Raw genomic sequence first — 72089 nt, 5'->3', positions numbered from 1 at the left:
ATAATTATTAGAGAATCAATACCAAACCTTGAGCTAAACTTTGGATATACATCCAAGTATTCAAATCATCATCTTTAAGAGGAACCTTAGAGTATTATTCAAGACATTCCTTAGAGAGAGAAACCATTTGTGTTAAACATAGACATTGATGATTACATCAACATCTATGGAGCCTAACCCTAGGTTAGTATTAAAGACCTTCCCAAATGAGAGAGGCCAATCATACTAATTCTAGCTTTACCTATTTAAGAATCAAGGATAAACTTTGAACTAAAGTATTAGGTAAACCATTTCATCTTGGAGTGGTGAGACAACCTAACATCACATGGAATAATACCATATCCATGAACTGATAAAGTAAGGAGGAGACTAATTCAACCTAGATAGCCAAGTAGAGTTTTAGACTAAATAGCTATTGAGATCTTGTGAGTACACCATAAACCCTAGAATAATCCATTCCTATATAAGAGAGCTCAAGATCTGGTGCTACACTTCAGTTAGTTGAGGAAACACTTGGAATTAAGGGAGAGACCTATTATATATTCAAGTGGTTAAACCATCAATCCTTGAGAGAACTCTAAGTGAATATATATCTCAGGCATTTCCTGGGATATCAATCCAATGAGACAACCATGACCATGTCCACCTAAGGAATTATAAGAGAAGTAATATACCTTAGTTGATCAAGACAATACATGATCTTAGAAGTGAGAAACCTAACTCAGGAGAGATATACTTTAGAAAGCCAAACCTTGATCATTATAAAATGAGTAATGATCATAAACCCTAAGAACTTGAGGTAAAGATATTAAGAACAAGATGATCATGTCTAAACCATGGTCATGCCCTTCAGATATGTGAGGATAAGTTAAACCCTAATAGGATAAACAGATATCATTCACCACATGAAATCATAGGGAGGTAACTAGTAAGAAACCCTAAGCTTATATTCCAACCTTAACTTGTGAATCACATGGTGATCATCAGTAGAACCCTCTCACATTTATATTCCAATTATTCCTCAATTAAAGGACCTAAGAAAACCTTAGAGTAACACTCCATACTTTATATGGAGAAGAAACCATTAATCCATATGACCAAAGTTAACTATAAAAAGAACTATAACCAATGTAGTTATATTAATGATAAATTAAGGATATTAATAGATGTTAATTGGTAGAAGATAAAACCAATTCTCAAATCCTTAGTAATTAGAGAAGCACATAAGATATGAAGCAAGTAACCATATTAGCCAATGCAATATGATTTCATCCCAATTCTATAAATTAGAATTATATCTCAACCCTAGTTTTTACATCACTATGGTAATCATATTATAAAACCAGGCCATAATTGAGATTCAATCCAAGTGTCATTAGGTAATTAGCAATTGAACCCTAATGATTCATTCATCAAATCCTATGCTTCAATTATAAAACAAAAGAGCCACCTAATGCTAAAGTCCTATGATTAAACCCATGTGTGGTTAATAACCATTTAACTTTGTAACCAAGATAAACCATGATGGAAACAAATATCTACTTTGATACTTTCAAATATAATGATAGTACTAACCTTAATAAGAGGGGTTATGATAAAAACTATAAAACCCTAATACATTGGAGCTCATATAAAATATTATGCAAGTAATCAAAGTATCAAATAAAAGGACAAGTCCGAATGATTCTTTCTAATACACTTGGAGTAGAAAATATCAACTCTCATAAATCCTAACAGAATTAATTCACAAGAAAAAGGAAATTAAAAATGAGAATTTAAACCCATGCCTATTTGCTATTATGAACAAGCCACAACTATGCATTATAATCCAATATAAAATACTTGTTCTAAATAGAAAGAATGGTGTAACAATCATTGTTCTGCAACTTAAGGAAATTAACACAATGAGAAACCTGCAAATAAAATTTGAATTTAGATCAGATTCAAATTGAAAACAGAAAATAAAAACAGAAAAGAAAAAGAGAGAAGAGAAGGGCTTACCTGGCAGATCCGAGCAGCCCAGCAGCAGCCTGCCTAGCAGCCCAACACCATCACCAACCAGCAGCCCAGCCCAACTTACCTCTTCGTTCTAAATATCCTGGAGAGGTCGTCTTCATCCTCTCCAACATGCATGGACGACAGCACGACGGCGTGCTCGTTCGTTCCTCTCGCTGGCGACCTCCCCTACCTCTACGTCGTGACGAGGCATGTCTTGGCGCCCTATAAAAGCTTTTGGACGAGCACCAGCATCGAGTTCTTCCTCCCTCTCTCTAATTTTTCCCCAATTTGAAACCCCAACCCGTACTGCCTCCGACCATCGCCGTCGATGGGGACCTCCCCGAGCCTCGGCGTGGTCACCATCGTCACCACCACCCTTGACATGCCCAGCATATGGGAGGAATCGAGCCGATAAGCCCCGGAGCGTCTCCGACGAGCTTATCTTCTCCGAAGACGGGAGACGTCGATTGCGCCGATTCCGACCTCCCCTTGCGCCACCGGCAAGCCCTTCGTGATCACGGTGAGCTGCTGATGCTCAAGCAACCCGTAGCTTCCTCTACTTCCCTTTGCATCGCCACCACGACGCGCGTCTGCGTGAGCCGCCGCTCGGCATCACCGGCGGTGAAGCTCCGGTGACCAATAGATGGGGGCGCCGCCACCCTTAGGTTTGCTTTGGCGCCGCGCATCCAACCAGTGCCTCAACGCAGGCGCGGGAGCGCCGAATCGCCGGCGTTAACCTCGCCTGGCCGCCGGCCGGCCACCCCCGGGCCTCGTCGTCGATTTTGACTCTGGTCAAAAGACGCGTGGCAACTGACGTGGCCACTGGCCCACCAGTCAGTGGCTACGGGTAGAACTAAATGGGTAGCTTTAGCATTTCTTTTTGTTCAAATTTCAAATCAATAATTACTGCAACTTTGCAAATTCATATAAAATTCATATTAACTCAGAAAAATATAAATAAGATATCAAAATTCTTAGAAAAATAAAATCTACTTAATAAAAATATAATATGCAATTTTTATTTTTAATAAAAATTCAATTATTTATTAGTTGTTATTTAAGCCTTTAATTTTAATTCTAAATTCAATTAAAATTCAATAATTAGTAAAAATTTACAAATTAAATAAAAACTAGTAAATAAATAAAGAAAACTTAAAAACTAATTTTCTTTATTTTTTATTTTATTAAATCCTTACTAAAAGGATTTAAACCCTAATTGTCTGAATTATTAATTGTTCTAAAATAAAAAAATGCCAAATCCAATATTATTGTTATTTCAAAATTATTAATAACTCTAACTTTGCAAACAAGTTATTAATCATAGAACCATATGGTAAATAGCAAACCCTAATTCCATATGAAATGATATTACAATCTTATCATTTCATGTGATTCCTAAAACCCTAATTCCATTAGGAATCCTAGCTCCACTATTTTATGTGTGAAGCCTAAATTGTTTCCAAACCTAAACCCAAATAACATGTGATCATGTTACCTCATTAGTAATCATAGACTCATATTTAACAACTCAATGCTTGTTCCCATCTACATAAAATATGGGAACCCTATCACTACTAATTAGCATCCCATGTGTTCATTTAAATCAAACCTAATCCCTATCCTACCTAGATGATCAAATAGGATCAACCCTAGTCCTTATTACCAAGAATCTTATCCTTACTCATCCTTAATTAGCATCACACCATTTGTGATGAACTCCAATAGCAACTATGCCAACTATTGTGCATTACCTAACCGTAATCCATTAAACCCTACAAGTACTTCATAAATATGAACCATCCTATTTAGGAGCCAATTATTCCTTACTTAGTGGATCCAATAGCAAACCCTGGACTACCTCAACCTTAAATTGAAATACTTCTTATTTCTTAAGAAGTATGTTCTTCAAAAGTTATTCTTTTGAAGTAAATAAAGAATCATCACCAACCCTGCTTATAGGACCTATCAACCTTAGCTAGCTATCACCAACAAGATGAACCAACCCTGATAGCAACCTTGTATAAATAATTGCTTAGAATGCCTAGGCTTAACTCAACCTTACCAGCCCTAGATGTTGATGAATCCAACCTTATTGGGATCCATCTAATACTTACTCCAGAAACAAAGATGAAACCATAGTCAACCCTAGAAACCTCACCAACCCAATTGTCATACTTGTTCTTTATTAAGAACATGTTCTTCAAAAGTTATTCTTTTGAATTATATAATAAGTAATCATCAATCACGCACTATAGGACTTAAAATTGACAATTGCTCTTTACTTATTATACAACTACTACTCCTTGGTGTGTATGACTGTTACCATGCATTTTACCACTTGCTTATGATTCGAAAACAACACAACCCTGAAGAAGAACCTTGTTTGTGAATCACTCTAAAAGTGTAACACACCCTAAACCAATCATTACAACTCACTGATCCTAAATCATCGGGGTTAGGTCACGCTTAGAGTGATTGCATCTCATACTTATGCATTATTGCATCCTTGCCAATCTTTTAAACGTCGTCCTTACCGGTCGATGATGCTATTTCAGAATTTGGAGTTATTGCGTATCGAAGACCTTGCCTGCATAATCTTGCAGTCAAGAAAGGCAAGTTCATCGCTTGCTCATGTCATTTGAGTATTTTTACCAAATTACTTGCAAAGTACTATGTTTATCACTATTGCATAAAAAGCAAAACCACTATTTTCATAACTATGAATATGACTATGTGGTGGGCAATGGAACCATGGATTGTGTTGATATGGTGGAGGTTCCATTGCAAAGGTTTATATCCATCTAGGATTAAACAACAAATGTCGCCAGTGATTCTTGTGCCGTAATACCCGTGTTAACCATAAGATCCGGAGTGGGACGGAGTAGTCAAAAGTGTTTCCACCTCTTGTTCATCAATGGACGCGCTTTACCGTAGACACTTGTATCTGTCGGGGGCGAGCGGTAGGCTGGGGAAGCCTTAAGTCCCCACGGCATTGTCCGTAGACACTTGTCGCCCGAGGAACAAGCGGTAGGTTGGGGAAGCCTTAAGTTCCCCACGGTATTGCGGTCTATGATGGGTTGCAGCTACCGGCGTAGGAATGTATGGTAGAGCCCTGCATTGTCGTCGTGGTCGGGGTCCACCCTGAAATATATGGGAATAATGGGACCGGCGTGGACCCAGGGTCGGGGTATGCAACAAAGGGTGGGTGTTCGAGGTAGCGGAGGAACATGATTGGCTAGACCTTATACCGGGCCTCACACCATAGGAAGTGTGGACGGGTCATTCCCGGTTGGCACCAAGGTTAAGATCTCTTATGGGTAAAGCAACACACCTCTGCAGAGTGTAAAGAACCGTGACCTGTCACTCCCTGTTCCGGGATATGGAACTGCGAACGCGGCCGGAAAGGAGCTCCATGAAGTTCTAGTAAACCGGTGAAGGATGACGGACATAGTTCTTCTGAATAAAAGCAACCTTTTGAAGAAATGGTTATGAAAACTTGCATTGGTATTAGACTTTCTGGTCTAATGTCGTAGCTAGTGCATTAAACACCTCTTTCCTATAATGAACTTGTTGAGTACGCTCGTACTCATCCCACTCTTAAATCCCCTGCTTAGATATGGAGGCATCGAAGGAGGATCTACAGTGCAACTTGAAGGCCGAGGAGTCAACAACTACTTCAAGGAACAGGACCCTGTCAGAGGAGTCAGATACCACATCCAACAAGGAGAAAACCTAGTTTAGCCATAGAAGGGAACTAGCTTCCTAAACCTAGCTCCTATTTAGCTAGAATCTATTCATAGCCCCTATAGCTAGTCAAATACTCTACAAATAGAGTTCGTGATAGAATTAGACTACGAGTCGTTCTTCTGGAGCTATTTGCAGTTTTACCTCACTGTAAAGTAGGAGGCTGTGATGATCTTATGTAACAGAGTCAATGTTGTAATTCTATAGACATGCCTTGGACCCGCATATGTTTCTGTTGTACCACTCTGAGCGATATAATACTAGTGGAACTGTGTTTCATTGGTGTTATATCAGACTTGCATACTACACCATGCAGTGGTATGCTGGGTCACCTCAGTTGGTATCAGAGCAAATGCTTTGACCTAGGATTAAAACCCTTTAACGGAGACCTATAGGATTGGTAGTGTCTATAGGGAGTTATCTTAGCTATACCAAATCTTCTTATGACTTGAGATGGATATTCACTTGAGAATAATCCTGACACACTTAAGTCCACCTTTCTTATCTACCTTTCTAAAGTGAAGTTAATTAGCTAATCCCAGACATGTAGCACACTATTACATTCTTAAAACAATAGATGAGTAGATCACAGTTGGTATACAATACATGGTAGTCCAAAGAGAGGATACAACCATAAGGAAGATATCCTATTGGAAGATGTGTACCAACACATGTTAGGGTTAAGTAAGAATTATCCAGACCTGTAATAGGAGTAATATTAAGTGACAAAGATAAGCATGATATCCTATTAGAAAGTGTAAACCAATACAAGTAATGGGTAAGTAAAATCTACCCAAACTTGTGAAACAGTTGATAGTAAGTGATAACTATGAGTTATATGAGGTAATATAGACCATGATGAGTCAATCATGGGAGGTAAGGAAGAGTGATAGGAATAAAATATGCTTACTTACATGATAGATTTACTAATCATATATGATTCACTTGAGAATCGTTGTGTGATGGACTAGAACATCATAAATACTTAGGAGGAGAACAATAAGAAGCCAGTTGTTCAATAATAGTGCAAAAGTTGTGTTCCAAAACCATGGGAAGTGTGCCAAGCACATCATGACCATAGTCTTATGATAGAAACACTTGGAAGTATCTGAGCTATATTCCAATAGTTGTGTATTTAGAGTAACCATATTAGAACTAGTGGTATCATACAAAATAGTCCTCAATAGCACTTATATATGGTATAATACTTTGTTAGTAATTACAAACAAAACTAGGTTAACTTTAACTATCCTAGACCACTATGTTTCAAGTTTATCTCATTGCAAATGTGCAATTAAGGTAAAGGGTGAGACAAATAGTAGAAATCCACATATTTGTGCTAAGTATCACGATATAAACCTATCTTATGTGGTGTTATATACTACACATCTCAGCCTGATGTTTAGATATGTCTTACTCAACTAGTATATTCAGGCTAATGATGGTGGGTATTATATGCACAAAGCTGAATCTTCTTGGATTTTATTGGATTTTCATTGTTTGAATAGATCCATACATGAAGTTTGACTTTGATATGCAAATGCATGTTGCAATATCAAGTCCTTACTTGGTGCTATAGATCTAGAGGGTAATGGTATTCGTGTGAGGAAGTGACGAATTCTGAAGATTCTAAAGACAAGATGAAGGTTCATCAGAAGAAGTAAGCAAAATTGTGGGAAGCAACCACAATAGCCTGAAGGAAGTACCAACCCAAAACTCATGCTTTACCTCAACAGAGGAGTACTTTAGTACATAAGAAGCATGAAGGTGAGAAATCTGGTGATTATGGTGAAGCTGAAGCAGATCCATAGTCAACATAGAAGTGGGAATGCATGGGAAATCACTTAGGATACTATATTCATAGTGTCAGCTAGTGGTTTTCTTGCAACAATAAACCCTCGAAAAAGGAAGATGACTTATGAAACCATAGCAGATATAAGAAGACTGTAGTAGTTTTAGGATCAATACTGCGAGATAAAGTAGAGGATGTCTCGTCCAGTTGATCAGAACCTATAATAGAATCCATTTCTATATAACAAATAGCCACAATTGGTATCAAGTAGTCCACCATTGGATTATTTGTACCAAGAAGTTGTGAACAAATAAAATTTTGTTAGCCAAATAAATATTATTTATAATCATTTAGTCGAAGGATTCACATTGGATGTCCACAATTGAGTGGATGCACCACATATATTCTTCACAAAACCTAGAAGAGTACAAACCATAAGCTATACTTAGACCAATATTCCAACCATCAATCCAATGGTTGGAAGAAAAGGAGTTGAAGACCATAAGAAAACTCTAAGGGGTAGAGTAAAGATTGAGTTGGATATACAATAACTCAATACTTTAAGCTTGATAGAAGAAGATCCGAACTAAGAGGAAGTTCGATCTTATTTTCATAAGATTAACGAACATTACTTTCAGAAAGATGTCAGACCACAAGCCGAGGTTCATACCTCGAGGAAGTAAGAAGTGGACTATAACTTGAGAAGGTGATTAAAATTTACTCAGAAGTACGGAAGCTCAAGTAAGCTAAGTATAATGAAGTTGGACGAACGAAATACCGTAGACCAATAAAGCCCAAGAGGGTCAAAGAATGAAGAAGATTGAACATAACAATATCAAAGACTAATAGAATGATTCCTTTCATGGAACCTAAATAACACAAAATAGTTATAGGTATCAACTATAAACCATGATTGGATGGACTAAATGAGTCTAATCCATTCTTAGAGGAATAAACCATCATGATCATTTCCATTATAAGTACCTTACTTACTACCATTATTGCAGTTTTGGTAGTAAGGGAAAACAAAGACCTATTTATCAATTAGGAGTTTATTATCAAATTAGTCCTCAGTTAAGACTAACGGCACCAGAAGAAGTCTCAATCATTGAATATTCAATGAGAAAGAAAGCAAGTTTATAATATTGGAGGAAATCATGGAAGTAAAGGAAAATAGTTGTTTAATGATAGACACTAATGGATTCCAGGAAGAATCTGGACAAGAGAGATATACAATCATATCAAATGAGATCATCACGGAGTTCGAGAAAAATCGTAGTCTGCACAAGTCAGATCCACACTTTGGAAACGTGAGAGAGATCAAACTTCGTGGACGAAGTTTAGTTTAAGGGGTAGAGACTGTAATATCCCAGGTATTGGGGTTACAAAAATAGAGGAAACAGATGTGTGCATTGCATTCATGCATAGAAAATCTGGGGAATTTTCGCACTTTAAAGTAAATCAGTCACAGTATCTGAAGTTTCACTTGACCTTGGTGGAATTGAAGTAGCTCATCAAGTCAAGCGCTATAAATCTCAATGTGACTTTGCAAAAACTTTGTTTTGGGTAGAGATGATTTGATCTAAGGGGTTAGATCAAATGGAACTAATAATCAACACAACAACACTTTACTCAATGATCAATTACTTGATCTTATAAAAGATTATACTATGGTAATCCTTGTCATAACATATGAACACCAATTCAATTGCAAATCAAGTAACAATAAAATGGAGAAACCATTCTTGACTATCTTCATGTCTTAAAACTAATCCATGATCCTACCATGAAACCTCATGGTATTCATTCCACTTCAACATTGGAATTATAACAAGGAGATCCACTCAAGAAGTATATATTCTTCTCCATTCCATATTATTATACATCAAACCTAGAGAGGTGAGAGTTCTATAATAATTATTAGAGAATCAATACCAAACCTTGAGCTAAACTTTGGATATACATCCAAGTATTCAAATCATCATCTTTAAGAGGAACCTTAGAGTATTATTCAAGACATTCCTTAGAGAGAGAAACCATTTGTGTTAAACATAGACATTGATGATTACATCAACCTCTATGGAGCCTAACCCTAGGTTAGTATTAAAGACCTTCCCAAATGAGAGAGACCAATCATACTAATTCTAGCTTTACCTATTTAAGAATCAAGGATAAACTTTGAACTAAAGTATTAGGTAAACCATTTCATCTTGGAGTGGTGAGACAACCTAACATCACATGGAATAATACCATATCCATGAACTGATAAAGTAAGGAGGAGACTAATTCAACCCAGATAGCCAAGTAGAGTTTTAGACTAAATACCTATTGAGATCTTGTGAGTACACCATAAACCCTAGAATAATCCATTCCTATATAAGAGAGCTCAAGATCTGGTGCTACACTTCAGTTAGTTGAGGAAACACTTGGAATTAAGGGAGAGACCTATTATATATTCAAGTGGTTAAACCATCAATCCTTGAGAGAACTCTAAGTGAATATATATCTCAGGCATTTCCTGGGATATCAATCCAATGAGACAACCATGACCATGTCCACCTAAGGAATTATAAGAGAAGTAATATACCTTAGTTGATCAAGACAATACATGATCTTAGAAGTGAGAAACCTAACTCAGGAGAGATATACTTTAGAAAGCCAAACCTTGATCATTATAAAATGAGTAATGATCATAAACCCTAAGAACTTGAGGTAAAGATATTAAGAACAAGATGATCATGTCTAAACCATGGTCATGCCCTTCAGATATGTGAGGATAAGTTAAACCCTAATAGGATAAACAGATATCATTCACCACATGAAATCATAGGGAGGTAACTAGTAAGAAACCCTAAGCTTATATTCCAACCTTAACTTTTGAATCACATGGTGATCATCAGTAGAACCCTCTCACATTTATATTCCAATTATTCCTCAATTAAAGGACCTAAGAAAACCTTAGAGTAACACTCCATACTTTATATGGAGAAGAAACCATTAATCCATATGACCAAAGTTAACTATAAAATGAACTATAACCAATGTCGTTATATTAATGATAAATTAAGGATATTAATAGATGTTAATTGGTAGAAGATAAAACCAATTCTCAAATCCTTAGTAATTAGAGAAGCACATAAGATATGAAGCAAGTAACCATATTACCATGGTTAGGGGAGATTAAAACCTAGCCAATGCAATATGATTTCATCCCAATTCTATAAATTAGAATTATATCTCAACCCTAGTTTTTACATCACTATGGTAATCATATTATAAAACCAGGCCATAATTGAGATTCAATCCAAGTGTCATTAGGTAATTAGCAATTGAACCCTAATGATTCATTCATCAAATCCTATGCTTCAATTATAAAACAAAAGAGCCACCTAATGCTAAAGTCCTATGATTAAACCCATGTGTGGTTAATAACCATTTAACTTTGTAACCAAGATAAACCATGATGGAAACAAATATCTACTTTGATACTTTCAAATATAATGATAGTACTAACCTTAATAAGAGGGGTTATGATAAAAACTATAAAACCCTAATACATTGGAGCTCATATAAAATATTATGCAAGTAATCAAAGTATCAAATAAAAGGACAAGTCCGAATGATTCTTTCTAATACACTTGGAGTAGAAAATATCAACTCTCATAAATCCTAACAGAATTAATTCACAAGAAAAAGGAAATTAAAAATGAGAATTTAAACCCATGCCTATTTGCTATTATGAACAAGCCACAACTATGCATTATAATCCAATATAAAATACTTGTTCTAAATAGAAAGAATGGTGTAACAATCATTGTTCTGCAACTTAAGGAAATTAACACAATAAGAAACCTGCAAATAAAATTTGAATTCAAATCAGATTCAAATTGAAAACAGAAAATAAAAACAGAAAAGAAAAAGAGAGAAGAGAAGGGCTTACCTGGCAGATCCGAGCAGCCCAGCAGCAGCCTGCCTAGCAGCCCAACACCATCACCAACCAGCAGCCCAACCCAGCCCAACTTACCTCTTCGTTCTAAATATCCTGGAGAGGTCGTCCTCATCCTCTCCAACGTGCATGGACGACAGCACGACGGCGTGCTCGTTCGTTCCTCTCACTGGCGACCTCCCCTAGCTCTACGTCGTGACGAGGCATGTCCTGGCGCCCTATAAAAGCTTCTGGACGAACACCAGCATCAAGTTCTTCCTCCCTCTCTCTAATTTTTCCCCAATTTGAAACCCCAACCCGTACTGCCTCCGACCATCGCCGTCGATGGGGACCTCCCCGAGCCTCGGCGTGGTCACCATCGTCACCACCACCCTCCACATGCCCAACATACGGGAGGAATCAAGCCGATAAGCCCCGGAGCATCTCCGACGAGCTTGTCTTCTCCGACGACGGGAGACGTCGATTGCGCCGATTCCGACCTCCCCTTGCGCCACCGTCAAGCCCTTCGTGATCACGGTGAGCTGCTGATGCTCAAGCAACCCGTAGCTTCCTCTACTTCCCTTTGCATCGCCACCACGACGCGCGCCTGCGTGAGCTGCCGCTCGGCATCACCGGCGGTGAAGCTCCGGTGACCAATAGATGGGGGCGCCGCCACCCTTAGGTTTGCTTTGGCGCCGCGCATCCAACCAGTGCCTCAACGCAGGCGCGGGAGCGCCGAATCGCCGACGTTAACCTCGCCTGGCCGCCGGCCGGCCACCCCCGAGCCTCGTCGTCGATTTTGACTCTGGTCAAAAGACGCGTGGCAACAGACGTGGCCACTGGCCCACCAGTCATTGGCTACGAGTAGAACTAAACGGGTAGCTTTAGCATTTCTTTTTGTTCAAATTTCAAATCAATAATTACTGCAACTTTGCAAATTCATATTAACTCAGAAAAATATAAATAAGATATCAACATTCTTAGAAAAATAAAATATATTTCATAAAAATATAATATGCAATTTTTATTTTTAATAAAAATTCAATTATTTATTAGTTGTTATTTAAGCCTTTAATTTTAATTCTAAATTCAATTAAAATTCAATAATTAGTAAAAATTTACAAATTAAATAAAAACCAGTAAATGAATAAAGAAAACTTAAAAACTAATTTTCTTTATTTTTTATTTTATTAAATCCTTACTAAAAGGATTTAAACCCTAATTGTCTGAATTATTAATTGTTCTAAAATAAAAAAAATGCCAAATCCAATATTATTGTTATTTCAAAATTATTAATAACTCTAACTTTGCAAACAAGTTATTAATCATAGAACCATATGGTAAATAGCAAACCCTAATTCCATATGAAATGATATTACAATCTTATCATTTCATGTGATTCCTAAAACCCTAATTCCATTAGGAATCCTAGCTCCACTATTTTATGTGTGAAGCCTAAATTGTTTCCAAACCTAAACCCAAATAACATGTGATCATGTTACCTCATTAGTAATCATAGACTCATATTTAACAACTCAATGCTTGTTCCCATCTACATAAAATATGGGAACCCTATCACTACTAATTAGCATCCCATGTGTTCATTTAAATCAAACCTAGTCCCTATCCTACCTAGATGATCAAATAGGATCAACCCTAGTCCTTATTACCAAGAATCTTATCCTTACTCATCCTTAATTAGCATCACACCATTTGTGATGAACTCCAATAGCAACTATGCCAACTATTGTGCATTACCTAACCGTAATCCATTAAACCCTACAAGTACTTCATAAATATGAACCATCCTATTTAGGAGCCAATTATTCCTTACTTAGTGGATCCAATAGCAAACCCTGGACTACCTCAACCTTAAATTGAAATACTTATTATTACTTAAGAAGTATGTTCTTCAAAAGTTATTCTTTTGAAGTAAATAAAGAATCATCACCAACCCTGCTTATAGGACCTATCAACCTTAGCTAGCTATCACCAACAAGATGAACCAACCCTGATAGCAACCTTGTATAAATAATTGCTTAGAATGCCTAGGCTTAACTCAACCTTACCAGCCCTAGATGTTGATGAATCCAACCTTATTGGGATCCATCTAATACTTACTCCAGAAACTAAGATGAAACCATAGTCAACCCTAGAAACCTCACCAACCCAATTGTCATACTTGTTCTTTATTAAGAACATGTTCTTCAAAAGTTATTCTTTTGAATTATATAATAAGTAATCATCAATCATGCACTATAGGAATTAAAATTGACAACTGCTCTTTACTTATTATACAACTACTACTCCTTGGCGTGTATGACTGTTACCATGCATTTTACCACTTCCTTATGATTCGAAAACAACACAACCCTGAATAAGAACCTTGTTTGTGAATCACTCTAAAAGTGTAACACACCCTAAACCAATCATTACAACTCACTGATCCTAAATCATCGGGGTTAGGTCACGCTTAGAGCGATTGCATCTCATACTTATGCATTATTGCATCCTTGCCAATCTTTTAAACATCGTCCTTACCGGACGATGATGCTATTTCAGAATTTGGAGTTATTGCGTATCGAAGACCTTGCCTGCATAATCTTGCAGTCAAGAAAGGCAAGTTCAACGCTTGCTCATGTCATTTGAGTATTTTTACCAAATTACTTGCAAAGTACTATGTTTATCACTATTGCATAAAAAGCAAAACCACTATTTTCATAACTATGAATATGACTAAGTGGTGGGCAATGGAACCATGGAATGTGTTGATATGGTGGAGGTTCCATTGCAAGGGCTTATATCCATCTAGGATTAAACAACAAATGTCGTCCTGTGATTCTTATGCCGTAACAACCGTGTTAACCATAAGATCCGGAGTGGGACGGAGTAGTCAAAAGTGTTTCCACCTCTCGTTCATCAACGGACGCGCTTTACCGTAGTACACTTGTAATCCAAGGGGGCAAGCGGTGAGGCTGGGGAGTCCTAAGTCCCCACGGCATTGTCCGTAGTACACTTGTCGCCCGAAGGAGCAAGCGGTGAGGCTGGGGAGTCCTAAGTCCCCACGGTATTACGGTCTATGATGGGTTGCAGCTACCGGCGAAGGAGTTTGGTTCGATCCCAGATTGTCGTCGTGGTCGGGGTCCATCCTTAATTGGTATAAGAGGACCGGCGAGGACCCAGGGTCAGGCATGCAACAAAGGGTGGGTGTTCGAGGTAGCGGAGGAACATGATTGGCTACTTATACGGGGCCTCACACCGAAGGAAGTGTGGACGGGAAAGCTGCCCGGTTGGCACCAAGGTTAAGATCTCTTATGGGTAAAGCAACACACCTCTGCAGAGCGTAATGAATCGTTACCTGTCACTCCGTGTTCCGGGATTTGGAACTGTGAACGCTGCCGAAAAGGAGCTCCATGAAGTTCTAGTAAACCGGTGAAGGCTGACGGACATAGTTCTTTGGAATAAAAGCAACCTCTTGAAGAAATGTTTATCAAAACTTGCATTGGTATTAGACTTTCTGGTCTAATGTTGTAGCTAGTGCATTAAACACCTCTTTTCTATAATGAACTTGTTGAGTACGCTCGTACTCATACCACTCTTAAATCCCCTGCTTAGATTGCCTGAATCGACTAGAGGAGGACAACGACGACCCTGAAGGAGCCGAAATCATCGGCTATGAAGAACCAGACCTGTCGTCGTGGTGAACAGACAGATGCCATGGGATGGCTTAAGTTGGGGCCGAATGGACGCTAGAGGATTCGGGGGAGGGTTTGTGTTATGGATGGAGAGGTTTCCGGATGGATTCCTCTAGAACTTGGCCTTGGCCGAAGGAAGAAGATGATGAACTCAAGAACAAGAACAGCACTAGATCTCTCTATTTCTTCATCACAAGTGCTTACAAGTTTTTTAGTACAAGCTTCGTAACCTAGAGTCTCGTGCCCGCGAAGGGCTGTGCCCCTTCTCCTTATATAGGGGAGAGGGTGGCTTACAAGGGAAGAAACCCTAGAAACCCTAATGGGATCTTTGACTGGACAAACTACTTTACAAAGCTACTTTAGCTACCGGTGATGCCGGTATGTCTTTAATCAGGAGCTGTGACATCCTCTGACACCTTTTACGTCATCCTTTGCCTTTGGCGTCATGGCTTCGATTAAAGCTGAAGTGCTTCGCTCATCTTTGTCCTCTAGCTCTGGAGAGCATCTTTGACTGGTCTCTGCCGACGTGCTACAGTGTAGCCTCTTCTGGTTATTCCGGTACGCTCTCAGCAAGTTCCGGTATCCCCTCCTTGGGATACCGGTACGATTCTCTGAATCAACTTCTGCTATCCGGAATAAACTTTAAACCGGTACTTTGATGGCCTAAACCATCCGGTTTTGGCATGCCTTTGGCATACCGGGGGTCATCCCCCCAACATTAGTCCCCAAAGCTGGTATAGTCCGGTGGATCCTATCCAATGAACCATGCCAGGTTTTCCTTTCTCAAGGTACCGGTTTAACCCTTCCGGAATCCGGATCGAACTCTTCGGCGTCCATGCCGAACTTGTGTACCTATACCGGTTTTCTCCGGCATCTCTTGTCATTAATCCTCTCCTCGACGAAGTCGAGAATATCTCTAGTACTGTGCTTGTCAGTGACATGCGCACTGTGCCTGGCGCGCGACAGTGTTAGTGGTCACTTCGGTTCGTCTTCTGTGCCAGCATTTATGGCGCCGCACCGGATCCGCATGGCCGTTCCGGATCCGTGCGACCCTTCCTGTGTTTTCCATTTTCTGTGCGTGTATCCTCGCGCCACGTGGCGGCCCAAGAACCGAACCGCCGCGGCCCAGCGGTTTTCGGCCCACTACGTGTTCTCCCTATTTAAGGGGGGGGCGGTTCCACTTTCTTCTTCTTCTCGCACTTGCCCCCATTCTCCTTGCGCTCTGAGCTTCTTGCCCCACGTGCTTCCGCCGTCGCCGTTCTCCGCCAAAGCACCACTTCCGACGAAGTCCAGCCGCTGCTCGTGCTGCACAGGGGACCCTCCGCCGTAGCGAGGTTCCTCGAAGATCTTCGCCTGCCGTAACCTCGGGTTCCCGCGGGCTCCCTCTGCACGCCTACGCCGCCGGCCTTCTCCGACGACCTCTAGCCCGTCGCTCCTCTGGCAATCATCTTCACCAACGTCTCCGCCGCCTCTGGTTAGTCTCTGGATCCCAATATCTTCTTACTTGTCTTGGCATTTCAGTTCTTGGGGCACTAGGATATTTATCTCCGCTTTTTCTTGCTTTTTCCCCTTTTCGTAGATCTTCGCACGAGGCTAGGATTTGGGAAAGTTGTTTGCGAGTAGCATCCGGCATCTTTATTCAGATGTCAACCGAGCTCTACCTTACCGAATCTTCCGGCAGCAGCCGCCAGAATCTGTCCTCCGATGGGCTCACGGCAGATCTTGCCCAGAGCGAGGCTGGTACCGGTAGCTCTGCTCCTGCTACTGGTAACCAAGGGGAAGCCGGCAGCTCCAGCCATGGCACCAGAATAGATCTGGACTCCTACACGAGGGGAGCCTGGATGGGTTCCGACGTGACCTAGGTGGATATTGATTGGCTCTACCGCTCCCGGAGGATTCCGGAAGAGGTTTGGTGCCGGATCCCTGGTGAGGAGCGCCAGTCTGAACCTGAGCCGGGTGAAATCGTGGTCTTCGCCGCTCATTTTGAACGCGGCTTAGGCCTTCCAGCGTCGGACTTCTTCCGGCGCTTTCTAGATTTTTACGAACTTCAGCCCCACCATCTTCCTGGCAATGCCATCTTCTACCTTTCTTCTTTCACCGCCTTCATGGAGGGATACTGCGGTATCACTCCTTCTGTAGATAACATCTCTTTCTTTTACTATCTTCGGAAGAACTCTATCCAAGATAGGGAACTTCCTCCACCTAAACCCTTTGTCCGGTGTGGGGGCTGCATCTTGTCTCCCCGCTCCGGAAGCAACTTCTACAAACTCTCCGGTCTGGACTCTGTCCGGACCTGGCAGAGGACTTTTTTCTACATCCGGAACGGCGGTCCGGAAGACTTCATTAATCTTCCGGCGTATGTTCCCGGGCCGCCCTCCATGAAGAACTGGCTCCACAATCCGAGGGATGACAAAGAATCCATCCGGATCGCCGGCTTCATCGATATCAACCGGGAAGAGACCAACCTCTACGCGGAGGATCTGGTCCGCGTCTTCCTCGCGCGCCGGGTGCTCCCCCTTCAGCGGCGCGCCCACAAGATCAGCGAGATGTCGGGGCCAATGGACCCGACAAGGATCACAACGCATCGGCTTAGCCCTACCGACCTGGTCCTTAAGGCCAAGCAGATCTGCCAGAATCCGCTAAGTTCTAGCGGGAGATATGGGCTGGCCCCCTATAGCCGCCGCAACTCTCCTCCGCGGCGAGTAAGGCCTTGAGATCTTTGGCAAGCTTCTCCGGATAGCACCGCGTGTATTCCGTTCTAATGTGTTGTTTTTGTTTCAGAACTTTCGCCGGATCAGACAGGAGCATCCGGCTTCCTACACGCCGGATCGCATCTTTCAGGACGACCTCGACGCCGATCCCTACGTGAGGGGAAGGCAGCAGATGGGTCGCACCCACACCCCTTATCCCGGTAAGGATTCTGGTTCGAATGACGAGGCTGTTATACTTGAGCCATTTTTGCTCCTTCGTTTTCTCATCCGCCATTTTTCTTTCTGTAGACCTTGCCTCAGCAGGCTCCGAGGGCCGGAAGAACAAGGCGCCCGCAACCGAGGCCGGCTCAAGCCATGCCCCTCCTGCCAAGCGTTCCCGGCAGGAGGTCGTTGGTGGTAGGAAGGTTACCGCCAAGCATCACCGGAAGATGTCTGTTGCCTCTGGGTAAGCTTCTATCTCTTTTGCTTCGCGGTTCTTTTTCCGGTTGCTCTTCCTCAACATCATTTTATTTTTTATCTTTTCAGGCCTGCCCTCAAGATAACTAAGAGCACCTCTGGCATGAGGCCGGAAAGCTCTGAGGGTTCGCCCTTGGCGTCACCTCCTCCTCAACCAAGTCCGGTACCATCTGGTGCCGGCAAACCTTCTGCCTCCCCCCTGGGGGGCAGCACAAGTACGGGGCGCGCGGCCCCTAAATCTCAACAGCACCGCGCGGAGGGGAAACCTGTTTCTCCTCCTAGGACCCAAGATACCGACGCCAGCAACGTTGGTGCCGGTGCTGAAGATGCCGGGCAGGGGGAACCTCTCGTTCCTCCGGTCCCCAAAAAGAAGAAGAAAAATACTGCTTCTTCCCCCTCCAAGGCCGCGCCGGACTCTTCCGGGCCGGCCAGCTCCTCTCCGGCAAAGGAAGCTCCTGGGCCTTCTGCGCCGTCCAAGACTCCAACGCCTCCACCGGCCGCTTCTACCGGCGGGCCCGCTCCTGCTCCTTCCTCGCTGGTGCTGCACACCAGCCGCACCTCCGTCGTGGCCGGAGAATCGGTCTCAGCTCAGCTGGGCCAGATCACCGAGCTAACCCACGGAGGAGTCAAACTGGGTCACCTCGCTGATTACGCCCATAAGTTGAATCAGGTGGATCTGTCCCCTGCAACGTGCGGCCTGGGGAAGGACAAGCTGCCGATTGCGGACCCTGCCGGCCCCCGGAGCACCGCCCAGCACTTTGGCCGGCTGCGGCGCGCTGTCAAAGAATTTGACACTGCGTGGCACGACGCCAACAACAATGTGGTGGTAAGCTGCAAAAACTCAATTTCTTTTGCATCCTTGCCGGTTTTTGCTTTTTCCGGATTATATATCTTCCCAGTCCCCGAGTTTTGGGTTGGGAGCGCAGCTCTCAGCGCGAAACTTTGCTAAAAACACGAAAAATCGGCATAGCCAGTCCCCGAGTTTCGGGTTGAGAGCGCAGCACTTAGCGCGAAACCTTTCTCCTTGCCGGCCTACTTCTTACCGAAAATCTTTTCAACTTGAACAGAGCACGGCGACTACCCGGAAACAGCTCTTTGAAGAGCTGCTATGGGAGCACCGAGAGCTTTCGGAAGCCCACAGCCGATGCCAAGGTTAGCTTTTTGTCTTCCGGCTTCTTTTACCTGTTGCTTCTTCCTTTAGGTACTTATAAAATTTTCTACACTTCAGCTGTCCCGGAAGCCAGCATCGAGGCCCTGTCTTCTCAGGTCGCCGCGCTTCAAGGTATCCTTTCTTTTCCGGTTGCCCTACATCTTTTCATTTTACCGGAGTTACTTTCCGTTAACGCTTTCCCTTCCGGCCTGCAGCTGAAAAGGAGCGGCTCACCAAGGAGCACCAGCGAGCTCTGGACGTTCAGAGGAATAACTTCTCTGAGCTGAAGGCACAGCTCGGGGCGGTCGAATCCCGGCATTCGCGGGAGCTCGAGAAGGTTCGGGCGACAGCGGAGGCCAAGCTGAACGAATCCTTGGAGGAGTACATGAACTCCACTGCGGTTCTGCGGGCTGAGCTGGAGGAGCAGACCAAGGCTCGGGAGGATCAGACCAAGGCACGGGAGCTGGCTGAAAACCAGGTTGCCGCCCTCATGATGGAGCAGAAAGACTACGACCGGTTGGTCGTACAAACCGACACGCTGCTCCTCAGTAAGCCTTTCTTCTTTCCCTTTACTGCTTATAAGCTTATGTCATCCGGTAGTGTGTCCTTATCCCCTTTGTTTTCTTGTAGGGATCTTCCCGGACTCCCAGGAGTACGCCGGACGGAGCTGTCTTTCCGCGACCGGGAGCTTCCCTGGGACGCATATGTCACCTGGTCGTGCTCTCCTCCCGGGTTCAGCACATGCGCGCCGTGGATCGGCACTTGGTGGATCTGCCAGATCATGCCAAGGAGATCTACAAGGTGCTATGGCCAGAGGACGCTGTGCCGGAGAGTGTAACGGTTCTCTCCGACCGCCTCAAGAACGCCTGCCGGAGGATCCGGGAATGGAGATGCTCTGCGGATCGTGCCGGAGCAGATGCGGCCCTGCGCGTCGCCTGCTCCTGGTACGAAGACTTGGATCTTGATGTCTTCTGCGCCGTTCGTGACGAAGCACCCACAGAAACGGATCCGGTCTTGACCGCCAAGCGCCAGGATCGTGCCTACCGGATTGCGGAGTTCGCCCCCTTCCGCACCTTCATCCCTCCCCCTCCCGAAGTCAAAGATGCGCTCTCTGACGATGAGGAAGAGATCGAGGAGGAGGAAGAAGAAGGAGTCGGAGAAGGCGCTGCTCCCCCGGAAGCTCCTGAGGCCGGTGCTCAGCTCCCCGTCGCCTGAACTTGTGCCCTTTGCATGTCGCCTTAAGATTTCAAACTTATTAAATTATACCCCGGTATGCCGGGGTTTATGGTGTAAGATAAAACTAAGCATCTCGTTTGCTTTATGCTATGAAAATTATGCTTATGCCGGTATCTGTTTACCGGTAAGTTTTTAAGTTGAGTTTATGTGCTAACTTAGCATTTTGCTTTGATCTTGCATTGTGAAGATTCTGGAATTGTTTTGGCATCCAATCCGATGCACACTTGGTTCTTTTGCTTTGCCTCTGCCTACCTCTCTGGGTTTTTTGGAGTACGAGTTACAAAGTTCTTTTGCCAAGCAAGCATTTTCTTGAACTTAGAAAAAATTTCGAAATTTTTCACAAAAAACCGGTATAACCGGGGTTAGTTAAATTTTTCCGGATTGATTGTTCCCATTCATCCTCTTCGTGTTTCACATGCTTAGATCCTACCGGTTTATCTTGCTTGCCATGAAGCCGGTATGCGGACAACAGCATAGTCGAAGACTCCGGTAGGTTTAGCACGTTACTAAACCGGAAAGAAAAAATGTTCACCAAGCAACCGGTAAACTGAAAAAATAAACACATTACATGCGATTTTCGGTAGAGGCAGTCCCCGAGATTCATTCGAGGTGCCGGCATCTTTATTCATAGTACTTAAGGTACAAAAAGGAACTTCTTACAGCACAACTTCAGGAATAGAAAGGACGCAGTAGTGCTATGTTCCATGGGCGCTTGGTTTCTTCTCCGGACCTGTCCGCCTTGCCTTTCTTCGATTCCTGTACATCGATTAAGTAGTAGGCGTCATTGTGCAGAGCTTTGCTCACAATGAAAGGTCCTTCCCATGGGGGTGAGAGCTTGTGGTGTCCTTCAGTGCGCTGCACTAGGCGTAACACCAGATCTCCTTCCCGGAACACCCTCGGGTTAACCTTCCGGCTATGATAGCGTCTGAGGTTTTGCTGGTATTTGGCTGTTCTTGCCAAAGCCAGCTCTCTTGCTTCCTCTAGCAAGTCCACATCATTTTCTCGGGCCTCTTTTACCTCTTCTTCGGTATAGAGTTGAACCCTTGGTGAATCATGAATGATATCGGTTGGGATTATAGCTTCCGCCCCATAAACCATGAAAAACGGAGTGTATCCGGTAGACCGATTTGGTGTCGTCCGGATGCTCCACAGCACATATGGTAGCTCATCTAACCAACACCCTGGTGACTTCTCAAGTGGTTCAATCAGCCTTGGCTTGATACCGGAAAGCACCAGAGCATTTGTTCTTTCAACCTGGCCATTGCCTTGCGGGTGTGCAACGGAGCACAAGTCCAACCGGATATTGTTATCCTCACAAAACCTTTTGAACTCACCTTGAGCAAAGTTTGTGCCATTTTCAGTGATGATGCTATGCGGGTATCCATACCGCAAGATCACATCTTTTAATAATTTCACAGCCATATGCCCATCACACTTTGCGATAGGCTTCACTTCCAACCATTTGGTGAACTTATCCACCATTACCAGCACATGTGTCATGTTGCCCCTTGCGGTTTTAAATGGACCTACCATGTCAAGGCACCAAACAGCAAATGGCCATGTCAATGGTATAGTTTTGAGGCCAGACGCTGGGTTATGATTTTGCTTGGCGTACCGCTGGCAGCCGTTGCATTTTCGTACCAAGTCCTCAGCGTTTTCCGAAGCAGTGGGCCAATAAAACCCATGCCGGAACACTTTTGCCACTAAGGCCCTTGAAGAGGCATGGTGCCCACATTCTCCTTGGTGAATCTCCACCAACATTTCTTTTTCCTCTTCCGGTTCCACACATCTCTGGAGGACACCGGTAACACTCCTTTTGTACACCTCACCGTTGATGATAGTGTATGCTTTGGACCTTCTCTAGATCCTTCTCGACTCATTTTCGTCAACTGGCAAGGTGCCGTTGATCAGGAATTCCTTAATAGGTTCAACCCAAGTTGGCATTTCCCGGACTAAGAATACCGGTACATCTATCTCCATATTATCCACCAGCATAGCTTCTTCCGGCTTAGACATCGCAGTCCCCGGGTCTACCGGAACAGTCCCCGAGTTTACCGGAACGGTCCCCGGGTTTCCTTCATCAATATCCATTGCCACAACATGTGACTCCGGTACAAAAATTGACTCTGATTTCGGACTTGGTTTGATTGACGGAGTCCTTAGGTGAGCCAAAGCTACTCCGGGAGGAATTTCCTGCCGGGAGGAGCCTAGCTTGGAGAGAGTATCCGCAGCTTCATTCTCTGCGCGCGACACATGGTGAAACTCACAACCTTCGAAGAATCCGGCAATCTTTTGCACGTGAAACCGGTACGAGGCCATGTTGGCATCTTTTGCGTCCCAATCTCCGGAACACTGCTGCACCACAAGATCTGAATCTCCATAGCAAATGATCCGGTGCGCACCGATTTCTTTTGCGACCCTGAGCCCATGGATCAAAGCTTCGTACTCAGCAACATTGTTCGATGCTCGGAAGTGCACTTGTAAAACATACCGGAGGTGGTCTCCCTTAGGCGAAGTGAGCACCACACCGGCGCCCAGACCCTCCTTGAGCTTGGATCCATCAAAGTGCATCTTCCAGTACTCTACCTTGTGTTCCGGCGGTTTGTATTGCATTTCCGCCCAATCGACCAAGAAATCAGCTAAAGCTTGCGATTTTATGGCGTCTCTTCTTTCGTAGTCCGATACATATGGTGATACCTGAATTGCCCACTTGGCAATCCTGCCACTAGCATCTTTGTTTCCCATGATATCAGAAATTGGTGCCTCGCTCACTACTTTCATGGGATGCTCTTCAAAGTAGTGCTTGAGCTTTGTGGCGGCCATGTACACTCCATAAGTCATTTTCTGGAAGTGAGGGTAGTTTTGTTTTGAGAGGGACAGCACCTCACTCAGGTAGTATACCGGTCTCTGCACGGTTTTTCCTTCCTCTTCTCTTTCTACCACAACTACCACACTCACAACCCGGTTTGTTGCTTCTATGTACAACAGCATGGGCTCTCTTTCTAGAGGCGAAGCCAATATCGGCGCAGTGGCTAGCATCGTTTTCAGCTCTTTAAATGCCGCGTCTGCCTGAGGGGTCCAGACAAAAGTATCGGATTTTTTCATCAGAGCATAGAGCGGTAGGGCCTTTTCTCCCAGCCTGCTTATGAACCGGCTTAGCGATGCCAAGCTTCCGGTGAATTTTTGCACATCCTTGAGCTCTTGCGGTACTGCCATTCTTTCTATGGCCCGGATTTTTACCGGATTAACCTCAATGCCCCGGCTAGACACGAGAAAGCCAAGCAACTTGCCGGCTGGCACACCGAAGGTGCATTTTGCCGGATTGAGTTTCATCCGGAACCTTCTTAGGTTATCGAACGTTTGCCTTAAATCATCGTCAAGGTTTCCTTGACCTTTGTTTTTATCACAATGTCATCCACATAGACTTGCACATTTGTTCCGATTTGATCGAACAAACACTTTTGCATACAGCGCTGGTACGTTGCACCAGCGTTGCGCAAACCGAAAGGCATAGTAACATAGCAGTAAGCCCCGTGCGGGGTGATAAACGTAATTTTTATTTGATCTTCCTTTTTCAAGGGAATTTGGTGGAAACCGGAATAGGCATCCAGGAACGACAGTAGTTCACATCTAGCAGTGGAATCAATCACTTGATCGATCCGGGGTAAAGGGAAAGGATCTTTCGGACAAGCCTTGTTCAAGTTGGTGTAGTCAATGCACATGCGCCACACCTTTGAAGCTTTTGCCTCTAGGTTCTCCTCTTTTTTCTTCTCGACCAGCACCGGATTGGCTAGCCACTCAGTATGCAGTACCTCCACGATGAAACCGGCAACTAACAACTTTGTCACCTCTTATCTAATAATCTTTCTCCTGTCTTCAGCAAACCGGCGCAGCGGCTGCTTTACCGGCTTCGCATCCTTCCGGACATTCAGAGAGTGATCAGCCAACTCCCTCGGAACACCTACCAAGTCATCAGTAGACCAGACAAAGATATTCCGATTCTCACGGAGGAAGTTGATGAGTGCGCTTTCCTATGCCTCACTGAGACCGGCACCGATACGAATGGTGCGCTCAGGGTAAGCCGGGTCCAGCACGATGTCTTTTGTCTCCTTGGTTGGCTTGAACGTTGGTGCGCCGAGGTTGGCACTCATTGCAGCTAGGCTCAACTGTGAGGACTGAGCCAGCGCAACCGCAGTTTGCATTCTCCTTTTTTCCTCCGCAATTACCAGTGATTCGGCCAGATTTGATCCGGCGGAAGCGGTTTCCAGCGAGACTTTGTAGTTTCCCACAACAGTGAGGGGTCCAGATGGTGCCGGCATCTTCATCTTGAGATACGCCGTATGAGTTGAGGCCATGAACGAGGCCAACGCCGGTTGATGGCGTGTAACTCACACGTTCGTTGGGAACCCCAAGAGGAAGGTATGATGCGCACAGCAGCAAGTTTTCCCTCAGAAAGAAACCAAGGTTTATCGAACCAGGAGGAGCCAAGAAGCACGTTGAAGGTTGATGGCGGCGGGATGTAGTGCGGCGCAACACCAGGGATTCCGGCGCCAACGTGGAACCTGCACAACACAACCAAAGTACTTTGCCCCAACGAAACAGTGAGGTTGTCAATCTCACCGGCTTGCTGTAACAAAAGATTAACCATATTGTGTGGAAGATGATTGTTTGCAGAAAACAGTAGAACAAGTATTGCAGTAGATTGTATTTCAGTATAGAGAATTGGACCGGGGTCCACAGTTCACTAGAGGTGTCTCTCCCATAAGATAAACAGCATGTTGGGTGAACAAATTACAGTTGGGCAATTGACAAATAAAGAGGGCATGACCATGCACATACATATTATGATGAGTATAGTGAGATTTAATTGGGCATTGCGACAAAGTACATAGACCGCCATCCATCATGCATCTATGCCTAAAAAGTCCACCTTCAGGTTATCATCCGAACCCCCTCCAGTATTAAGTTGCTAACAACAGACAATTGCATTAAGTATTGCGCGTAATGTAATTAGTGACTACATCCTTGAACATAGCACCAATGTTTTATCCCTAGTGGCAACAGCACATCCATAACCTTAGAGGTTCTTGTCACCCCTCCAGATTCACGGAGACATGAACCCACTATCGAGCATAAATACTCCCTCTTGGAGTTACTAGCATCAACTTAGCCAGAGCATCTACTAATAACGGAGAGCATGCAAGATCATAAACAACACATAGACATAACTTTGATAATCAACATAACAAGTATTCTCTATTCATCGGATCCCAACAAACGCAACATATAGAATTACAGATAGATGATCTTGATCATGTTAGGCAGCTCACAAGATCCGACAATGAAGCACAATGGGGAGAAGACAACCATCTAGCTACTGCTATGGACCCATAGTCCAGGGGTAGACTACTCACACATCACTCCGGAGGCGACCATGGCGGCGTAGAGTCCTCCGGGAGATGATTCCCCTCTCCGGCAGGGTGCCGGAGGCGATCTCCTGGATCCCTCGAGATGGGATCGGCGGCGGCGGCGTCTCTGGAAGGTTTTCCGTATCGTGGCTCTCGGTACTGGGGGTTTCGCAACGGAGGCTTTAAGTAGGCGGAAGGGCAGGTCAAGAGGCGACACGAGGGCCCCACACCACAGGGCCGCGCGGCCAAGGGGGGGCCGCGCCGCCCTAGGGTCTGGGCACCTCGTGGCCCCACTTCGTCTCCTCTTCGGACTTCTGGAAGCTTCGTGGCAAAATAGGACCCTGGGCGTTGATTTCGTCCAATTCCGAGAATATTTCGTTACTAGGATTTCTGAAACCAAAAACAGCAGAAAACAAGAAGCGGCACTTCGGCATCTTGTTAATAGGTTAGTTCCAGAAAATGCACGAATATGACATAAAGTGTGCATAAAACATGTAGATAACATCAATAATGTGGCATGGAACATAAGAAATTATCGATACGTCGGAGACGTATCAGCATCCCCAAGCTTAGTTCTGCTCGTCCCGAGCAGGTAAAACGATAACACAGATAATTTCTGGAGTGACATGCCATCATAACCTTGATCATACTATTTGTAAAGCATATGTAGTGAATGCAGCGATCAAAACAATGTATATGACATGAGTAAACAAGTGAATCATAAAGCAAAGACTTTTCATGAATAGCACTTCAAGACAAGCATCAATTAGTCTTGCATAAGAGTTAACTCATAAAGCAATAATTCAAAGTAAAGGCATTGAAGCAACACAAAGGAAGATTAAGTTTCAGCGGTTGCTTTCAACTTGTAACATGTATATCTCATGGATATTGTCAACATAGAGTAATATAATAAGTGCAATAAGCAAGTATGTAGGAATCAATGCACAGTTCACACAAGTGTTTGCTTCTTGAGGTGGAGAGAAATAGGTGAACTGACTCAACATTGAAAGTAAAAGAATTGTCCTCCATAGAGGAAAAGCATCGATTGCTATATTTGTGCTAGAGCTTTGATTTTGAAAACATGAAACAATTTTGTCAACGGTAGTAATAAAGCATATGTATCATGTAAATTATATCTTACAAGTTGCAAGCCTCATGCATAGTATACTAATAGTGCCCGCACCTTGTCCTAATTAGCTTGGACTACCGGATCATCACAATGCACATGTTTTAACCAAGTGTCACAAAGGGGTACCTCTATGCCGCCTGTACAAAGGTCTAAGGAGAAAGCTCGCATTGGATTTCTCGCTATTGATTATTCTCAACTTAGACATCCATACCGGGACAACATAGACAACAGATAATGGACTCCTCTTTTATGCATAAGCATGTAACAACAATTAATAATTTTCTCATATGAGATTGAGGATATATGTCCAAAACTGAAACTTCCACCATGGATCATGGCTTTAGTTAGCGGCCCAATGTTCTTCTCTAACAATATGCATGCTTAACCATAAGGTGGTAGATCTCTCTTACTTCAGACAAGACGGACATGCATAGCAACTCACATGAAATTCAACAAAGAGTAGTTGATGGCGTCCCCAGAAACATGGTTATCGCACAACAAGCAACTTAATAAGAGATAAAGTGCATAAGTACATATTCAATACCACAATAGTTTTTAAGCTATTTATCCCATGAGCTATATATTGCAAAGGTGAATGATGGAATTTTAAAGGTAGCACTCAAGCAATTTACTTTGGAATGGCGGAAAATACCATGTAGTAGGTAGGTATGGTGGACACAAATGGCATAGTGGTTGGCTCAAGTATTTTGGATGCATGAGAAGTATTCCCTCTCGATACAAGGTTTAGGCTAGCAAGGCTTATTTGAAACAAACACAAGGATGAACCGGTGCAGCAAAACTCACATAAAAGACATATTGAAAACATTATAAGACTCTACACCGTCTTCCTTGTTGTTCAAACTCAATACTAGAAATTATCTAGACCTTAGAGAAACCAAATATGCAAACCAAATTTTAGCATGCTCTATGTATTTCTTCATTAATGGGTGCAAAGCATATGATGCAAGAGCTTAAACATGAGCACAACAATTGCCAAGTATCACATTACCCAAGACATTAATAGCAATTACTACATGTATCATTTTCCAATTCCAACCATATAACAATTTAACGAAGAAGAAACTTCGCCATGAATACTATGAGTAGAAACTAAGGACATACTTGTCCATATGCTACAGCGGAGCGTGTCTCTCTCCCACAAAGTGAATGCTAGGATCCATTTTATTCAAACAAAACAAAAAACAAAAACAAACCGACGCTCCAAGCAAAGCACATAAGATGTGATGGAATAAAAATATAGTTTCAGGGGAGGAACCTGATAATGTTGTCGATGAAGAAGGGGATGCCTTGGGCATCCCCAAGCTTAGACGCTTGAGTCTTCTTGATATATGCAGGGGTGAACCACCGGGGCATCCCCAAGCTTAGAGCTTTCACTCTCCTTGATCATGTTGCATCATACTCCTCTCTTGATCCTTGAAAACTTCCTCCACACCAAACTTAGAACAACTCATTAGAGGGTTAGCGACAATAAAAATTAACATGTTCAGAGGTGACACAATCATTCTTAACACTTCTGGACATTGCATAAAGCTACTGGACATTAATGGATCAAAGAAATTCATCCAACATAGCAAAAGAGGCAATGCGAAATAAAAGGCAGAATCTGTCAAAACAGAACAGTTCGTATTGACGAATTTTATCGAGGCACCAGACTTGCTCAAATGAAAATGCTCAAATTGAATGAAAGTTGCGTACATATCTGAGGATCACTCACGTAAATTGGCATAATTTTCTGAGTTACCTACAGGGAAACCAGCCCAGATTCGTGACAGCAAAGAAATCTGTTTCTGCGCAGTAATCCAAATCTAGTATGAACTTTTCTATCAACGACTTTACTTGGCACAACAAAACACTAAACTAAGATAAGGAGAGGTTGCTACAGTAGTAAAAAACTTCCAAGACACAAAATAAAAACAAAGTACTGTAGGTAAAAACATGGGTTGTCTCCCATAAGCGCTTTTCTTTAACGCCTTTCAACTAGGCGCAAAAAGTGTGTATCAAGTATTATCGAAGGGTGGTGCATCGTTATTATGAGCTTCCCCATCAGTAGTGGCACTAAGGGCTTTGTCAATTTTAGGCCTATAATAATACTTCTTTGGTTTAGGCACTTTAGAGATATACATAAACTTTTGCTCCTTACCCACATAAGCTTTCTCCTTGTATTTAAGAGAAGAAAATGTTGAACCCAAGGTTCCCATAGCTTTTTCAAGTTCGTCAATCCTATTGCTTTGATCGTCATGGACAACACAAGTTCCTAGGACACTAATTCTTTCATCAATTCCTCCTAAGGATTTATCAAGTTCATCAGTTTTATCAAGTAATATTTCCAATTTAGCTTCAATACTTGGAAAAATTTTCTCTATTGTTTCCAATTTTTTCATGACATCTTCAAGAGAGATTTCAGTTTTAACTTCATCAACAGGAGGTATTCCAAATAGGCTCTCAATAATGCAACTAGCTTCTAATGCAGGAGTACTTAGGAAGTTACCTTTTGCGAGACTATCAAGAACATACCTATTCCAGCTAGAGATACCAACATAAAAATTCCTGAGTAAGATAGTAGTGGAGTGTTTCTTAGTGCACCTATTATGGGCATCACTAATTCTATACCAAGCATCTCTTAAACATTCTCCCCCTCGTTGCTTAAACATTCGAACTTCAACTTCAGGATTACTCATCTTAGTAGTAGTAAATAAAGCAAACTAGATAAAGTAAATGCAAGTAACTAATTTTTTTGTGTTTTTGATATAGCAAACAAGATAGCAAATAAAGTAAAACTAGCAACTAATTTTTTTGTATTTTGATTTAGTGCAGCAAACAAAGTAGTAAATAAAACTAAGCAAGACAAAAACAAAGTAAAGAGATTGAGAAGTGGAGACTCCCCTTGCAGCGTGTCTTCATCTCCCCGGCAACGGCGCCAGAAAAAGAGCTTGATGGCGTGTAACTCACACGTTCGTTGGAAACCCCAAGAGGAAGGTATGATGCGCACAGCAGCAAGTTTTCCCTCAGAAAGAAACCAAGGTTTATCGAACCAGGAGGAGCCAAGAAGCATGTTGAAGGTTGATGGCGGCGGGATGTAGTGCGGCGCAACACCAGGGATTCCGGCGCCAACGTGGAACCTGCACAACACAACCAAAGTACTTTGCCCCAACGAAACAGTGAGGTTGTCAATCTCACCGGCTTGCTGTAACAAAGGATTAACCGTATTGTGTGGAAGATGATTGTTTGCAGAAAATAGTAGAACAAGTATTGCAGTAGATTGTATTTCAGTATAGAGAATTGGACCGGGGTCCACAGTTCACTAGAGGTGTCTCTCCCATAAGATAAACAGCATGTTGGGTGAACAAATTACAGTTGGGCAATTGACAAATAAAGAGGGCATGACCATGCACATACATATTATGATGAGTATAGTGAGATTTAATTGGGCATTATGACAAAGTACATAGACCGCCATCCAGCATGCATCTATGCCTAAAAAGTCCACCTTCAGGTTATCATCCGAACCCCCTCCAGTATTAAGTTGCTAACAACAGACAATTGCATTAAGTATTGCGCGTAATGTAATTAGTGACTACATCCTTGAACATAGCACCAATGTTTTATCCCTAGTGGCAACAGCACATCCATAACCTTAGAGGTTCTTGTCACCCCTCCAGATTCACGGAGACATGAACCCACTATCGAGCATAAATACTCCCTCTTGGAGTTACTAGCATCAACTTGGCCAGAGCATCTACTAATAATGGAGAGCATGCAAGATCATAAACAACACATAGACATAACTTTGATAATCAACATAACAAGTATTCTCTATTCATCGGATCCCAACAAACGCAACATATAGAATTACAGATAGATGATCTTGATCATGTTAGGCAGCTCACAAGATCCGACAATGAAGCGCAATGGGGAGAAGACGACCATCTAGCTACTGCTATGGACCCATAGTCCAGGGGTAGACTACTCACACATCACTCCGGAGGTGACCATGGCGGCGTAGAGTCCTCCGGGAGATGATTCCCCTCTCCGGCAGGGTGCCGGAGGTGATCTCCTGGATCCCCCGAGATGGGATCGGCGGCGGCGTCTCTGGAAGGTTTTCCGTATCGTGGCTCTCGGTACTGGGGGTTTCGCAACGGAGGCTTTAAGTAGGCGGAAGGGCAGGTCAAGAGGCGGCACGAGGGCCCCACACCACAGGGCCGCGTGGCCAAGGGGGGGCCGCGCCGCCCTAGGGTCTGGGCACCTCGTGGCCCCACTTCGTCTCCTCTTCGGACTTCTGGAAGCTTCGTGGCGAAATAGGACCCTGGGCGTTGATTTCGTCCAATTCCGAGAATATTTCGTTACTAGGATTTCTGAAACCAAAAACAGCAGAAACAAAGAATCGGCACTTCGGCATCTTGTTAATAGGTTAGTTCTAGAAAATGCACGAATATGACATAAAGTGTGCATAAAACATGTAAATAACATCAATAATGTGGCATGGAACATAAGAAATTATCGATACGTCGGAGACGTATCACCGGTCTCCCCAGCAGCGCATGGTAAGGACTGTCTAGGTCCACCACTTCGAACAAAACGTTTTCCACCCAAAAATTGTCACGTCCTCCAAACGACACATCCACCCGGACTTTTCCCATGGGTGAGCAAGACAACCCCGGAACGATCCCATGGAATGTAGTGTGGGTTGGCTGCAGCATGTTTTCAGTGATTCCCAGCGTACGCATGGTGTGCCGGTACATAATGTTTATGCTGCTTCCATTGTCAATTAGCACCTTGCTGAATCGCACTCGAGCTGTAGGCCCATGCATGATTGGGTCCGCAACAAGAGCATAACCACCCGGATTAGGCATGATTTTCGGATGATCCTTGAACGACCAGGTAATTTCCTGATCTGACCACAGCATGTACCTCGGTACTGCCGGCATCACTGCATTTACTTCCATGGAGCGGCGGTATAAGCTTTTCTTGTCAGTTGGCTCAGTAACGAACACAACACAGCACATGTCCGGGTCCTGATATACATTCCGGCCAAAAGGTGCCGGTGGTGGCGGTTGGCCATTGCCATCAGCCACCTGATGAACTTGCTGATGTTGCTGCCAGTTTGGCTGAGGTTGTACCGGTATAGCATTTTCTCCGGTAAGCGGTGGTGGTGGTGGCAAGGGATGCTGATGCAGCATACCCTGCGACGGTGGTAGTATCGTGGTACAACCTTGTGCTTGTGCATCTTTTACTGCACCTTTTAACACCAGGTACTTGGTCCAGGAACAATCCTTTGTCAAATGGTTAGACGGATTAGCCGGATTCGGTGTGTGCCACCAGCAAGGTTGGTCCATGGCTGCTTCCATGGTATACTTTGCATGTTCTTGCTAGTTCTTTTTCTGGCCCCAGGGTTTCTTTTCAACCCATTGTTTCTTAGGACCTGCCCACGGCTGCGATCCGGTTTTTTGTCTCTGGCTGCCACTGGCACCAGAATTTTCTTGTACAGTAGCAACTTGCTGCGGACCGTACCTTCGATCCGGGAAATCTTCCCTTCTTTTGTTGTGCCGGTTATCCCGGTACTGATCTTGGCGTGGCTGGCTTGCTTGTGCTGGCTCTGCCTACACTGCCGGCTGCATTGGGTCTCCCAATGCATAGATATCCGCCACACATATCATTTCTGCCAAAGTTGTTGGCATGTTCCTCTGCAGCTTTTGCCACAAAGGTGAACCTCTTCTGCACCCATTGCAAAACCAAGCTATGGCTTGCGCTTCGATTGCCCCTTCACAAGAATTCCTTGTGGAGTTCCACCGGGTCAGATAATCCCGGTCTGTTTCATTTGGCTGCTGCGTGCACAAGGCAAGCTGTTGCGGCCTGTTTGGCCTTCGGTAGGTACTGCTGAAATTGCTTACAGAAGCTTCCTCAAAGTCCAACCAGCCATTTATGCTTCCTGCCGGCAAGTTGTTCAGCCAGATGCGTGCTGGCCCTACCAGGAAAGATGGTACAATTCTCACGGCCCAACGCCGATTTCCTCCTCCAGCGACCGTTCCTCCACCGCCGGCTACGTAAACTGCGGTCACGTAATCCGCAAGCCAGTCTTCCGGTTTTGTGCTTCCATCGTATGTTTTCGTGTCACGGGGAAACGTGAAGTTGCGAACTGGTGGTTCTTCTTTCATGATCCGCGGGCCAAAACACTTGGGACCCGGAGGACCTTCCGCCTCAACATTCTCAGACAAATACATCCTATCCAGCCTGTGCCTCGCATCCCGGTCTGGTAGGCTTCTTTCTCCCAACCTTTCCCCCAAAGGGTTCCGGTAGCTGCCGATTCTTTCAGTAGCTGAATCAGCTTCATCGTATCTTTCCGGTACCGCGGCCCTTGCCTGCCGGTACCTTGGCGGAGGCATTTCCTCCTCTGCATAAGCAGCTCTTGGTACACGATAATTTTGCCCGGTTTCACCTCTACCGGGATACTCATCTCTGGCGTTGCCGTATCTGGCATAGCCACGATCTACCCCTTGGCTTTTTCTACCGGCCTCGTGCCGCCCGGCTTGTTGTTTTCCGGCAAGAACCGGATCATACACAGTCATCTGCTGCGCATTCACCTCTTTTTCTTTTCTCTTGTCCGGATGGGGGGACGATGCCTGCCCATGGGACTTGCTTCCGGTATTCCTTGTTTAATGCACGGATTTTGAAGCCGCAACCTTGTTCAACTTGGCTAGCTGCTCAGCGTTTTGCTGCTCGATGGTATCAAGCAGCTCCCTGACACGCTCTTGCTGTTTTGCCAAAGCATCTCCGGAAAGCGATTCACATAGCTCTACTGCAGCCTTAGCAGCTTTTATGGTTTTATCCGGACTGCTGTACTTGGGTTTCTCTACCATGCTCAACGTTGCAGAAGTGCTCTTTCCGGTAAGAATCTCCTTACGCAAATCATGATCTAGGTTGCGAGCTCTAAGCCGGTTTTCCGGTATCCTGGTGGCCTGAGCGCTAACAGAAGCAAAGTCATGTGCAGCATTATACTCACGTAGGGTCAGGTTCAGCTCGCGCTGCGCCCGGACGATGTTGGCTCCATTCGCGAGCAGCGTCTAGCGCTGCGCCTCCAGCTCCGCCTGAGCCGCTGCTGGGTCGATGTTCTGCGCGATGGGCGTGGCGAGGACGCTCATGGCCGCTTGGAGCGGAGTCTCCGGTGGTGGTGCAGAAGCTCCCGTAACTTCCTGGTCGCGCTCGGTGGGTGGCTTGGCCGTGCGCGTGGACTTCGTCCGGCCAACGCCTTCCGCCGCAGCTCCCTTGCCGGCGTCGTCCGCGCCGACGACCAGCACCTCGACGCTGCTGGCGGCGCGGTCACTGCGAAGCGCAGATCTTGGCGGGTCCGAAGCCACCAGCACCGGCGAGAGGCACTGGCGCTCGGGGACGGTGCCGTAGTAGACGGGGATGCTCCCGAACTCGATGACGCGGCCGTTCTTGGGGAACTTACCTCCATTGGAGAAGCAGCCCGTGTTGTCGTTGATGAAGCGCATGTCGTGGATGCGGTTGACGAGCGCGGTGATGACACGCTCACCGCCGATGGTGAGGAGGCCCGCCCGAATATGAACTCCAGCAAGCGCCGCTGCTGGCCCCACGGTGGGCGCCAACTGTCGTTGTGGTGAACAGACAGATGCCATGGGATGGCTTAAGTTGGGGCCGAATGGACGCTAGAGGATTCGGGGGAGGGTTTGTGTTATGGATGGAGAGGTTTCCGGATGGATTCCTCTAGAACTTGGCCTTGGCCGAAGGAAGAAGATGATGAACTCAAGAACAAGAACAGCACTAGATCTCTCTATTTCTTCATCACAAGTGCTTACAAGTTTTTGAGACAAGCTTCGTAACCTAGAGTCTCGTGCCCGCGAAGGGCTATGCCCCCTCTCCTTATATAGGGGAGAGGGTGGCTTACAGGGGAAGAAACCCTAGAAACCCTAATGGGATCTTTGACTGGACAAACTACTTTACAAAGCTACTTTAGCTACCGATGATGCCGGTATGTCTTTAATCAGGAGTTGTGGCATCCTCCGGCACCTTTTATGTCATCCTTTGCCTTTGGCGTCATGGCTTCGATTAAAGCTGAAGTGCTTTGCTCATCTTTGTCCTCTAGCTCTGGAGAGCATCTTTGACTGGTCTCTGCAGACGTGCTACAGTGTAGCCTCTTCCGGTTATTCCGGGACGCTCTCAGTAAGTTCCGGTATCCCCTCCTTGGGATACCGGTACGATTCTCTGAATCAACTTCTGCTATCCGGAATAAACTTTAAACCGGTACTTTGATGGCCTAAACCATCCGGTTTTGGCATGCCTTTGGCATACCCGGGGTCATCCCCCCAACAAGACCTCTCTGGAGGTGTTGAAGGTGTAGACTACCTCATAGTCTACGGAACCGGGAAGGGTTCCGGAGGAGAGCACGTTTAGACCTACCAAGTAGTAGTAGTATCCGAGCAGTACGTACTCTTAGTACTTAACTGCTCGAGAAGAATAAATGTATAACCTAGTAAGACTCTTATATTGTAAGCTAAGTTGGGTTCGCCTCGAACCCAGGAGTATCCCTCTTAGGACCCAAGAGGAGCTCCGAGATGATATGTACATGTTGCTTGTAATAATAAATGAATGAGTTATGGACCTACTACGTTCTGTTGTACTACTCTGAGGGATGTAATATTTGCGGACTGGTACTTTGTGAATGTTATATCAACGACTGGCATACTACAACATGCAGTGGTATGCAGGGTCACCACACCCATGTAGGGAAAAAGTATCCCTCACTGTATCCTCCAACCGTGTACAGACCTCCGTAAACAGGTCTCGGTTCTCCACCTTCTGAAGTGCAGACCACGAACGGAGAGTAGTTGTACATCTGTAAATAACCTGCAGAAGAGAACAATCTTTGTTATTAAAAACTTTGTCATTTCTACTCAGCCATAGTGACCATATCATGGCAAACGCCCCCACCCTAATAAATGTTCTAAATCTGTGATCGATACCATGAAGCCAATTACCAAAGATATTGGCCACACTAGTTGGGGGATACAGATCTGAAGCTATTTGGATGCATGACCATATAGACCTGGCAAAGCGGCATTGGGAGAACAGATGCTTAATCGTCTCATCTTGTTGACAAAAAACGCACTGCGAATTCCCATGCCAATTTCGTTTCAGAAGATTGTTTTTGGTTAGGATTACTCCACGACGCAAATACCAGCCAAAATTTTTAATTTTTAGCGGTATCTTCATCTTCCAAATCTTCTTGTTCTTATCAACTGGTATATCTGGTTGGAGGATGGCATTATATAACGAACTTACAGAGAATTTCCCATTGGGCTGTAAGTGCCAACAAAATTCATCATGCCCTTCCGACAACTGAACGGATGCCAAACGCAGCAGTAAGGCGTTCCATGCAATAAGTCTCGGACCGATTAAATCTCGTCTAAACGTCACATTCGGTGGTGAGGTTGCCATTACAGAAGCAATGGTATCACTTTTGCGGCGGACAATGCTGAAAATTGCAGGATATTGTTCTGAGAGGGGCCTATTCCCTAGCCATGTATCCTCCCAGAATCGTATCTGCGATCCATCCTTTATAATGAAAGTACCATATTTGAAGAAGAATTTCTCCATGGCCATTAGGCCAGCCCAAAAATGCGAATCTTCCGGTTTCCAAAGGATCTGGGATAAAGCTTTCTCGCCTATGTACTTCCTTCTAACCAAGGTTTGCCATACGCCATTCTCGGTAAGTAGTTTAAAAAGCCACTTCCCCAATAGGCTGAGTTCTTGACCTCAAGGTCATGAACTCCTAACCCACCCAAATCTTTAGGTCAGCATACAACAGACCACTTGACCAGTCGATACTTCTTTTCTCACTATCCCCTTGCCAAAAGAATCTCGATCTATAATAATCGAGTTTGTGTAAGACACCTTTTGGCAGGATGAAGAAGGAAATCATATACAACACCATATTGGTGAGTACAGAATTAATGAGAACCAATCTTCCTCCAAGAGATGGCAATTTACCTTTCCAACTACTAAGTCTCCTATGTAGTGTTTCTTCGACCAGTTTCCATTCAGCTATCGTCAATCTCCGATGATGAATCGGAATACCCAGATAGTTGATAGGAAACTGTCTTTGCCCACAACCAAACAGTTCCGAATAGTCGGCGACTGAGTCCTGAGCATTGCCAAAATAGAACAATTCACTTTTATGGAAGTTAATCTTGAGCCCTGATAAATGCTCGAAGGCAGGCAGAATTAGCTTAAGATTTCGAGCTTTATCAAGATCATGTTCCATAAATAAAATTTTATCATCGGCGTATTGAAGGATTGATAAACCCCCATCCACCAAATGTGGGATCACTCCTTCAATTTGGCCGTCCGTTTTAGCTCTTTCGATCAGAATAGCGAGCATATCCGCCACAATATTGAATAAAAGTGGTGATAGAGGGTCGCCTTGGCGTAAACCTTTTCATGTCTGGAAAAAGCGTCCCGTGTCATCATTGACACGAATCGGAACTCTGCCTCCATACACAAAATTATTGATCAACGCTCTCCACTCCGGTGAAAAACCTTTCATCCGGAACGTCTGATGAAGAAAAGACTAGTTAACATTATCATAGGCTTTCTCAAAATCTAATTTTAAAATCACCCCATTCATCTTTTTGGTATGCAGCTCATGGACCGCCTCATGTAGAACTACAACCCCATCTAGGATATTGCGTCCTTGCATGAAAGCGGTCTGCGATGGCCTTACCACATGATCAGCCACTGAATTCAGTCTAATGGTGGCCACTTTCATGAATATCTTGAAACTTACGTTTAAGAGAAAAGTGGGTCTAAACTATTGGATCCTTTCTGCATCTTTAACTTTAGGTAACAAGATAACCTCACCAAAATTTAGACGGAATAATTCTAGTTGTCCATCATGCAAAGCACTGAACATTTCTAGAAGGTCATCTTTGATGGTATCCCAGAAAATCTGATAAAATTCAGCAGGGAAACCATCCGGACCTGGGGCTTTGTTGTGTTCCATTTGGAAAACCGCTTTATTAACTTCCTCCTCTTGGTAAGGGGCTATTAAAATAGCATTCTCTTCCTCAGACACTTGGGGTATATCAGCTATTTGATTCTCATCGACAGTGAATGAACTCTCATCAGGAGGACCAAATAGATTCTTATAATAATTAGTGATGTAAGATTTGAGTTGTTCATGGCCTTCAATTAAACCATCGTCTTGTACCAGAGATTGAATACGTTTTTTTCTGTGATGGCCATTGGCAATCCCATGAAAATATCTCGTATTAGAATCTCCTTCCAGGATGAATTGGGCTTTAGAACGCTGGTACCATTTCAACTCTTCTTCCCGAAGAAGACTCGCTATCTGAGTATTGGACTGCATTTTCAACTCCAGTTCAATACTCGTTAACGGTCTCACTTCAGCAAGCGCTTCAAGCTCGTCAATGATATTCGATAAGCGAAGCTTCTCTTTTTTAAGAATACCAGATGTATGTCTAGCCCATCCAGAAAGGTGTTTGCGAAGAGCTCGCATCTTTTTATTCCACCTTATAACTGGATTACTGCCATATACTGGTCTTTCCCATACATTCTTAGCCATCCAATGGAACCCTTCCCGCTGTAACCATCCAAGTTCAAACTTAAATGGTTTTTTCGACAGCGGTCTTGGTAATCCGGTAGTTAAGAGTATAGGAGCATGATCCGACAGTTTTTCAATACGTTCTAGCGCATGCACCGACAACATCGGGAATTTATCCTCCCAACTGGTGTCCATTAGTACGCGGTCTAGTTTCTCGTATGTTGGGTCAGGTAAACTGTTAGCCCAAGTAAACTGCCGGCCAGTCATTTTAACCTCTCTCAAGTCTAAGCTATCAATGACAGCATTAAACAAGAAAGGCCAATGACCGGCAAAAGGGCCTTTACTTTTATCATGGCGAAACCTCAGCAGATTTAAACCCCCCCTATAAGAATAGGGTTAGGATCATCCTTTGCAAGGTTCACAAGCTCACGTAAAAAGTTAGCCTTAAAATTGTCCTGTGCCGCCCCATAAACGTAGACGAGACTCCAAATGAAATTGTCCGCCTTATTCCAAATTGTGAGTTTAATATGATACTCACCATCAGAATTAGCTAACACTTCCATGGAATCCGATCGTACTCCAATGAGCAAACCACCGGACCTACCTCTGGGTGGGCGAGAAAACCATTCAAAGTCCAGTCCACCGGATAACCGGTTTAAGAAACTCTGAGAGTAATCCCGCTTCCCAGTCTCAGAAATAGCAATAAAATCTAAATTATAATCTCTACAACAATCATCAATATGAGAGTGCTTAGCCAAGTCACGAAGACCTCTACTATTCCTAAACATGCCATTCATTTAGAAACTGATTTATATTTTTTAGCTACACCTGCACTATGTTTTTCTTCTTTTCAGCGGAGGACTTAGAAGACCGTTGAGAGGCTTTTAGGTCATAAAATGACTCTAATGATGGGTTCGTTGCATGGAAAACAAAAAAAATTCTACCGTGAACATGAACAAAAACTAAGATCCAATCTTGGAAGAAGAAAGATCTAATCTACAATGATCGAAGCAACGAGATGTATGTGAGACTAACCCTCGAAGATTCCAAAGCTTACGAGATGAGACCTCGTTGTTGATGTAGTCGATCGTCCCGTGCTGCAATCTGGCGGTACTTCCGTACTCGGTCGTGCGTAAGGTGTCGATGAAGCCCGTCCTCTCCCCGTTCCAGCGGTCAGCGGAGGTGGTAGATCCCTTCGAAATCCCAGTAGCACAACAGCGTGGTGGTGGAGGTGGAGGAGAAATTCCTGCAGGGCTTCGCCAAGCCTGCGCAGGAAGAAGGAGGAGGGAGAGAGGGGCGGCTAGGGCTTGGGGGATGATGTGCTGCGCCCCAGCCCTCCCCTCCCTCTTATATAGGCGTGGGGGGCTGCCTTGGCCCCTCCTCCAAGCCCTAGGGTCGGCCAAAACAAGGGGAGCAACTCCCCCCTCAAGTTAAGTCCCTATTTGCAAGGAATTTGATCTTATCCACTTGATCCAACCACATGGGCCTTGGGGGGCTATTGTGCCTGGCCCATGTGGGCCTATGAGACCCCTCCAGTCCATGTTGGTCGTCCGGGATAGGTGGGCCCCACTATGGTACCCTCTGGAACCTTCTAGAACCTCCGGTACAATACCGAAAAATCCTGAACTTTTCCGGTAACCCTGAAAATGACTTTCCATATATGAATCTTATTCTCTGGACTATTCCGGACCTCCTCGTGATGTCTTGGATCCCATCCGAGACTCCGAATAAACTTCGGTCTCCATCTCATATTCCGAATCTACTTATGCGACATCGAACCTTAAGCGTGTCACCCTACGGTTCCTGAACTATGCGGACATGATCGAGACTCCTCTCTGACCAATAACCAATAGCGGGATCTGGAGATCCATAATGGCTCCCACACATTCAACGATAACTTAGTGATCGATTGAACCATTTACATACGATACCAATTCCCTTTGTCACGCGATACTTTAATTGTCTGAGGTTTGATCATTGGTATCTCCATACCTAGTTCGACCTCGTTACCGACAAGTACTCTTTACTCGTACTGTGGTATGTCATCTCTTGTGACCTAGTCACATGCTTGCAAGCTAATTAGACGACCTTCCACCGAGAGGGCCCATAGTATATCTATCTGTCATCGGGATGGACAAATCCCACTCTTGATCCATATTCCTCAACTCATACTTTCCGAATACTTAATCCCATCTTTATAACCACCCATTTACGCAATGGAGTTTGATGTAATCAAAGTACCCTTCCGGTGCAAGTGATTCACATGATCTCATGGCCGAGGGACTAGGTAACTATGTAACGAAAGCTTATAGCAAGTTGAACTTAATGACCTGATCTCATGCTACTCTTATATGGGTGTATGTCCATTATATCATTCACCCAAAGACATAACCTTGTTATTAACAACATCCAATGTTCATGATCACGAAACCATGATCATCTATTAATCAACAAGCTAGTTATACAAGAGGCTTACTAGGGAGTCCTTGTTGTTCACATAACACACATGTATCAATGTTTCGGTTAATACAATTATAGCATGGGATGTAAACATTTATCATGAACACTAAGATATAACAACAACTAATTTATTATTGCCTCTTGGGCATATCTCCAACATCTAACCCCGACTGTTCTAAGTCCACCTCTGAAATACCACCTACTAGAGTAGAAAGGAGACGGCCATCTGAGATGACATCGTCTTCCTCCTCCTCTAGAGAAGATAACTCAGCTCCTATCGAGGCCTTCGGAATTACCGTCAAACGGTCATATTCCAAATGCCTTAAGACATTAGCCGATATCGATATCTCCTCCGAAGTGTGACCCAAAGAAACACCTACACTACCCAACGTGGAAGAAATCTTGGAATCAGAAAATTTAGTAAAGGATGTAGAGGGATGCTTCATACATGCCGCATCAAGGTTCTTAGCCGCCTTACGGTGCATCACCTTCTGCAACATGTCCTCATCCGTCACCCCATCCCCGTCTTTAGCCATCGCATACCGACCACTCCTCCTCAGCTCAGGCTGAAGAATAGGAGGAGGCGGCGGGTGGGAAGGCTTTGGACCAGGCGGTGGTAACTGCGCCGAAGAATCGAGAAGCATCGATGACCGAAGTAAGGAGGGATACAGTGGTGTAGACCCCCCTTGACTTCGGTCTGAAGACGAACACGGCTGGGTCCCCGAAGATGAAAGGGGGGAAGGCAGTGCTGTAGACTCCCCTACCATCCCGACAGTACCCAGCGACGCCCGCGAAAGGCCAGTGATAGCCCCATAAGAGGGTGGCGGCGAAGAGTCCAAAGACGAGTCCGGCCGCACGCACGAGGGTGCATCCAAAGTCGCGGTCGTCACCTCCACAAAGGTACCCGCCACCTCAGCTGCCACCCTCGCATCCGGCAACTCTGCGAGTCCAGCGGCAGAACGCGCCCGCACGTCCACGTGGGATGCCGCGGTCGCCCCAACCCTCGACGACGCAAATGGCGATGATGCAGACGTAGCCGCTGCAGTAGTAGCCGCCGCGCCCTCCGCGTCCGTTGCACCCTCCGTCTGCCTCGCTTCGCCATCCAAGGCAGGTGGCGTCCCCCGGATGACGTCGCTAGCGGCGGTCATGGTACCCTCCACAAGAGGAGTAGCAGCAAGCGTGGTCGCAGCATCCACTTGAACCGGCGGTGGCACCTCCAACCGCGTGACAGCCGCCGCCGCGACGGGGTCCGGGCAGTCCGAAACGAGGCCGGACAGCGGAGACTCAGCCGCAACATCCGCAGTCAAAGTACGTGGCAAAGGCAGCGATGTTGACGACGACGACTGTGGACGCGTACGCCCCTGCATAAAGCTGCGAACTCGAGAAGGAGAAATCGGCCGAGTCGGCGCCACCAGGGAGGATGACGAGGCATGCACTCTGGCTACAATCTCTTTTCCTCTCGGCGTGGAAGGAGAGGGATTGTAGGGAGTGATCGCCCTCTGAACCACCGGTGTCGTACCACCATTGGAATTCCTAGGCCCTTGAGGAGCAGCATCGACATCCATTGCTCCATCAACCTATGCACCCAAGGTATGATCATGTACCACCCGCATCCTTCCAGAAGAAAGGTCTAAACCCAGGATCAGGAACATATTGGGGTGATTGTCTACGGAACCGCAGTGATATGGGGTGGCCCAATCTTCTCAGTAAGCAACGGTGGTGATGATGATCACGGGATGATAGCAGCGGAGGAACACGGCGATGTAGTGGATGATAACTTGTATGACGCAACGAGATCTCCCGATTGGTCTCTGTCGCCAATGCAATAGCTCTCAACGTGTAAGATATTCGCAACTACACACACTTGCGCACGTAGCCACCGACCAAGAAGCAGTAAGTTGCAACCTTCTAATTCCCAATGGAACAGCAGATCACACAAGACTTTATCAGGATCTACACAATATCAAGCAATATGGTGTAGGGAATTCAATAGTTTTGCAGAGCAAACAACTAAGAACTAGGGTTTATCTTAAACGTGGTCTAAAGCAGCTAGGGGGCGTCCTTGGCACTTATATAGGCGTCCGGGACGACTTCTGGTCGAAAAGATACAAGAATAACCGACCCAGAATATATCTGGTCGAGACAGACTCGGACTAGGCCGGTCTGGAATCCGGTTCACCGGGTGCTGGGCCGGGCTGGCTGGTCTGGAACCCGGTTGACCGGGTGCTGGGCTGGGCTGGCCGGTCTAGACCGGGCCAGGGACCGGGTGGCAACCGGAAGTGTCGCAGATGCCCTTCCGGTTGGCCCCAGTACGACGCCCGGTTCGCGCCGGGGTGGATCCGGCGTGCCGTCCGGTTGAACCGGGCCAGGGACCGGGCGCGCCGATCTGGCGGCCGGTCTGACCGGGCGCTGGGCCGGCCTGGACGACTTCTTTTCTTCTCGCGCATGCCTCCCGCTCCTCCCTCGCGCGTCCATGAGATATCTTCATGTCCAGCTCCATGTCCAGCTTCACGTCCATCCTGACGTCCGTCTTCACGTCCAGCTGCTCCTCTACTCCTTGTGCGATGCTCGTCTCCTCTTGATACCTGATGATACATAAGTAACATGACTTAGGCAGTATAAAGTTCTCATCAATCAAAGTATCATTTAGAAACAAGTTCACCTGTTGTTTAAGTAGCTTCGCACGAGCCCTTGTAATTGGTCCAATCCGAACTTCATTGGACTTGAGCTTCACAGCAGGTTCATCTTCATTTGGCAATGACGGAGGTGGTAGTGAGGTAGGGATGTCCTCATCATCTCCCCCCTTCAAAAGGCGTCGGACTCGACGCTCCAAGGTCTTCTCCGTCATATGGTGTCAAATTAGCAACATTGAACGAATTACTGACACCAAACTCATCAAGTGGAAGATCTATCGAGTATGCATTATCATTGATCTTGGCAAGCACTTTGTAAGGACCAGCACCACGAGGAAGCAACTTGGACTTCCACAGCTTCGGGAACCTATCCTTGCGAAAATGTACCCAGACCATATCACCAGGCTTGAACAACATCTCTTTGCGCTTCTTGTTCATCCTTGCAGCATTGCTCTTGCCTTTCTTCTCTATCAACTCTTTAGTCTTCTCATGAATCTTTCGCACAAAATCTTCCCTCTTTGATGCCTCCATATTAACTCTCTCATGTATGGGCAAAGGCAACAAGTCAAGTGGAGTAATGGGTTTGAAACCATACACCACCTCAAAAGGACACAGCTCCGTGGTAGAATGTACCGCCTGTTGTAAGCAAACTCCACATGCGGCAAACATTCTTCCCACTCCTTCAGGTTCTTCTTGATCATGGATCTCGACAGTTGTGACAATGTTATATTCACCACTTCAGTTTGTCCATCAGTTTGGAGATGACAAGTAGTACTGAAGAGTAGCTTCGTTCCCAGCTTCCTCCACAGCGTCTTCCAGAAGTAGCTCATAAACTTCACGTCACGATCAGAAACAATAGTCTTCGGGACTCCATGTAGTCTCACAACCTCCCTGAAAAATAGGTTAGCAATATGCGACGCATCGTCGCTTTTGTGACAGGCAATAAAGTGTGACATCTTAGAAAATATGTCCACTACCACAAAGATAGAATCATGGCCTCTCTTAGTACGCGGCAAACCCAACACAAAATCCATACTAATATCCACCCAAGGTGTAGTAGGTGCCGGTAATGGAGTATACAAACCGTGAGGCTTCAGCTTGGACTTGGACTTGTTGCAAGTAATGCACCTCTTCACATACCTGTCCACATCCCGCCTCATCTTTGGCCAATAAAAGTGGTCAGCGAGCATGAGTAGCGTCTTCTCACGCCCAAAGTGACCCATCAAACCTCCAGCATGAGATTCCTGCAATAAGAGCAAACATACAGACGATTCTGGAACACATAGTTTGTTAGCTCGAAACAAGAACCCATCATGTATGTGATATTTTTCCCATGCTTTACCAAGAGCACATAAGCGATATGGTTCAGCAAAATCATGATCAGTAGCATACAAATCAAATAGCACTTCTAATCCAGGAATTTTAACATCAAGTTGAGTTAATAGCATATTCTTCCTAGATAGAGCATCAGCAACAGTATTATCTTTTCCCTTCTTATGCTTAATAATGTATGGAAAAGACTCAATAAACTCAACCCACTTAGCAAGACGCTTATGCAAAGTAGATTGGGCTTTCAGATATTTCAAAGCTTCATGATCAGAATGTATGATAAATTCTTTTGGCCACAAGTAATGTTGCCAAACCTCACGAACTCGAATTAAAGCATACAATTCTTTATCATATATAGGATAGTTCAACTTAGCACCAGAAAATTTCTCAGAAAAATATGCAATTGGGCGACCCTCTTGCATCAACACACCACCAATTCCAATACCACTAGCATCACATTCAATCTCAAATTGCTTATTGAAATCAGGAAGTGCAAGCAACGGTGCAAAAGTTAACAATCTCTTAAGTTTATCAAAAGCATGATCTTGGGTTGCGCCCCACTCAAATATAACACCCTTTTTAGTTAAGTCATTCAATGGTGCAGCAATAGTACTAAAGTTGGGCACAAATCTTCTATAAAACCCAGCTAGACCATGAAAACTTCTTACTTGACTCACATTCATGGGCGTAGGCCAATTTTGGATAGCTTCAATTTTAGACACATCTACTTCTACTCCATGCTTAGAGACAACATATCCCAGAAATATGACCTTATCTTTGCAAAATGTGCACTTCTCAAGATTACCATAAAGTTTATTATCACGCAACACTTGCAAAACATGTCGAATATGTTTAGTATGATCATATTCATTGCGGCTGTAAATTAATATATCATCAAAATACACAACCACAAACTTGCCAATAAATTCACGCAAAACATGGTTCATCAGTCTCATGAAAGTACTAGGTGCATTAGTCAAACCAAAATGCATTACTAACCACTCATATAAACCAAATTTTGTTTTAAAGGCTGTTTTCCACTCATCCCCTTCTTTCATCCTAATTTGATGATAACCACTACGCAAATCAATTTTAGATAAAACAGTAGCACCACTCAATTCATCTAGCATATCCTCTAAACGGGGAATAGGACGACGATATCGAATAGTAATGTTGTTTATAGCTCTACAATCTACGCACATACGCCATGTACCATCTTTTTTTGGAACAAGAATAACAGGAACAACACAAGGACTAAGGCTTATGCGGATATAACCTTTGTCGAGTAGCGCTTGTACTTGCTTTTGTATCTCCTTCATCTCTTCGGGATTTGTTCTATATGGTGCCCGATTGGGTAGCGAAGCGCCGGGAATCAAGTCAATTTGATGCTCAATACCTCGCAATGGTGGAAGTCCTGCGGGTACCTCGTCTAGAAACACGTCGCTAAATTCCTGCAAAACATTAGAAACACCAAGAGGAAGAGGGGTCATGTCGTTAGAAACCAAAATCGTACCCCTGTACAAGAGCACAAGAGGCATGGCTGTAGGATCCTCACTAAATTCTCTCATGTCTTCTTTGGTGGCTAATGAGACTAAGGAATTCACTCTCTCACTTTTCGTTATATCACTCACAACATTACAATTCTCTCGCCTATCTAAAGAAGCATCCTCCAAGTTTACTTCAACTTTCTGACGAGACTCATTGATAATTTGCTGTGGTGTCATAGGCTGTAAGTTGATTTTCTTGCCCTTGAACTCCAAGTGATATGTATTGGCACAGCCATTATGTTGCACAGAACGGTCATAGAGCCAAGGCCGACCCAATAGTAGGTGACACACTGGCATAGGAACCACATCAAAATCAATGCAATCCTTATACGGTCCAATAGCAAATTCAACACGCACCATGTGGTTTACCTTCATCTCACCATTGTCGCTCAACCACTGAATATAGTATGGATGCGGGTGCGATAGATACTTCAACTTCAGCTTGGTACACAACTCCTTGCTTGCTAAATTGCGGCAACTTCCGCCATCAATAATGACCTTGCAAGCCTTGTCAGGACCAACTAAAGCCTTTGTTTGGAACAAATTGCAGCGCTGAGTAGATACACTGGGCAATACATTAAGAGCACGCTACGACACAATAATGGTGCGAGCATCAAACGGATATGCATCTTCACCATCAGTGTCATAGTCATCATCTTCTGGAGCATTAGGATCAACATCATCTCCAGTCTCACACTCATTGTCCTCATTGATAATCATGACTTTGCGGTTAGGACAATCTCTCTTGAAGTGACCTTTGCCACCACATGTATGACAAGCCATATCACGGTTACGCGCAGTAGACACATTAGAGCCACTCGTACTTGCAGCAGATTCGGACTTTTTTGTGTTAGACACATTGGAGACCGGCTTACTAGGCGGAGTAGAGTAAGGGGCGGAGCGCGTCGAAGGCGACGGCGCCGTAGATGGGGCCGCATGGGGTGTGAAACGCCCAGCTCCTGAAGCTCGACCTTTAATCTTTGCTTCGTCAGCCAACTGTGATTCAACTTCTCTTGCATGATGTAACAATTGATTCATATTGGTGTAATTGTAGTGACGAACAATGCCTTTGATATCATACTTCAAACCGTTGAGGAAACGCTGCATTGTCATTTCGAGAGACTCACGGACATGGCCACGTTGCATAAGCATCTCCATCTCCATGTAGTATTCATCCACAGTCTTCACACCTTGTCTCAATAGAGTCAACTTATCGTATATATTCCGCAAGTAATTTGTAGGCACAAAGCGAGAAGTCATTGCTTCCTTCATGGCACGCCATGTGCGTATAGGTTGCTCACGATCCTCAGCGCGGTTACGAACAAAAGCATCCCACCAACGCAATGCATAGCCATCAAATTCAGAAGAAGCAAGCTTGATCTTCCTATCTTCAGTGTAGGTCGGATGTAAGTTCCATAACTTCTCAATCTTGAGCTCCCAAGTGAGGTATTCTTCAACATCAGGTCCTCCTTCAAACTTGGGTATGGAAAACTTAGGCTTACCCAAACCATCTTCCTCATCATGTCCACGACCATGGCGGTCAAGCGGAGCCCATCCTCGAGGACGATTACCACGTGGCGCACCACGAGCATTGTGTGCGTCATCTTGAAGCTCAGGATCTTCGTCGTCGTCTTGTTATTGTTGTGCGGTCAAATTCTCAATAGCTAAGCGCATATCGGCAATATTGCGCTGTATATCTTTCACTTGATCAGCCATTGTGGTGACGGTCGCATTAGTAGCATCCAACTTTTGGTTGATCTCTTCAACCTTTCCATTAAGCACATCGTCCTGAGCGCGGAATTCACTTCGCATCTCATTACGAAGAGCCTCAAACTCCCTCCATGTGATGAGGTCTGCAGCACTCTTGTTTTCCTGGTTAACAATTTTATGATCACTAGCAGACATGATTAGTAGGTTAGTGCACTAAATCAAAATATATATGGTGGTATTCTCACAACTCACTTAAAACTGATAAGAAAAGGAGATCTTACCGTTCCAAAGTAAATTAGTGTTGTTTACCACTTGTAGAAACAACTAGTGCACGGATGTAGCGAAGCGAATATCAAGGGTATAAGAACAAATCACACGACAAAGCAGGGTATATGTGGGGCTGTAGGTAGGCTACCTATTTGCACCAATAACAAGCTCTAGCGCTGACCGTAGACAACCAATGATACTCACACAAGGCGATATGATGGGGCAATGCAACTATATGGAGGAAAAGTTGCAATGCACTAGAGATACGCTAGCAAAGCTCAACGAAACAGGCACAAGATTGCTCAACTACGGGTGTAGTAAAGTAAACTTAAGCCTTCACTTGATTCTTCTAGCACGTCACTTTTCTTTTTGTATTTTCTTTTTGTAGAACACGCAGCTATGTAGCTCTTTTTGCTTCTTTTCAAAAAAAAAAATTGATTTTTATGACACACTCCTTGATAACACGGCCAACAAGATATGCAAAGCACCAAAACCCTAATGAGCAGCCTGTCGAGCGGTAAAACTAGTCTCTTCTGGAAAAGTTCCTAGTCACGTATATCGATAGGCTGTGGCTATGGTTGGGAAAAGCACACTGTACGCTATGTGGGCTCGGAGTAACAATAACTATAACTAGATGATAGTAGAGACTCAAACCCTAACAATACTAGATGCAAGAAAAAGATACGCAAAAAATAACTACGAAAAGCAACTAAAACTTGAAATTAGTGCAATCTAAGGCTATGGCAAACCCTAACCCTAATATTTTTGGCTTTTTCTGGATAGGAAAACACTCACAACTCAACTATGGGGTGGATTGTGGATGGCTTACCGAGGAAAACTGGAAATCTGATACCAAGATGATATGGGGTGGCCCGATCTTCTCAGTAAGCAACGGTGGTGATGATGATCACGGGATGATAGCAGCGGAGGAACACGACGATGTAGTGGATGATAACTTGTATGACGCAACAAGATCTCTCGAGTGGCCCCTGTCGCCAATGCAACAACTCTCAACCCTGTAAGATATTCGCAACTCCACACACTTGCGCACGTAGCCGCCGACCACAAAGCGGTAAGTTGCAACTGTCTAATTCCCAATGGAACAGCAGATCACACAAGACTTTATCAGGATCTACACAATATCAAGCAATATGGTCTAGGGAATTCAATAGTTTTGCAGAGCAAACAACTAAGAACTAGGGTTTATCTTAAACGTGGTCTAAAGCAGCTAGGGGGCGTCCTGGGCACTTATATAGGCGTCCGGGACGACTTCTGGTCGAAAAGATACAAGAATAACCGACCCATAATAGATCTGGTCGAGACAGACTCGGACTAGGCCGATCTGGAATCCGATTGACCGGGTGCTGGGCCGGGCTGGCCGGTCTGGAACCCGGTTGACCGGGTGCTGGTCCGGGCTGGCCGGTCTAGACCGGGCCAGGGACCGGGCGGCAACCGGAAGTGTCGCAGATGCCCTTCCGGTTGGCCCCAGTACGACGCCCGGTTGGCGCCGGGGTGGATCCGGCGTGCCGCCCGGTTGAACCGGGCCAGGGACCGGGAGCGCCGGACTGGCGGCCGGTCTGACCAGGCGCTGGGTCAGCCTGGACGACTTCTTCTCTTCTTGCGCATGCCTCCCGCTCCTCCCTCGTGCGTCCATGAGATATCTTCATGTCCAGCTCCATGTCCAGCTTCACGTCCATCCTGACGTCCGTCTTCACGTCCAGCTGCTCCTCTACTCCTCGTGCGATGCTCGTCTCCTCTTGATACCTAATGATACATAAGTAACATGACTTAGGCAGTATAAAGTTCTCATCAATCAAAGTATCGTTTAGAAACAAGTTCACCTGTTGTTTACGTAGCTTCGCACGAGCCCTTATAATTGGTCCAATCCGAACTTCATTGGACTTGAGCTTCACAGCAGGTTCATCTTCATTTGGCAATGACGGAGGTGGTAGTGAGGTAGGGATGTCCTCATCACGCAGTCTGTACCCATTGAGCTTAAGCGAGGCTACAACCTCCAGGCATGGGACATTGTCTTCATCTTAATCTTTCTCGAGAGTCGAAGGGTCTCTCATAGAAATCAAAAGACGAACAACCCCTGACTTTGTAGGGAAATAAGGTCCGCATCAAGAGTAGAGCCAACAAGAGAACCAACCGCCCATAAGCCATGAAAATGCCGAACTGTATGAGGTACACCATCTACATGAACCCATGTTGGCTCCATAACAAAGAGAGGAGGCACATCCTCTTTCCTCCAAGAAGAAACTGACAACTGCAATTTAATATCCGGAACCCCGATTTGCATACCATCAATTCATGCCAAATCATCTGCCGAAGGGATATCTATAAGATAGGCATTCGCCCCATGCGCCACCGCCTCCCACTTCCATTTAGCATGGCCCGGACACATGCGAGAAAGCAAACTCTGAACGGCTGAAGGTGGCACAATCTCCCCAGAAACCTAGACCATCGCTGTCGGCGCCCCCGACGGTAACAAATGCGGTTTGTGAACAGAGTCAGGTACGTGTAAATTCAGCGTTGCATCATTTCCACACCCCACCAGATATCCAACTGGCTTAGGAAGCTTCAGAACAGGGCATCGAATAGTGGGGTGAGCGGCATTATCACAAACAAGACAGTAGTGAGCCACCTTACAATCCTTGGTGGCGTGCGTGTTAACCACACACTTCCAACAACGAACACTTTTCTTCGCTTTAGTAGCCTACGGTCCAGCTGCGGGTGTCATATTCATCGGCGGAGGAGGATCCACCGACACCACCATAGATGCTACTAGTTGGGGCGCTGCGGGAGGCGGCAAATGCAACTGCGCTGCAACCACCCCGTCCACCCCTGGCTGAACAGGTGGTATCGGCGTCTTCTTCTTCTTCCTTTTCTTCGCCGCTGCCGTGGTTCCTTGCTGCTGATTCTGCGGCGGAGCCGGCACAGGTGGAGGCGTCGGATAGTTGAAGAACTGGCCCGGTCCTTGATTGCACGGCAAAGGACCCCCCCCCCCCCGGCGGACGGAACTGCCCGGGATACGGGTACTGCTGCTGCTGCGGTGGTCGGAAGGGCACCTGCTGTTGGAAACCTTGCGGATGTGCTGGCGGCATGAGCGCCCCCGGCGGCCAACCTTGGAAGCCCGGAGGACCAGCGTACTGCTTCTACGGAGCGGTAGCCGGCGTTGGATGGGCGGCGGCAACCGTCGGACCCCCCGGGGCAGCCGTGGCCGCAGGTGGCCAAGGCGGGGCACCCGCCATAGGCTTAGGCGGGGGTGTGACCCCGCGAACCACGGCGACGTAAGAAGGACGCACCGTAGAAGAAGGGACAGCCGAGGACGACTGAGGCAGTGTCGCGGTGATCGGCGACGAAGGCGACGACCGCACGGCCCGGGCTCGCGACGACGTAGATGATGGCGAGGAGGCGGCGTGTGGCACGGAGGGAAGGGACAGGGTTTTCGGGCGAGGGTTGTCGAAGACCTAATGATCACGATCAGATGTTGGAAAACCTTTTTGGAAGGACATGATTGCCCTACCCAAATTGGCCCACCTATGATAGGATCCTCCGTTGATTTGGCCGAAAACCCCGCCCATTTCTGAAAACGGCCGGCCCGAACGGATCGACGTTTGAACCGTCGACGATCGACAAGCCCGCCCTCCCACGTCCGCCGCCCGCATGGTCGCCCTCTCCAAGAACTCGCCGCAGACCGGCGCCGGCGTGGACCGCCGACGAGGTAGAGGACCCTTCCACTGCTTGATCACCGGCCTTCGCGACAAACGCAGACCCACCGGCGAGGTTGAAGCCGCACGCGGCTGAACCCCAATGGCCGCCAGCGATGGCGGCGGCGATTCGGACCGAGTGCGCTCCGACCTGCAAAACGAAAATCTTACCTCCGGCGGCGAACGCGACCGCGACCTGGACTCCATCGAGGGGAAGCCGATCTTCGTCCAAAACTCCTTCTCCACCTCAGACCTCTCCCTCTCCGGATCCATATATGTCCAGAGGCGCGACCAATGGCTCGTCGTCCAACCCAAGCCATGCAACGTCCTCCGCGAGCTCCCTGGCTTCCTCCACAGCCAACTCTTCTTCCTCGAGACAACGGAACCGAGAGCCCGACGTAGAGGTCGCCGATGCGGAGGACGTCGATGACGAGGGCGCCGGAAAATGGCCGTCGGTAGTCGAGGGTGGGGACGGAGTCATCCTCATCAATTATTAAAGTTCTATACAATTATACGCATCTCCGAACCAGAAATTAGTTGCGGGTATCTACAATAATTGTCAAGCTGCGTCTCCACCGATACCATGCCGTCGTGTTAGTTGTCTAGGGTAGGACCGTATCCTCTACCTGGCCGGGTTGCTTGTTTATATAGGTGTAGCAAAGTCCTACACGTAGAAATACAAGGAGGTACAATACCAGGTAGAGTACTACTCTATACCAATATTATACAAAGCATTACAAGATTTAACACCCTCCCTTAATCTAAACCTCGAGTGAGGTTGAGATTACGTTTATACTTATTTAGATCCTTTTCACCTTGGTAAACCCATCTGCAATCTGGTCCTTTGTAGAGATAAACTTAACATCAAGAAGTTTTTCTGCTACTCTTTCTCGAACAAAACGATAATCAATTTCTATGTGTTTCGTCCTCGCATGTGAAGGTCAAATATTGCAAGGCACCGACCACACTTCGATAATTTGTGATGTCCTCAGAGCCAAGTGGCATTCCATCTTGCGGAGATAACTTGTCACTTACATAAAGTGGATTTGGGCATGTTGTGCATTGGAACATCCCAACTTTCTTGAGTAAGTCTTTTGCATACTTTTCTTGTGTCAAAACAATTCCATTAGAACACTTCTTGACTTCAATACCCAAGAAGAAATGTAATTCACCAAGGTCCATCACCTGAGCACCTCGCAGGGCCGGAAGAACTTGGGTTTTCCAGAACAGATGGTTCTGACGGGTGAGCTTCTCCGTCGGAGGTGAGCCAAGGGCAGCCGTGAGGCTAGCGGCGGCAGACGCAGACGAGGAAGAAGCCATCAGATGTGGTGTTGTTGTTTCTCGCGGCGGCAACAAGGAACGACGGTCGGGTAGGTTTGATCTAGGGTTTTGGGTTTTGGTTTTTATTGTAGATTGTTTTGGGTTTTGTTTTGATCTGGATTTGTTTGAGGATCTCCAACGGCGTGAGGCGGCCGGAGAGAAGACTAGCTTGGTTTTGGTTGTAGATTGTTTCAGAAGGGGGTTCCTACAAAGCTAGACGTCGTAGGTAGGAGAAGGTAACTCTGATACCATGTTAGTTGTCTAGGATAGAACCGTACCCTCTACCTGGACCGGGTTGCAGGTTTATATAGGTGTAGAAAAACCCTACACGTGGCAATACAAGGAGGTACAATACCAGGTAGAGTACTACTCTATTATAGAAAGCATTACATTAGCACATATACGATCGGTCGACTGCGAGCGGTGGCCGGTGGGAAGTGGGAACGTGTGGGTGTGGCTCCGCCGCGAGCACGTACGTCCGCCGCGGCGCCAGCGGGCAAGGAGCCATGCTGCTCGCCGACGTCGACGTCGACGTTGCCGTCGACGCGCGCGTTAAAAAATGCCGCTACGCGATGCCCACGAGCCGCCGATCGTATCCCAGTCCCAGGCCACAACTTTTTCGCCAGTGCTCTCTGCGTAGTCTTTCTGGCTTGGCTCTGTGCCGGAACCACCTGCGCCACTCGCCGCAATCCATGTCACCACAGCCTTGCGTGTTCCGGTGCGCCATGTCAGCAGCCGAGATCGAGCTATGGATGTGCATGTGGTGTACCGGGAGTGTGGCGAGCTCTGTTTTTTGGTGGTTTATCTATCCTCTTGCCAATACCTGTAGGCACACGTCAGACGTCACCAATAAAAATCTGGGGCCATATACCCCATTTGGCTTCTTGGATGCTAGCGCGCTAGTTATGTGTGGACGCCTGAGTCTGGTATATAGCTGTAGTAAAAAGAGCTGTAAAAGTACCACGTGCTCTAATCCTATGAGCTATAGGCCCACCCGTCTTCACTGGATCTTTTCCCGGGGATACCCCTTTATTTCGGGTTAATAAGATGGAAAAGCGTCTTTCTCTCTATAAAAACAGCGCGTTCCAAGGGGTGAAGTGAGAGAGAGAGGATGTGATGATTGAGGTTTCGAATAAGATGACCTTTGCATTTTATATTTGGATCTTTTTCGTATTTCAAAATAGTGAAAAAGTAAAATAAGAGGTGTTAAGCTTTTTATCATTCTGGCATCGAGCTATTTTGCCGCAGGACCTCCCCTACAGTATCGTCAAGTAATAAAATCCACCACTCTATTAATAAACATTAACGGTAGTAAAAGTACCAGCAAAAGTAATACAAAAAATTTAATAATTTTTTAGACCACCTAGCGAAGACTACAAGCACTAGACTGAGCTGAAGACGAACCTCCATCCTCGACCTCTCTCAGACGGGCAAAATTTGTCGCAATAGAGTTTCTTGCAGTAGACAAACATGAAACCATCGTAGTAAGGTCTCAAAGGACCAGCGCACCCCGATGACTTTTGTCTGGATCAATGTCCCAAAACGATAATAGTGTCTGCGAGAAACAAGAAGCAATGTGTCAGATATGACAATATGCAGTTTGCAATCCGGACTAATGTTGATTGCCGTGACCAAAAACCTTGCAGATGACGCTCATCCATTTATCCAAACCGAAGCCCAATCCATCCATCCATCCATCAAAGTGACCCAAATGATCATCGCCCATGTGGCCTTAACGCAGCGGCACAACCCCAAAGCAAAGATAACATCACAAGTTGCAAAGCCAAGAGGGCACTAGTTGCTCCTGCTGATGAGTTATTCCGTGATATGCTATCCCACAAATATTTAATATCCCATCTGCGAATCGTGATGAAATCACACGCAAAAGTGAAGGCGCCCGATGCGCAATCGTCGCCCACAAAAATTGCAGCGCCGGGACACCCTATATATACGCCACCGGCACGCTCGCCCTCTTCTTGCGGCTCCTCACAACTTCTTCTCTGCTCCTTTCCATTCGCACACCTCTCAGCTTCTACTCTGTTTCGCTGCTCACTCGTAGAAGTGCTCTGCTTGTAGAAGATGGAGTGGACGCGCGGGAAATGCATCGGGAAGGGCGCCTTCGGCACGGTGCACCTGGCCGTCGACAGGGCCACAGGCCGCGCCTTCGCGGTCAAGTCGGTGGACACCAAGGGCGGCGCGCCGGCCGCGGCGATGGCGTGCCTGGAGAGCGAGATAAGGATCCTGAAGCACCTCAGCTCGCCGTTCGTCGTGGCGTACCTCGGGGACGACGCGACGGCAGCGTCCAGGAACCTGCACATGGAGCTGGTCCCGGGCGGCACCGCTGCCGACGCGGCGGCGGCGGGTGGCATCGGCGAGCGGGCAACTCGGTGCGTCGTGCGCCCGGTGGTTGCCGCGCTGCGCTACCTCCACGACGTCGCCGGGGTGGTGCACGGGGACGTCAAGGGCAGGAACGTGCTCCTCGGCGGCAACGATGGCGCCAAGCTCGCGGATTTCGGCGCGGCGAGGCTCGTGTCCGAGGGTGCGCCACGGGGCCCGCGCGGGACACCCGCTTGGATGGCGCCGGAGGTGGCCCGCGGCGGCGCGTCGACGCCGGCGTCCGACGTCTGGTCGCTCGGCTGCACGGCTGTGGAGCTGCTCACCGGGAAGCGGCCGTGGTCGGAGATCGGCGGCGCGCTCGAGGTCGGCGAGCTGCTGCTCCGCGTCGGGTTCGGCGGGAAGCGGCCCGAGCTCCCCTCGTGCCTCTCTGACCCCTGCCGAGACTTCGTCGACCGATGCCTCCGCCGGGACGCCGGCGAGCGGTGGACGTGCGAGCAGCTGCTGCGCCACCCGTTCCTCGCCACCGATGCCCACGACGACGCCGGCGTGCCAGAGCCGTCGCCCCGGGCGGTTCTCGACTGGGCGGCAGCGGAAGACTCGGACTCCGACGCATCCTCCGGCTGCTCGGAGGTCGACATGGAGGACGAGCACGAGGTGATGGCGCGCGCAAAGGGGAGGATTGCCGAATTGGCATCAGACAGCACGCGCACAAGCTGGGCGCGCGAGTTGGATGAATGCCCAACCTGGGCTTCCGACGCCTGGGCCCCACTGCCCAGTCTCGAGATGTCAACCAATGTACGATCGCCATCCGACGCTGCCACAGTCGCCGATGCAGGAAATGGCGGCGCCCGTGGGCCCGCCGTTAGCAGCGGCAGCAGAGACGGTGTCCTCGTTACCGCCGGCGGCGACGGCGGTGTCAACGGCCGTGCCTCGTGTGACGATCCCAGTAGGAACCATAAATGTTGGCCTCGGGTTGATCGGCCCAGTTGGCCGCCGTCGGCCGTTGTGTTCATCATGCTGGTGTCATGTATTCTCTCGCATTTGATTCAATCGAAGAATTTTTTTGATCAAGCAGCCGGTGAAGTGTTCATTTTTTTTTTACTGTTTCTGGTTCATGCTTCTTTGGTGGTTTTGACTACTGACTCTTGATCGATGTTGCTGCTAATTGTGTGAGCGCGCCGGCCGAGATTTTAGTTGGTCACTGGTCAGCAGGGCGCCAGGGCGTGTGGCGTGCTTGCTTCTTTCTTTGCTAGTTTTGCATTGCGGCGACAAGAAGCTGAGTGCAAAAATCAATCGCTTGGCTTTAGCGTATCGGTATGTGGCTTGAGATCGAAGCCAATCTGGCATGTCTTCCAGAATACTGCTACTTGTATACATACATACTCTAACTACTCGTAAGTTGTCTAACACTCAACTACTCCAATTTATGGAGAACCAACATGCATCTGCCCGAAATAGCGGCCGTTTTTGCGTGGTTGATTGATCAGGTCCAGAATAGACATTGAGCCGCAGAACGAAGTGATCTTGGAATGAATAGGCATCCTCCGTTCATCACTGTGTTTCTTTTACCCTGCGACATGTATCATTGACAGACGGAAACTGAGGAGCAGGTGTAGCAACATTGGATGCATAAATACAGACAGGATTATGACTTTTAGACCGTGGGAGGATTCACCAAGAAACTTGCCCCAAGTTCAGCAAGCCGGATATGAAACGGACGATGCTAAGAAACAAGACTCTGCTGTTATCAGTGGAACCGGGGATGACCTCCCTGTTGATCAACAAAAAGCCGGCAGCAAAATCTTCATGCCATTTCTCTTGTCGCAGAAACAGATGTGCTCTGATATCTCCGTGGCCCGTGGCACTCTGAATCCGTGCGAGCGAGCACAAGCATCACGCGGATCGCGCTGAACCTGTACTGAACCTGATATTACCGGCACATCGATCTGCGTCGGGATCATCAGGGTGGGATCGCACATCCGTAGCGCACGACGAGGCCGATAGAGTTTCATTTCCAACTTAACTTGCACCTACCAACACAACACCACGGCCATCATCGTACGACGTGCTAGCGACGTACTGTACGCCGGGATCCTCGCGCACAGGCACGTCCCGGCAACCAGCATGATACGCGAGTTAAGCGGGTGTAAAGGAGGAGGATCCCGCGCGCATCGAGGTTTCAATGCAAATCATGGGGTGTCATGCGCTGCCTGCTACGCTCATGAATTCGCGGCATATATATCGATCGATCAATCAATGTGCATACAGCCAGCAACCGAGCCCTAGGTACAGAGCACAGCACAGCACAGTAGTTGATGCCGTATGTACTGTATAGTTGTACCAGTACTAAAGACCACAGCTTCGTATTGCTTCGGATGATCTGGGTACATCGATGACATGCCCAGGCTGTACGATGAGAAAGGATTCAATGCGTCGCTGTACCAATCCGCCATGAACGATCACATGTACTACTTGTATACAAGCATCAGAGCAGAGTTCACTGCCGATATTTAGTACGAACGAATGAGGCGCCATGCCCTGTGTATCAACTAATACTGGTATACAAGGACTACGGCTACGATATACGAATGCACTGCTAGGAAGGTATACATCACCTTACAGCAATAAAGATACATGTACATTTGTTGCTAGCAAAACATGGAGATGAGAGCGACTGAAAAGGCAGCGACATCCATGAAACTCAGACAACTCAGCCGGTATCCATTTCCAGAAGCGACTCCAAATAATTGTACATACACACAGACCCCAACCACACCACCATCCAGAAACACAATGCCTTGCATGACTTGTCTATTAACCAAGAAAACCTGATGACCGACGCAAATCAAACTTTGCCTAGCACAAACATTTCAACAGAGAAAAACACAATGAAAATTTGTGGAAGGAAGACCAAACTCTCACAACAAAATGAATCGAATGACACTCATTTGACAGTTCACTTGTTCGAGTATATAGGATGAAAATAGCAGGCGGGCGCTTCACTCCTTAGCATCCTTGGTATCATCTACTGCTGCGGGAGTCTCCTCTTTCTCCACAGGTTCCGCCTTCTTCTCCTCGGTCACCGTTAACTTCTCTACCAACTCGGCAGCAGAGGAGGCTTCCTCACTCTCTTTCTCCTCGTTCTTTCCTTGCTCCTCGGCGATCTGGTCTACGAGATCCTTGAATTTCTTGCAGTCTGAAAAAGAATCAGGAAAACATTAGGATGATGTGAGATACTTTTGCTAGCTTCCTGGATAAAATAGCGTAAACTTGTCAATAGTATTAATTACAAGTGACACTGCAATAAACTTGTCAATAATATTAATCAAGAGTATCCTACAATGCTGACATAGTAATATGCATATAACATATCTTCACGGGAAATTTACATCAGAAGTTCTTGAGCTTTTAGCAGTGCCAATTGTGTCAATACTCTTAGTAATTCACTTTCAATGTCCTAGTAATATATTTCCACTCACGCACATAAACTTCTATGTAAAAAGGAATGTATGTGAAATACAATGTGGAATGCAATGTAGATATGAAGAAATTTGCTGGGGATATTGTGAATTTAATCAGCTAAAAAGTACCAACGAAAAGCTGAATGGAGGTGTGAACTAATGCAAATTGTTTCCGAGTGACAATGCAAGCTGCAACATGGGGGTCACAAGATGATCAACAGCAGTTTCATATCAGCAGTCTATCAGTTGCCATCGTGGATATTCAGCTATCTGAAAAACTGAAACGGGCAGCAAGATTTATTGATTTAAAAGTCTTATATACCTGCAACCTTAATTTTTAATCTGAGCAACCTTATCCGCATTTTGCCACAACTTTAGGGGCTTCTTGTGTTATCTCAATTCATCAAACTGAACCCAACTATTACAACAAACAGTAATGCAGTTTTATGTTGAATATAAATCCTTTTTTGCTTCAATAGTTATTTCATCACAAACTGTGAGCACTTGAAATTTAGCAGAGCCTCTAATGGGGTCAAAATTAGCAAATTAGAATGAGAAACAACGATAATTTTCATGCAGTGCAAAGCATCCAGCGGTAAGGCGGTGCTATACATTACTCACTACTGATACTGAGCTTAAGTAAACGCAAAAGAACATGAAACTCTGTCGGTGGTTGATTGGTACAGATACTGAGAACTGTTTCTGGCAGAATAGCTCTCCACAGTTCTGCCGTGGCGTTTAGGGTTAACTGAAGGTGGGTATAGCATGCTAGATCAACCTGAAGTACTACTACTTAGCTAATCAAACCCTATGCTCACAAACAATTCATAGATGCATAGCAGGACAGTGGACCAATACTTCTAAATAATGCACGACATAACAAAAACACAAAGCTGCAGAGACGATAGGGTGCTCACTCTCGACGGATCCAAAGCGGATGGCGAACATCTCCTCCTTGAGCTCACCGTCGGCGAAATCCAGAGCGTGCCACACGCACGACTTGTCGCTGCCAGCGTGCTCCTGCATCTTGATCGACGCCACCACTGCACACCGATTAAGGGAAGAAAAAAAAAACCTAGGACGTCAAAACCCATCCGTCCAGTCCCCCCAATCGAAATCGCAAAGCCGAAATCGCCCCGTACCGAGGTGGTTGGCGCAGATCTTGAGCGTCTTGGCCTGCCGCATGACGAGGCGGACCTTGGCGGTCTCCTTGTGCTTGAGCAGCTTGACGGCGCCCGTGCCCCGCTCCTTCCACTGGCTCCCGTCCTTGTCGAATCTGTAGAGCTTCGCTTTCCTACGCGCACCGAAACCAGAGGCGTCAGGCGTAGATCGAGGACGAGGACGATCGGATCGGGCTGGATTGAGTGGCGGCTTACATGTCGAGGAGGATCTCCTCGTCCTCCTCGCCGGTGGTGATGGCGACCTCCTCGAGCTTCACGATGGGGGCGATCTGGGCGCCGGTGTCCTCCTCCTCGCCCGCCGCCGTGGCCTCCTCCTCCTCCGCCACGCGGTGCTCCGCCGGGTCGGCCATGGCTGGAGTGGCGGCGGTAGGGCTTGGCGGCTGCGCTCGCTTTGCTCTACTGCTGCTGCTGGGCGTTGCGGCAGCGGCGGTGGGCAGGGGAGGAAAAGAGAGGAGAGAGAAGAAACAGGGCTTATAAAAGATCGTGGGATGGAAACGTGCGCGTCGGAAAGAGCTCCGATTTAGGGAAACCAGAGTAGGGTTGCGTTACGGCTCGGGTGACCCAAGTTTAAACTAAAAATTGTGTTTTAAAATGTCTGGAAATTTAAAATTATAGACTTGTACGTACAACTTTGAAACTTTTGCACGAGAGATGAAACACCTACTCCCTCCGTCCCGTAAAAAGCTGCGCGCTGGCGTTTTTGCGAAAACCCCCTCGCGCTTTTTCACCTGAGAACATTTGTCCGCGACCACCGATCCCCAATCCCGATTCCGCCCCGTCGCCGTGTCAAGCCGATTCCGCCGCGCTCCCGACGCCACCCGACCAGCGCTCCGGAAACCCTTCTTCCTCCTCTCGTCGATCCCATGGCATGGAAGCTTTATCCTGGCAGCCCGCCACAAACCCTAGCCCATGCTCACGGCAAGGATCAATTTTTGGATCCAAAATCGATTCTTTGTGGTCAGCGCGAGGCGATGAGAACCCGTCTTCCTTCCGCTAACTTGCCGGCCGCCGCGACGGTCCGCCCACGCCGCGCCAAAGGCTGCCAGCCGCCGCCGCCGCGACGGTCCGCTTCACGATGTGCCGCCGCCGAATCGTATGATCTCGTTTCCCAGTGCCGCGCCGCGCGCGCCGTCGCAGGCCACGGATAGATAGAGCGGAGAGCTGCCGACGCAAGGGAAGGGGATTTCTTTCTCCGCTCGGCGCACGGCGCGTCCTCCTCCGGCGAGGCAACCGACTCCCTGCCTCCACCAGGTGCGTGCGTCTCGTCTCTCGCGACATTCCCGTGCCGCATTAAGCTCGTGCTTGCCTAAATATTTCGAAAAACGCCTCTGCTTTTTGAAGCCGGAGTATATTGTTTGTCATATGATTCGTATCAGTTTGGGTACCTCAAGGCACATATCTTATGGTTTGCCTTGTGTCACCTTGTTATTACCGATTAAGCTTGTGCTAGCTGATGGTCTACTATTCTGATTCATTCCCACTTGATGTCCCGATAGATATTGATCTATGGAAAATTCGATGTTTATTTTCTAAGCAATTGCGTCTACTGTGTCAGCAGATCGGGAGAACACGGTTCTTGCCAAAAAAAAGAGAGCTTCGTAAGCTCCGTGAGTACAACCCGGACGGCTCTGTCGACATCAAGTGGCCGCCGACGGTGAAGGGAAGGTCCGTAAGGTGGCTCGCCGAGGACTCATTCTCGGGACTCATTCGGGGTAAACCATCTCGCTCGAGTACCGTTTTATCGGATGCCCGCGAGATTATGTTTTTCTCTTTTGTAAAACTCTATATGTCGGCTAAGGGTTAGAAACACAAAAACTCCCGCTCTTTTTTTAACCACATTATTAACTTAGGTGCCTAGGCATTATGTTCTTTAAGCGGCACCTAACCTGCCCAAGCATGCCGAGAAACCAAATTTAAACCAAGGGTTAACTGTCAAGCTGGTAGTTACAGTTTATAATCCCATTTTCAGTATCGTTTATCTGTCTACTTGTCACATTTCACATAGTGTGAAAGCTGCAAGACGACAACAGTAAAAGGCTGCTGCGAGCACATCCAATAATTCTTAAAGCATATCCAAATATCCTCGCCAGTTTGCATACTCAAATGCTTTGAGTTTCCAGAAGGATGCAACAAACATAGACAGTCAAATTAGTGTAGAGCACATAGAAGTTGCGTCATTGAGACTAGTTCATTAAAACAAACATATGGACATGATGCCTGTCATCCTAGTTTACCACTGGCAGCTCAGTGTTCTAGTCCATTTGCTTGTTAGCTGCTATCCGCATATCTCAATCTTCCCTTTAAACTGAATTAGAGCTAATTTGCTTGAACTGGTATTGCACGTTATAACATTCTCTTCTATACTAATGCAAGAAATTGGCAGATAGTTAATGGGGTTAATTCAAGAAGCCCGACAAGAATTAGCTTTATAACGAACAGAGTTAGGAAATTAACCCACTAGCTCCTCATGACAGTACTTGAAGCAACAGAGCCGAAGTTTCTCCTTATAACTAGGCATAATTACAACATAAAAACAATACTCATTTCTCTACAGTAGCATTACTCTTCCTTTCTCTACAATATCCATATGAACACAATAACACTCCTATTCCACTCATACTCTTTCTAATTTGCCTCTCCTTTTTCTATAAGCTCTTTAGTTTTTACAAGTAGCTCGGATGTGATTGATAGAGCGATTGGTAGCCTTCCTTCTCTCTCCTTCAGTTCCTTATGCAAGTGCGGGGGCTCGTATTTTATTCCCCCTCCTGCTTTCATGACCTCTCTCATACATGCCTGGAGTGTCAAGAAGCTTCGATATAACATGTTGACCTTGTAGTTCTCGTACTCTTGTTGCACATCCTCTATCAGTTCCCGGATACTTGTAGGTGCTCTAGTATCAGTGAGGGACTGCAAAGATGGAAAGAAACATAAGTCGAGCACATTCATGTCCTGGACTATTAGGAGGTTGTCGCAACAATCTAATGTCCAGATCTCGTCTGTGCTACGGCCTGTCGGAAAACCTCATCATGAGGTAGGATGTGAGGTTTCGCGTTGTCTTGCTGTATGTAAATTGTTCTTCCTACATCCTCGTCTGGCCACTTGTCCTATATAGCAGGTATCACTAGGTTGCACATATAGTTCCGCATAACCTCTCGAGTGACTTTCAATGGTTGCACTATCATTGTCCCTTTTGGTCTGTTTTTGCTCTTTTTAACCGCTGGGGTTTCCGTCACAAAAGCCCACGTGCCGATTTTGCCATCAAAAGTGACAACTCCCCTTCATATCTAGGCTTGGCTACCGCAGTGAGAAACATCACTTTACCGATACGCTTCTTGTTCTCGGGACGGCACGCAAGGGTGGAGGCTCTCCGGGGAGTGTAGTAGCTGTTTTTCTTTTTGTCATGTGGAACCACTTTTCGTCTATGTGAACTATGTCATCCATTTCTTTGAATGACGGCATAGAAGTTGTGAACTCGTTGTCATTCTCATCCAAAGCATACCGACGCAAAATTTCAGTCTCTCGAATAATGTTTGCTGCCGTTAGCAACGGCTTTAAAGTGTTAGTGACACGCTTCACCCGACCCCACCGGAACCTTCCTCGTGTAATGTGGAGGGACAAACACCAAGGGCCCCGGATAGTGATCGAATTGTTTTTCTCTTGTTAAGAGGGACCGTCAAAATCCTCTCGAGGTCGAGGTCCTTTCTCTTACGACCAACATTGCCCGTCTTTACGCTCGACACATCAACTTCTAGACCTTCCTTAATCTGGTCATTTGCTTGTTTCCATATCGTTTCGACGGTTAAGTAGGCTTGTCTTCAATAGGCATGCAACAAGCTGCTTGTCTGTCTTGTCAACTTTTCCATCTCTCTGTTTGATTACTTCTAAAGCAAAGTAAAGCCCCCATCTTTGCTCATTTGTTAGGTTTGGGTGTCTGTTGTTACTAGTTGCTCCTTCCATATTGGTTTCTTCATCTTGATCTACCAACATCTCCTCTTCTACTGCAGGTATGTGGACATCATCTTCGTCAAGCGGAGTGTAGTTGAGGTCAAGTGGGGCGTTGTTGAGGTCTGGGAGCACCATAGTGAACTTGCTGATCAGCTGAAAGGTAGACCGGCGAGGAGCAGCTGAAAGGTAGACCGGCGAGGAGCAACTGAAAGACAGACCTGCGAGGAGCAGCTGATAAGTAATGAGTTCAGGCAGATACAGCCTTATTGATATGTTATTATCTGCAAACAAAGGCCAGTTTAAATTTGCAATTTCATTTTAGCAAATAAAATTCTGGTCACATTAACTTTAGCAGATAATCATTCTCTGAACGAAATGGCATTTCAGTACCTGTTGTCCTTGAAGTTACAACTATGCTTATCATTTTCTTATGTTCTTGTTATGGATATGCAAATGCACTGTGCATTATCAGCAACTCTACATAATTGAGACATGTGAACTGTTACAGTTGCTTTTAGCTTAAATTGAATTGTTGTACAGGTTGCCAGGTAAGGTGGCCATGTGGACCAGCACACAAGACCAAAACTGATGACCAAAACTAATGGACTGAGTATGTCAGGTAATGGGAAACTATGATTACCCAAATTTCATGATATCACTGGGATTGCTTGCCATATATTTCTGTGAAACAACATGAGGTAAATAAGGAAACTATAATCACCCAAATTTGCATGAGTTAAATGTTACTGTACATTTGCTTTTACTGAGCCTGTACATAAATTTGTTGAGTCTGTACATTACCGAGTCTGTACATAAGGAAAGTAATCACCCATTATTGAGTCTGTACATAAGGAAAATAATCACTCATTACTGAGTCTGTACATAAGGAAAGTAATCACCCAAATTTGCATGATATTACTCAAATTTGCTTGCCAATATTTGCTCTATGAAATAAGGAAATTAATCACCCCTGCATGATAGCTAATTCCATGTTTGGTGGGAATTGTAGGTACCTTTCCTTCCCCGACAAATTGACTGGAGTTGCAGCAGCTCCTGCCTTCCTCTTTTGGCGACGCACTCGGCTAAGAGCGGCGGATGGCGAGGAGGTGGAGAACTATGGCCTCCACGTTCGTTGAAGCGACAGCGAGCGCACGGAGGACCCTGCGACGGCGGCCCCTGCGACGGCGACCAGAGCAGCGGACGACGGCCGGAGGTGGAGCTGCTCACGGCGGCACCTCAGACGGTGGGCGTCGCGGCGGCCCCTCAGACGGTGGGCGGAGCGGCGGCTGGAGATGGAGCTGCTCACAGCGGGCCCTGCGCGTGGTCGCGGCGGACGGCGGCCCCTCCGACGGCGAGAAGAGCGGCGGACGGCCGCCGGAGGTGGAGCTGCTTGCGGCGGCTGGTGGAGGGCGCCGGCGAGCTCGTGGAGGGCGCCGGCGAGCTCGTGGAGGGCGCCGGCGAGCTCGTGGAGGGCGCCGGCGAGCTAGTGGAGGGCTCCGGCGAGCTCTTGCATGGCTCCGGCGAGCTCGTGCAGGGGTGCCGGTGAGCTCGTGCGGCGCGGATCGCGGCCGGATCGTGGCCGGATCACGCGCGCGGCCGCTGATTGCGTGCGTTGTTTCCGTGATCTGATTGTGGGGAGTTTGTTGGACTGATTTCAAAGTGTAAAGGGTTTTTCTGTAAAATGGTCAACAGTTCAAAATATTTCTCCCCCGCGCAGCTTTTTTCGGGACGGAGGGAGTACTTTTTTTGGAAACACGGTACAAACGCACACGTTCACACACGCATATACACTCGCCCCTTGAAGGCACACACGCACATCTTACCCTTATGAACACCTACGGAAGACTGACCCGACGGTTTGGATCTTGAAACACATTCCATTTATGCTTACAGATTCGACACTTTTAAATTTATGCATGGGTGGATCACACACCCATTGTCCATTTATACATACAGATTCCACATGTTGAGGAGTATGGCCTCAACATGAGTGGATCCCACACTCATTGTCCATTTATGCATACAGATTCGACACTTTTATATATAATTAAGTTGCAATACTGGTTTGTGAAAGTGAAGTAGAATGTGATTTTGTGAGACATCTCACACATAGGAGCATCACTGGATCTCCTACAGGTTCTGTGTCTTTTTGTTTCTGAAATCAAAACTCACAACTCTCTCTCTATCTCTCTCCATATCCCATTTTGGTGGGCAAAGCAAGAGAATGCTACAGGAGACAAGCCCCCTCCCCTGAGCACATGCATATTTGATATCCTTGGGAGGGGAAAACTATGATGTCCACACAAACATGTCTTGTTGATATTCACACTATAGAAACAATTCCTTGGCCTTGTAAGTTCTAAATTGAAATGCGCAACTTTGACCGCATATCTAACTTTGGTCCATTGTTTCCATGCATGTGGAAAGTAATCACGGTCTTGGAAGATGTATATATGCTAGTATTCCGACATAATACTATTGATGATCAAAATATTAAATTCTCAAAAAAAGATCATTTGTCCACACCTAGTTGGCAAATATAAATCTTGTAGGAACATTTTCAAAATTTCTAGCCAAACCCCAACCTTTAAAATGATGCAACTAAAATCAACAATCCAGATCTAAACACCCACTAAAATCTTCAACTATCATAGATCTAAATAAGTATCTATCTGAAACATGCTAGCTCTGAGCAACCATAAATCATATTGATTCTATATTTTAGCTATATATGAATACAACAAAATAAAACTCTAACCTTCGATCACTAACAACTAGTATATGCACACCAATTACTCCAAACTAAACCAATCTGGATTAACAATAGCCACATTGATACAAATCTAAAACAAAGCTAGAGAATCATAAAAATATATGTGTTTGCTCTTGTAAATAAATAAACAATGTGTTTGCCAATCAATAAAGTATGACTTTCCTAAGGAGGTTAGAGCCATTCCATTTGGTTTGCCCAATTTTTTTTGTTAGTCAAAGTTTAAGCAGATCCGCCACAACCGTAGTCAAATAACCCACATTGCTTAATGAAAGCACAAAAAGCATACATACAAGTATGCATAGCTAGTTCGTCCTTATAAGGTGAAGCAGAAGCTCTATTGTTAGCAGCTCGAGTGACAACAACTCTCCAAACTTTTTTATTCGGTATGGAACTAGTAAAGCAAGGCATAAGATGGGGCATTGGTGATGGCTTGCATACACAGATCCTTTCTGATAATTGGATCTCGGGCTTTACACCTGATCGAGTTAAAATTATTGGCATGTCCTTGATTGATGCTGATAGCCGATCTTGGGACTCCAAGTGGTCAAAAGTATTTTTGAGGATGATGTCACATCCAAAATTCTTCAGATCCCTCTATGAAGGTATGGAGGTGAAGATTTTCCTTCCTGGCCCTACCCCAAGTTCGATGTCTACACGGTCAAATCAGCCTACAATTTGGTGCGATCTCAGGAGTTTGTGGCACGGCACAAGCTTGAGTAAACGGGGGCTTCCGATGGACTCCATTGTCAAGGAGACTCTTTGGAAGAAGTTATGGAGTATCAAAGCCCCCGGGAAAACAAAGATTGTTCTTTGGATATTGGAGCATGACTGTCTCCCTAGTGTGGATCACAACTTCGACGATGCAACATACCTACGTCCAATGCATGCTTGTTCTGCAATAGACATGAGAGTGCAATACACACGATTGTGTTTTACCCTTATGCAACTGAAGTTTGGCGAGCAGTTAAGGCTGTTTATCATGTTCATCTTGTCAGGAAACACTTCTCAACTCCCAAATCCTGGGTTTTGGATTTTCTGGCTAGATCAAATGATCGAGAAGCGGTCACTCTGGCTGTTACGGTGTCGCACTTATGGGAGGCGCGCAATGGAGTCCGTAATGAGAAAAAAAAGCACCCAAGAAGTCTCGCGGAACTGATAAAAGTGTATATCGAGTTGATTTTGTTGCATCTTTTCAAGACTCCGAACGACCATAGACGCGAGACCTCTTCTTCAAGAACATAGTGGTCTCTATCGCCGGCTGGTACGATTGTCATTAATGTTGATGCAACTTTGTTCTCTTCTTCTTCTCAGATGGGGGCAGGCGTCGTGATGAGGGACCACAATGGTAAATTTCTCGATGCATGCAGCAAGTTACTTCACGGTGCTGGAAGTTGTTGAAGCACTCGCTATTAGAAGTGCGGTTTCCCTGGCAAAGGAAGAAGGTTTTGACCATTTCATCTTGGTGTCAAATTGCCTCTCGATGATCATCCAACGGATTTTCCCCGATCCATGATCGATCGCTGGCTCGAGTGGTGGTTGGGGACATCAAGACCCTAGCCTCGTCCTTGTCTTCGGTGACTTTTCATCATGTTAACCGTCGTCATAATAATTAAGCATATTTTAGCTCGTAGAGCTGAAAGCTTTGGTAGTATTTTCTTCCGTGATTTAGTCCCGGAGTTTATCTGTGATAAACTTTGTATTGACATGATTTGATCAATAAAGTGTTGAATTCTAAAAAAAAACTCTACAACTTTAGCATCACACTTATCTGGTAGACAACAGTGTTCTAGCAGATGTAGCAGCTTTTGCCTAGACAAGTCTTCAGCACGTCCTATGAAAAATAAGGAGTCACATAGTTGAATTTAGTCACTTATCAGAAGGGACCTTTTTTTTGAGATGATCAAAATGGATCTAATTAGCAAAAAGTGTCTTTGGCATATGAGCACGAGTGCTCCTGACTTTTAAAAGTCATACTTTTTGAGTTTTAATTTTTTTGAAATTAAATATCTACATACATATAAACATTCTGAAGGTACAGTAAAAAAATTGAGAAAAAATATGCTGTATCTTGAGCTATACAAAAAAGACAACTTTCTGATAAATATTTATCACTATACATAGTCACAAACTTTTTTTTTTCCTGTAGCTCAAAATACAATGCAATTTTTTCCGAAACTTCGCACGAACATTCAGAACATGTGTACATATTCATGAAATAAATGTAATTATTTTTTAAAATGCACATGTATAATTTTCAAATATTTTAAAAAACTAAAAGCATTGGTGCTCGTGGGCACCAAATCTGCTTCCATTACCTGTTTAGAGTGAACTGTCTCTGTCTCTGCCTATCCAAAGTTGTACGTATATCCTATTTTATCAGAAAGGTCAACGGATACAAATCACACGTCTTATAATACACTAGTTGAATACCCGTGCGTTGCTACGGTTCACTTAAATTTATTTTCTTATAGTGTATATATAATTAGAATATAAATAAACTTTCAAACGTAATAAAATATATAGACAGTATTCTAAAACTATAATTTTTTTTACTTTAGTTAGAATAGAGATCAGCAAACCATATTATGATTGACACATATTATTTGTAGTGTTGTTCGTACATAACTCACTACCATTTGGAGAACAATTAAAAATAGTATATTAAAAGGTTGCTCACTTATTAGTATACAAAAAAAATATGCTATGTCAAACATTCAAGTCATAATGAAATCCGATTGAAGCCATCATTTACACAGATGAATTCGCCATGAACGACCGACAACTTGTATCGTTTCATGTTCTATTTGTTCTTTCCTCAGTTGGAACTTCACTGCCAAAAGCCACTCTACCGCTTTTCCTTGATATGCACAAAAGCATCAGAGTACTAAAGTACCTAATACCAAACTGAGAGATGCACAGTACCAATTGCTCAATTGCTCAATCATTTGCATCTGTGTCTATCGATGTATCGTCTGGCTGCGGCTATGACATACCACGTAGTTATTCAGGTAGACTTAGGGCATCTCCAGCGGCGCGACATAAACGGACGCCGTGACCGGAAATACGTCTGGGGTCTGTTCCAGCGGGGCGACGCAAAGTGATCGGGCCGTCCGCGGAGACGCAAATCTGGCCCAAATATGCGCCAGGTTTGCGTCTCGGTGGACGCTCGGCGGACGCGCAAAGTGTCCGCTCGCTTCCCCACCGGGCCCGCCTGGCAGCGGCATAACTGCTTCGTCTTCCGCGGTATTACTTCTGGGCGGCGCGCTGCAGCCTTTGCAGGGGCCGCGTTAATGGCGTGCCTCGGCTTCCGCGAGCGTGCGCAGCGTCGATGCGTCTTCTCCGCCGGTACTGGCACCGAGGCGTCGCTTCGGCAGTCTGCGGCCGCGTTAATGGCGATGCCTCGCGTGGCTCGCGGCCGTCGCCTACCTCTGCGCACGTAGTAATGGCGATGCCACGCGTGGCGCGGCCGTCGCCCTGCCTCCGCGCTATATATACAGGGCGCGAGCATCTCATCTCCTCCCCACAAACCCTAGCCGCCGCTGCCGTAGCGCCGCTTCCTCTCAAGCAGATCCACCATGAGCAGCGCCAGACGCGGCCAGGCTGCCGCGCCTCCACCTCCACCTTCACCTCCCACTCCACCTCCTCCGGCGTCGAGCTCCTCCGAGGAGTTCGACTCCGACGACAACACGGGCGACCTCCTCAACCCGGTCAGGGACGCCGCGACCCTGGCACTCGCGACGCAGGAAGCGTAGGAGGAGCTGGCGGGCCACGCGGCGTTGGACGCCGAGCTGGAACAGCGCAGGCTGGCGGCTGCCGCTGCAGCCGAGGACTCCGACTCGGAGATATCTTGGTCATCCGATGACCCTGATGCGCCGACGCCGGAGGAGAAGGCGCCGGAGCAGCGGGCCCTCGTCGAGTCTTTCGAGACGCTCAAGGACGAGGCCGCCAACGCGAGGCTGGAGCAGTGCCTGCAAGAGGACGCGGCGGCGCACCGAGCCATAGCGGCCGCGCGGGAGGCGGCGGAGAAGCAGGCGACGGAGCGACGCAACGATGGTGCCGGCCCGTCAGGAAGCAAGTAGTCTAGGCTTATAGATCTACTTTGTATAGTTTTTATGCATTTTTATATACTACTTTCAATGTTTGTACTATGTTGCAATTCAAAAAATGGGCCGCCCCGGTGGGAGCACACCCAGACGCAAACGGACGAGCGGACAAAATATGTCCGCGGGGCGACGCAAACGGACGCTCGCGACCACTTTTGGGCGTCCAAAATGCGTCGCGCCGCTGGAGATGCCCTTAGGGCGTTTGAGGCGGGACTTAAAACTCAGGTTCGCGTGTGCTGTGTGTACTGTAGTAAAGTCGCCTCTCCTGCTCATTCCAAATCTCCATCTAGTGATCTACATCACGGGTGCCATTGCACCTCATAAGTTCAGCCTCCTTCACAATGTGAAGGCACACACATCTTACTCATGTGATACCCAACTTTTCTATAAATAGTACGATCTTGTTGTAATATTAGAACACACAAGGACAAAAAAATATGGGGTCCTAATTTTGTTCTTATTTGTTA

General features: G+C 46.1%; 2 protein-coding genes and 1 long non-coding RNA gene across 3 annotated transcripts; 2 read left to right on the top strand and 1 right to left on the bottom strand.

Moving 5' to 3' along the window:
* Positions 1-55783: 55783 nt before the first annotated feature.
* On the top strand, positions 55784-57308 carry LOC127347729 (mitogen-activated protein kinase kinase kinase 18). The gene has a single exon (XM_051373891.2). It carries the CDS (start codon positions 55902-55904, stop codon positions 57306-57308), a length of 1407 nt encoding a protein of 468 aa, XP_051229851.1. The 5' UTR covers positions 55784-55901.
* Positions 57309-58854: 1546 nt separating this feature from the next.
* On the bottom strand, positions 58855-61255 carry LOC127295815 (ran-binding protein 1 homolog b). Its single transcript, XM_051325811.1, has 4 exons — positions 60997-61255; positions 60763-60914; positions 60538-60663; positions 58855-59355 (listed from the first exon to the last, which is right to left on the bottom strand). The coding sequence occupies exons 1-4, from the start codon at positions 61149-61151 to the stop codon at positions 59159-59161; spliced, it is 630 nt and encodes a 209-aa protein (XP_051181771.1). The 5' UTR covers positions 61152-61255; the 3' UTR covers positions 58855-59158.
* Positions 61256-64615: 3360 nt separating this feature from the next.
* On the top strand, positions 64616-66499 carry LOC127295814 (uncharacterized). Its single transcript, XR_007848105.2, has 3 exons — positions 64616-64984; positions 65287-65365; positions 65756-66499. It is a non-coding gene; the product is annotated as an uncharacterized lncRNA (long non-coding RNA).
* The last annotated feature ends 5590 nt before the right edge of the window (positions 66500-72089 follow it).

Source organism: Lolium perenne, chromosome 4, assembly GCF_019359855.2.
Source record: "Lolium perenne isolate Kyuss_39 chromosome 4, Kyuss_2.0, whole genome shotgun sequence".
NCBI lineage: Eukaryota > Viridiplantae > Streptophyta > Magnoliopsida > Poales > Poaceae > Lolium > Lolium perenne.
This window is presented reverse-complemented; position numbering and strand designations above follow the sequence as displayed.

Coding starts and splice junctions, on each gene's coding strand:
- LOC127347729 (XM_051373891.2), top strand. CDS start 55,902: ATGGAGTGGACGCGCGGGAAATGCATCGGGAAGGGCGCCTTCGGCACG.
- LOC127295815 (XM_051325811.1), bottom strand. CDS start 61,151: ATGGCCGACCCGGCGGAGCACCGCGTGGCGGAGGAGGAGGAGGCCACG. Junction 60,915..60,996: donor GAGGAGATCCTCCTCGACAT/GTAAGCCGCCAC, acceptor CGGTGCGCGTAG/GAAAGCGAAGCTCTACAGAT. Junction 60,664..60,762: donor GATCTGCGCCAACCACCTCG/GTACGGGGCGAT, acceptor ATCGGTGTGCAG/TGGTGGCGTCGATCAAGATG.